Source organism: Rutidosis leptorrhynchoides, chromosome 3 (genome assembly GCF_046630445.1).
Source record: "Rutidosis leptorrhynchoides isolate AG116_Rl617_1_P2 chromosome 3, CSIRO_AGI_Rlap_v1, whole genome shotgun sequence".
Taxonomy (NCBI): domain Eukaryota; kingdom Viridiplantae; phylum Streptophyta; class Magnoliopsida; order Asterales; family Asteraceae; genus Rutidosis; species Rutidosis leptorrhynchoides.
Genome location: NC_092335.1, coordinates 678850553 through 678922641, shown reverse-complemented (window position 1 = coordinate 678922641; position 72089 = coordinate 678850553). Strand labels below are relative to the sequence as shown.

The window sequence follows — 72089 nt, the reverse complement described above, 5'->3', positions numbered from 1 at the left end:
ACGTTATGATCTGTGAATCATCATGTTCCAATAGAACTTCCAGCATGACTTACTGTAATATAATCACGTTGGCCAAGCGTCATTATATTATACTAACCCATGCTTCAATTCCCAATACTTCTCCACAATTCATTCATAATTTATACTTAGATTTTATAGAAGTTTTCAATATAATAGAATACAGAAAACACGAAGAGGTAGATAATTTCGGAGAAGAATATTTATGAAAATATCCTCAGAAATATCGAAGATATTTATGATGATATTTTGGAATTTCTAAGTGCGAAGGTTGATGAGGAAAAATTATCTGCAAGATTTTAACATGACTTCGGAGCAGGATATTCTCTAAAGATTTCATCGGAACCAGAATTACCTGGATTCTTTGAATATAGGGTTTGGTCCTTGTATTTGTCCTTGGTCTCCTTCATGGTTAGCTCAATCTATTTTTCAGTACCAAATTTTTCTATCGAGCTTTCCCAACACTCCATTCTGTATCATCAAATTCTTGGCCATTTAGATCATCTACGATTTTTTTTTTTTGCTGTTTCCTCTGCATTTAATGCTATCATATCCGAATCATCGGTCATCAACCCGAGGTGGTTTCAAGAGATTTGTGTTTTTAGATGATTAAACGCTGATGGTAATATGGTGGAATATAAAAGATTCTCTGGTAACAATAAATGAGCATGCATATATATCAAGTTTATAATAAGGTTGTTTTGAATGAAAAGTCGAAGTTGACTTGGTGGAGCTGTGACAAAATTGGCTAATTTGGAAGAGATTGAAAAGTTATTTTCGGTAATAACACACCAATGGAGCTAGTACAGATACGTGTTAAACGTTTACTCAGGTTCTGAGAGTTTTTAGGTGCATAACTATATGCATCAACCTTTTCTTCTGTAGATGAAGTGCGGTTGGTTCATCCTCTTGATTGAGGTGTTTTCAAGAATCATGAAAGGTTTGAACGCAGATCGTAATCATCAAGATAAAAATGAGGTTTAAGATGAAATCAAGTGGCAAACTTGAAGAAATGTTTAGTTTCATATGTTATAATCAATATTTTAATTCATTTAGTTGTCCAATGTCATTAGTCCACAGTCGATAGTCCATAGTTAACAGTCTAATAATTCATGTATAATTTAATATATAATATTCGAATTAATTAATACGTATCGTGACCCGTGTACATGTCTCAGACTCGATCAAAACTCAAACTATATATATTATTGTAGAATCAACCTCAACCCTGTATAGCTAACTCCAGCATTACTGCATATAGAGTGTCTATGGTTATTCCAAATAATATATATAGATGCGTCGATATGATATGTCAAAACCTTGTATACGTGTCCCGATATTTAAAGTGCGTAAAATAAATAACAGAAATTAAATGACGATAAATAAAATTACGAGAATTAAAATTGCGATAATTAAAATGCGATAAATAAATTACGATAAATAAATTGGGATAAATAAAAGGTAATACGGAATTAACAGTTAGCTAGGAACAGTTAGCGTGGATTCTTAACAAAATTTCTCATAGTTAATTTGTTTGTTTCTAACAAATTTTATTTTGTCCAATGTTTTCTTCATTATGCCACTTGTTGGATTCTGATAAATCAAAATCCAATTATGAAATTGGATGAAAATAGTTATTCTGCTGTGAACGGATTCGTATATATGTGGATGTAGGTAGGATAGTAAATGACTGTTGAATCAGAAGGGAAAAATGTACAGTGTAACTTATTAATGTGAAATCTAAATATTCCTCGGGTATTACCTACCCGTTAAAATATTTTCACCATTAACAGTTTGTACGAAAGAATTTTTAATTACAGTCTTTATGAAAAAATATATATACATATATATTTTCTTTAGATGTAATCGTGGATTTAATGAGTCAATATGATATTAAACTCATTTGATTTAACGTTAGAACAAAAATATATAATCTCTAAAACATTAGAGATTACATAATCGTCATGTCGAACGAAGACAAATGATATAGAACGATTCGCAGATTGATGATTATGCGCGAGGTACATAATGAGATGTTGAACTTGGGTTGTTGGTGGTACTGGTATTGATGTTGGTGGTACTTTTGGTGCCGTTGATGTTACCGAAGCTGGTACGTTTTGCACCATATTTTTTTCAAGGCTACAACTCGGGCACCTAGTTCGTTGACTTATTACTCCGGGATGATTGTCTGTAAGAACGAGCGAATGAATAAGGTTTAGAATCTGAGTTATGATATAGTAGTGGCGAGATATTCGGGAAATGAGGGTGAAAATGGTGTTACGAACAGGTTCGCCGGTAAGTGCTTCAGGTTCTTCATCAAGAGGTGAATTCGGTTAGTGGAAGGGATCACCTTCTGCGCATCTCCATTGATTAAGTCGACTACGAACCCATCAAATGAATTGGGGATGGATGATTGGTTAATTCATTCTGGTGACGCTGCCTCCGGAGCTTAGGTGAAACTCCATATCGGAATAGCTGTCGGAATCCGAGGAATTCGATCTGGTTAAGGGATTCATCTCGTACGATCAGATGAAGGATTTTCGATAAGAAATAGATTATAGGATGTAGATTAGTGCCCTGCAATACATAATTTACATATGCATATATAATACAAAAATCCCATAAGTTACGGAGGAATCTACGGAAGCTGTCAGGCAAAGGTAACAATAACAGATATGCTAAGATATGAATTTATCTATACACTGTCTATACAATAGAGGCAGTAAGACGTGTCTAGACTTTAAGGATGATAAGCAGTTGATTTCCGACTAGAAATGATAAGCAAAACTTTTGACATGCAGACACGGTCGAAGTCCAGACTCACTAATGCATCCTAACAACTATCAGTTAGACACACTAATGCAAGACCTGGTTCGCTAAGACCACCGCTCTAATACCAACTGAAAGGACCCATCCTAATCCATCTGGACGAAGTCTTCAACAGTTGGTCCCATTGCGAGGTTCTGACCTCTATATGCCATGAAAGACTTCATGTAATTTAAGCAAATGCACAGCGAAAGATTTCTTTCATACCTGAGAATAAACATGTTTTAAAGTGTCAACCAAAAGTTGGTGAGTTCATAGGTTTATCATAAAATAATAAAATTCATCATTTTGATAGACACAAGATTTAAATCCTGCATGGTACAAATGGGCCCGAATCATATACCCACCTGTAATGTACATGCGATATCTTTTAAATACAGTACACCTTTCTCGTGTACGAAATCATCTTTCATAAATCTTAGTAACCGTACACATATCTTGTGCACAATAATAACATACACATTACCTGTGTATAAAATCATTCTCTCGATACATAACATTCACTTTTCATTGCTTTCATAGCTTGGCTTGGTAACCGACCTTAACATATAATGCGCATAATAATATCCCCAAAACAGAACATCTCGTCTGTATAATAATCATATAAACTTCGAAGTACTAAACACTACGCCCACTAGCCCTTCCGTCTAGTGAACATTCTGGGTGGGGGTGTTAAACCCGGTAGCTACCTTTAGGATTCGCGTCAATTAGGCGTGCACTAATTCTCAAAATTAGTGATGTTCCCTAATTCTTAGGTTACCAAGCAATAATAATTAGGGAAAAAATATTCATATCAATTGTGGCAATTATCACGTCCACATAATTCAATGGTGGCAATGATCACATTCACATAATTCATTCGAGGAATGTTTTACTTGTGTCTATCTCGTCAAACATTTATAAAAGCATTTCATGTATTCGCAGTTCAAAATGTATTTCAAAAGCATTTAATAAAGCAGTTGTAAAAGTAGCGCATGTATTCTCAGTCTCAAAAATGTAAAGAGTAAAAGGGAATCAAATGAACTCACCGTACTGTATTTTGTAGTAAAAATACATATGACGATATTGAAAAATGCAGGGTTTGGCCTCGGATTCACGAACCTATATTATTTGTATATTTATTAACATACGTAATTGTAAACGAACGATAATTAAAAGTGCGATAAGATAAATAAAATGACGGTAAATAAAATTGCTATAATTTAAAAGTACGATAATTAAAAGTGCGATAAGATATAAAATAAAGGAATTATGCTTATTTAAACTTCCATAATCATGATGTTCGACGTGTTGATTTTAATTTATTACCATGGGTTAATTGTCCTTTGTTCTGTATTATTCGATATGTCCATACGGTTTTGTCCATAATAGTCCATCGGTCATAATTATAAAGTGCGAGGATCTTTGTCAAATTAACTTTATATTCGAAGTCAAATATTCCAACTAATTGGGGATTCGAACTGTAACAAGGTCTTAATACTTTGTTTAATGAATACACCAGGTTATCGACTACGTGTAATCCAAGGTTTTACTACTTTGTTAACAATTATACCAATTACCCTTGAATGTAATCCACCCCTGTTTTAATGAGTCCATTAACTATTAATCCATCCCCATGCCCGATCAAATGAACAATAATTTGTATTTATAAATATCCCGCCCACCGTACCCGATTAAGCGTATGTGGTTATTTATAGATACGTCAAATTGTAACCTTTATATTAAATTAACGAGGTATCGTTTAGTTAATATAAAGCCCATTAATATCCCATATTCTAATTTCCACAAGTGTCGTTCTTTTGTCCAAACCCCAATTATGGTACAAAGCCCAATTACCCCGTCTTTAATATTTAGTCCAACATCACGATTACTTCGGTTTAAATAAGCATAATAATTACTTAGCTACGAGACATTAATTTAAAAAGGTTGAACATAACTTACAATGAGTATTAATCGCGTAGTATTACACGGACAGAGTTTCGACTTACAAACTTAAAACATTCGCTAACATAACCTTATTATTATTAAACTTAAATTAAAATTATAATTAAAATATAAATATAAATATATATTTGAGAGATAGAGAGTAGATGGATATATATTGGTGTGTATAATTCGGCAGAAAACTCGTCCAATTTATAGACCTGGCCATGTACAGTAACCCATGCGATCGTATGGGTTTAGACCTTCATAGCCATGCGATCGCATGGCTGCCTTCCACTGGTCCAAATGCTTCCAAAACGTGGGCTGCTGCGTACTATTTAATATTTATAATATAATATATATAATTATATATAATTATAATTATATATATTATATTATATTCATATGCATCGTTGACTTGTAATTTTAGCTCCGTTGCATCGCGCGTTGATAGTTGGTTCATGTCTCGGTTCCATATTTTCGAACATCCTTTCGTACGATTTAATATCTTGTACTTTGTGTTTCGCGGCTCGTACTCTTGTAATTTTGAGACGTTTCTCATCAATAAATTGAACCACTTAGATTGTACTTTGTAATTTTTAGCATTTTGGTCATTTGCATCTTCAAATCGTCGAATCTGTCTTTTGTCTTCACCTTTTATTATTTTAACGAATATCACTTGTAAATAGAACAATTGCAACCAAAAGCTTGTCTTTCTTGAAAGATAATGCTATGAAATATATGTTTGTTTTTAGCATGATCACCCGTACTAATCCATCTGGACGAAGTCACCAACATCTGGTCCCATTGCGATGATCGACTCCAAATAATGTCTTTAAAATGAGCAAATGCACAGCGGAAGATTTCTTTCATACCTGAGAATAAACATGCTTAAAAGTATCAACCAAAAGGTTGGTGAGTTCATTAGTTTATCATAAGACAATCAAATTCATCATTTTGATAGACCACAAGATTTAAATGCTGCATGGTACAAATGGGCCCGAATCCTATACCCACATGTAATGTAAATGCGATATCTTTTAAATACAGTACACATTTCTCGTGTACGAAATCCTTTTTCATAAATCTTAGTAACCGAAAACATATCTCGTGCACAAAAACTAATACACTTAACCTGTGTATAAAAATCATTCTCTCGATACATAACATTCACATCAATTGGTGGCAATTATCATGTCCACATAATTCAATGGTGGCAATTATCATGTCCACATAATTCAACGGTGGCAATTATCATGTCCATATAATTCAATAGTGGCAATCATCATGTCCACATAATTCAATGGTGGCAATTATCATGTAACAACCCAACCCATATGCAATAGTAATATGCAAAATAAAAAAAAAAATTTGTACAGTATAGTGGCGCGGCGCGCCAAAACGGCCTGTCCAACTTTTCCTTTTTTGTGAAAAAGATCTTTGACTTCCCGACACATTTAGATCAAACGGTTTTTACAACATATTTCAATAGTTAAAACTAACACGTTCCAATAATAAAATGAGTCTTACTAGACCGGGCCCACATCGGCTGTTTTACGACTTTCGTACGAAAATACAAGTTTTCAACCACATGATTTGTAATACAAAATAAAGGCCGAGCATGGCGATTGGGGATACGCTACCCAATCCTAATCGAATTCAAAAGCATGCCTTTAAAGCAACTACGCAAGTCCACTAGTCCCCGCGCTTACCCGAGCCACCTCATCCATGCAAATCTATAAAAAAGTCAACAACGAGAGGGTAAGCTAAATCTTAGTGAGTGAAATAGTTACACACGTACATATATAATTTACCTACTTGCACTCCCTTACCCAAACCACACATTAATCCCGCATGTCAAAGCATAAGAAACTAGCATAATCAATCTTACCACAATGAACTCGTTTAACAAGCGTAAAAGCTAGTAACATCAAACGCACCATCAATACCTCGTGTATCAATTCGCACAAGCTAGTAACATCAAACGTACAACTAGCATAAACCTTAGCATAATCTCGCATATCATGTCGTAACAAAGCTAGTAGCATCATAATCGTACAACTAGCAACACCATTAGCATAATAGTCATAATAATAATTAAATGCTACACAACAACTATAATCCATGTTTAACCAACTCTTCGCAGGGGAATGACTTCGCGAAACAAGTCATCGATGTTCATAACAACCGTTAGCGCCCAAACACGACTATGGTATGCTAACCCCTGAGGTGTTCCAAAAACGGCTATGGCATCACCCCCACGTGTTCCAAAAACGGTTATGGCATCACTTGATCAATGTGTGAGTAAAACACGGCTATTACTCACATTCGTGTGTACAAACACGGCTATGTGAAACAATTAATACGGGCAACAACGTGGGAGTAAAACACGGCTATTACTCACCACCATATGCACAAACACGGCTATGTGCATAATTATCAATTGGACAAAACGGCTATATCCCCCAACTATGGTCACAAAAATGGCTATGTGACACCATTAATTAATGTGTGCAAAAACGGCTATGCAACACCTCAATGGTCACAAAAACGGCTATGTGACTCATCGTCAAATAATAGCATTACAATAAATATATCGGGTCCCCAAATCTTAAGTCATATGTAGCGCACAAAATCCGGCTATTGTGTCACTATTCCCAAAGGTGTCCAAACGGCTATCGTGGCATCGATGTGCCCCAAAACCCGGCTATTGTGCACATCGCGCACAAGCAAATAAATTATATACATACATGTATAATTATTTCACTCACCTTGAAGTCTTGAAGAATACAAGCCAAATCCGTTGATCTGTCAATGAACGTACCTAATCCATTATCATAATAATAAACAACACAATTAGGGTGGATTACAAACCAACCCATATTGACACCTAGTGCAATATCGACCCGATTGCACTTCCAAGTACAAATCGTGTCCAAATTAACCAATAATCACTAACACAAGTGAGAATGATCCTAATATGCCAATTAAACCCAATCATAGGTGTTAAACACCTATCTTGCCCATAATGACACTTAAACCCTAATTTTGACCCAAAAGAGTCAACATCGCGCCATTAGCGAGTTTTGACACCAAAACATGTTTAACTCGGTTTTGTACTTCAACTTAATCCATTTTAAGTTTATAAACCTTATTAAATCGACAATTGGGTCATAATCATCACCAAACCCTAATTTTGACTCAAGTCAAAATTAGTCAACCCAAATTCACCTAAAGTGATCCCAACACTTCCATAATCACTAAACCTAGTGATTAAACTCAAGATTAAAGCCTAATCAAGGCCAAATCGTTAACCAACCCAAAACCCGCCAAGTGACAAGAATAACTAGTCACCATAAACCCATTTCATCATCTAAGAGGGTTTCACTACAAATCAAACTCAAACCCTAACTTGAATAGCAAATCTAACAAATGTAATTCGGAGTTTGAACTTACCAATACCACCAAAATGATGTCGTTGACGAGTAGAACAACTTTAAAACCCGAGCTTTGGTGAGAATCCAACTCATTCTTCTCCAAATCAAGCTATCTCTCACTAAAAGTGGGTTTCTCTCACTAGGGTTTGAAGAGAGTGTTTGTGTGGGTGAAATGTGATCCAAAATGATCAATGGATCAGTTTTGATGACCCCAAATCGACCCCTAGTGAAAAGACCAAAGTACCCCTCATTTAAACCTTTTAAAAAGGCTGAAAATTGCATCAGACGGGATCGGAGCGCCGCTCTAAATGTTGGAGCGCCGCTCCAACCTACAGGTCAGTTTTCAGAAACTTGTTTTGGCCATAACTTTTTGACCGTAGCTCCGTTTTCGATGAATCAAATATCGTTTGAAAAGTAATAAGATTTTCTTTCCAATGGTAAGGCTTTAAAACATCAACACAAACTTTATTTGGGGTTAAAAAGATACGTACACACCTTATCACTTCAGACAACGTCCAGTTTCCTTCGACGTTCGAGCAAGCAATACGTACTTGCTTCGTACACTTCATATACGCATCGTACACCATAAATACCTTATGTACCATAAATATTTGGGTCTTACAAATTATCATGTCTACATAATTCAATAATAATCCGCAGAACTTCTGTCTGCATAATAATTCATTCGAGGAATGTTTTGCTTGTGTCTATCTCGTCAAATATTTATAAAAACATTTCATGTACTCGCAGTTCAAAATATATTTCAAAAACATTTAATAAAGCAGTTGTAAAAACAGCGCATGTATTCTCAATCTCAAAAATGTAAAGAATAAAAGGGAATCAAATGAACTCACATAATGTATTTTGTAGTAAAAATACATATGACGATATTGAACAATGCAGGGTTGGCCTCGGATTCACGAACCTATATCATATATATATATATATATATATATATATATATATATATATATATATATATATATATATATATATTAACACATATAATTGCAATCAAACAAATTTTTATATATATATATATATATATATATATATATATATATATATATATATATATATATATATATATATATATATATATATATATATATATTTATTAGTGATATCATTTTATATTAATAACTTGTATGTTTCATAAATGTATTCATTTTATGTACTTTAAATAAATGAAAATATAGTTATATTATATGTATTAAGTATAGTTTTATATAACTAATAGTTACTTGATAAAATATTATTAATGTATAAAATAATAATAATAATGATAATAAAAGTAATAATGATAATAATAATACTAATAATAATAATAATAATAATAATAATAATAATAATAATAATAATAATAATAATTAATAGAAATGAATTACTACCTTAAAAGGGTTTTTTTTTTTAAAGGCTTTCAAAAGATATACCACTGCTCAGATTCGAACCCTCGACCTCTCGTTAACACAACTCAACATTAATCTGTCCCTCTGTTTCATCATTTCTGTTTTAGTTTCTCACTTATATTTATTTAACTCCTTGTACATTGGTATATAATCTGTAAGCCCAACAGAATAAAAGAGACTCGGCCCAACAGAATAGAAGAGACTCGGCCCAACAGAAGTGCACTCTCGGGCCACAGCAGTTTTAAAAGCTCAACACGTTTGAAGCCCAAGTTCAAAACCTTAGTAGTCCATCATGATCCGATAGAAAAAAAAATGCGCGTGCACTTGCCTTCTGACTTCACAATGAATAAAAAAAATAGTAGTTGTTGTAAATCTTCAATCCCTTACCGGTCCAACATAATAGCTGAATTCGTCAGCCCAACAAAACTGATCTGTTTCCATTTTCTGGTTGGTGTAAGCGAAAGAAAAAAAATAAGAGGCAGGAACTTAAATAAAAAAAAATGCAGGTCATCAATTTGTCATCATAGGATCCGGTTTTCTTCAGGTGGGGTATTTCTTTGTGAGTGTCGGCCACAAAGGGAAGTTGTATGTTGTCCACTTCTACACATGCTCCCCACTCAATTCCTATAACATGGCTGTAAAGTGTATTGAAACCACTTTTGGATGAGGGTTTCTTTTTGACGTGATGACAGCTACATATCTTCAACTTGTCCTACTTTTGATACATATAGTAATGATTCTTTTCCTTCCACTTCCATTTTATTTACCAATATTCCGCAAGTTTTCTTCATTTCAACATAGAGTTACATTTGTAAGTTTGTTTTGAGGGTTGTGTTTGATCATGGAAGAAACAGGAAACAAACGAGCTGATATAGCAGATTAATGGTGGTGATGTTTTCGATTGCAGCAGGAATTCATGGCGTTTTTAAAATGCTCTTTTTTTTTATAAAAAGAAGAAAGAGGTGGAGCTACGGTGGTGGTGATGTGGTTGTAGGTTGTCGAGTAGTTGCAGCAGATGTAGTTGATAGTCAAAGCTAAGGGGTATAAAATACTATTAAATTTTACAAGGAAATACTATTAAATACGATACAATTTTATACAAGATATTTATTTATTTAGAGAATGGATATACTTAAACCTTGCTACAACACTTATAGGCAGTGTACCTAATCGTACAGTAGTGTAGTTTTTAGTAAGTCCGGTTCGTTCCACAGGGAAAATCTTTAAACAAAGCTTAACGCTATATTAGTTTAATTTTATAAAAATACAAATATATATATAAGTAATATTATTATTATAAAGGGGGTTTTTACCGTTTAATGACCGGTTTGTCGATTTTAAAACTTTAGTCGCAGTTAAAACTAAATGTAAAATATTAAATAAATAAAAGACTTAATTTAAAGCGTAAAGTAAATAACGATAATGAAATTGCGAATAATAAAAGTGCGATAAAATAAACTTGCGATAATTAAAAAGTACGATAATTAAAAGTGCAATTAAATACAATAACAATAAATAAAAATGCGATAATTAGAAGTGCAATTAAATATAAAATAAAGGAAATTAAATATGAAATAAAAGAATTATGCTTATTTAAACTTCCGTAATCATGATGTTTGACGTGTTGATTTTAGTTTTATGCCCATGGGTTAATTGTCCTTTGTCCTGGATTATTTAATATGTCCGTCTGGTTTTTGTCCATAACAGTCCATCAGTCATAAATATAAAGTGCGAGTGTCCTCGTCAAATTATCCTTATACCCGAAGTTAAATATTCCAACTAATTGGGGACTTAAACTGTAACAAGATTTTAATACTTTTTTTAATAATTACACCAGGATGTCGACTGAATGTAACCCAAGGTTTTAATACTTTGTTAACCATTATGCCAAGTGTCCTTGTACATAATTTCACCCCTGTTTTAATAATTCTAGTGGCTATTAATCCATTCCCGCGTCCGGTTAAATGAACGATTATTCGTACATATAAATACCCCGCCCATCGTGTCCGATTGAGTGTATATGGTTATTTATAGGGACTTCCAATTGTAAATCTTTATATTAAAATTAACAAACTATCATTTAGTTAAACAAATATAAAGCCCATTAATAGCCCATAGTCTAATTTCCACAAGTGTCGTTCTTTTGTCCAAACCCCAATTATGGTACAAAGCCCAATTACCCAATTTTAGTAATTAGCCCAACATCATGATTACTTTGGATTAAATAAGCATAATAATAACTTAGCTACGAGACATTAATGTAAAAAGGTTGAACATAACTTACAATGATTAAAAATAGCGTAGCGTTACACGGACAAAATTTCAACTTACACCCTTACAACATTCGCTAACATACCCTTATTATTAGAATTAAAATTATAATTATAATTAAAATTAAAATATAAATATAAATATTTACGTATAGATATAGAGAGGATGGATATATATAGATATTTTTACGATCAAACTGCGTTTGCTTTTATAGGCATTTTCATTTTTTGGGGCTCCGGAGTCGCGGCATTTTTTGCCTTCAAACTCCGCGAGTCGCGGAGTTTGAAATTCTAGCTCACCAGCTTTGGCTTCTTTCTTGCCGATGATTTTAAATAATAATATAATATATATATAATTTTTAAGAATTATTTATATATTATATTATATTCATGTGCATAGTTGACTTGTAATTTTTAGTCCGTTGCGTCGAGCGTTGAGAGTTGACTCATGTCCCGGTTCCGGATTTTCGAACGTCCTTGCGTACTATTTTATATCTTGTACTTTGCATTTTGAATCTTGTACTCTTGTAATTTCGAGACGTTTCTTATCAATAATTGGAACCTCTTTGATTGTATTTTGTACTTTTGAGCTTTTTGGACCTTTGCGTCTTCAATTCATCGAATCTGTCTTTTGTCTTCACCTTTTATTATTTAAACGAATATCACTTTTAAATAGAACAATTGCAAATAAAAGCTTGTCTTTCTTGAGGAATAATGCTATGAAATATATGTTCGTTTTTAGCATTATCAAATATTCCCACACTTGAGCGTTGCTTGTCCTCAAGCAATATAGTCTTGAAATACTAGAATCACTTCTTTATTCTTCACACTTTGTACATCAGTGATTTCTATACGGCAGTATAAACAATGGTAGTAACGATATGGTTTACAGTCCCACATGACTATAAAATTTAGATCCATTAAGGAAATTGGATCTTTATGAAAACATTTGATCTTTTGAAAATTTTAATCTAGCTTTTACCCTAGATAAGTTTTCCGGAATAACCCTTCACCGGTGTTTGCAAAATATTTTTGTGGGTTTGGTGGGTTTCAGATTTGAAAATTTTAGCTCAAAACTTGCGGTTTTGTGTCACCCACTTGCTAACCTTGTATTAGGAAAGCAACACGTCCAGTATACTTGCTCCGTATATTGCCTTTCGGTAAACTACCGTCCGGTTGTAAAGGAAAGCGTTGAACAAGCAACTATTAAGGCAATGTCCCCTGACATGCTTTTAATTATGGTCTATAACGTGTCGGACGCAATTACTATCCTTGGTAGGAGCAATAGTAAAGCTCACCCTTATGATTTTTCGGTCTGGCACAAGGTCCTGTCTTTGACCATGCTATGCAACCACCGTTCTTACGGTTGACACCCGATTTGGTTCAGGTGACCTAATGAATTCCAGGTGAATTTCTAGGATTTTACATTCAAAGGTAATGAACGCATTGAAAATGGGTTTTCAGAAAACAAATCGGTTTATAATTTGATCAAAATATTTTCTCGTTCAAGCTCGAGTTTAGATATCATTGAATTCCATGAGTTTGAATTCTCAATCTTTAAGGTCAATCTCAAGGATTGAGTAATATCAGTCTTAAAAGCTGATTTTTGATCTTTAAGGAGATTATCCTTTCTGAGAATCTGATTCATTAGTCTTATCCAGCTAATTTGCACGGTGCCCCCCATTTTACGAGATAAATCCTTCTCATGGTTAGGATAAATCTGACCACTTGGCGACCCTGTTTTATGCTGAGGTCCGTGGATTTCCTGCTGATTTTAGTGATGACTTTTCTAGGTTTTTCGTCAACCTACAGCTGGTCTGGACGACAACTTCATGACCTAAATCAAGAAGCGCGTTTCTTTTTCGGAAGACTTTACTTCCTTTTAATGATGAAATTGATTCATCGTGTAGATCCATCTTTGTTACAGTAAATCGGGTAAAACAGTTAATTATCTTCCAAAACAAAAGTATTTTCAATTATTTGTACAAAAATATGTGACATATGTTTAAGATAACTTGGTGAATTTTCTCACACTTGGCTTTTATTTTCCTTTTTGTTCTCCTCTATTCCATTCTTAAATGAATTCTAACATTTTGATTTGTTTCTCAATTTATGTCCTTTCCAAGGTAACAATAATTTCGGTGTTAACACCTAGTTTTATCGTTCATAAATATGTATAAACATGATTTTGAGTTCATTTAATTGAAAATTTTGAAAAATTTTACTAGAATTGGGTAGTCAGTATATAAGACTAGGGCTGTTCTTTATTATCAGAGAGCACTAGATTCTAATACAACTACTACTTTACTAGTATTTCTAATGGTAACCAAGTGTATAAAGTAAAAATTTTAAAATCCGAAAGAATTTAACCCCTTCCCACACTTAAGATCTTGCAATGCCCTCATTTGCAAGAAATCAGTAACAATTTAAATTATTGAGGGTGATTTGTGTGAAAATGATTAAATTTTACCAAAGTTTCCAAACATATTGGCGTTTGTTTGCTGAATGATAAATGGTGCATATCATTTGTTCATTTCGTCTTGTTGTTATATCACATTTATTTTGCATCTTGTCGTCAAAATTAGTTGCTTTTGCTGAACTTAATGCCAGTCTTTGAAAATGCGTTGTTTTACCCTGTTGTGTACATAAGATAAACTGCAAACATATATACATATTTTTGAAGTTTGGTATATTACCCCACATTCAAACATTATTAAAATCTAAAAATAAAAATTTGTAAATTATAAAAACTAATACAATTCCAACATAAGTATTAAATGTATCAACATTACAAATTATAAAATAAATAAAACTAAGTAGACTAGGGATGATACTGATACCAGTAGGGGTTCCATGCATAACCATATGTGTTATAAAATGCTTCGGCTGGGTTATACGTAGGATACGGTGGTTGGATCTCTATAGACCAGGGAGGAAATACGGGCGATGGAGTAGGAATATAGTTTCTACCTATTTGTTGGCAATAAGCTATGATTTGGTTTTGATGAACTTGCCAATCTTCAAATGCTCGATGTCTAGCATTTTCGTACTCTTGTGAAGCTATAAACCTTTGCATTTCTGTCATTTCATTTCCCCCTCCCACATTACCTTGCTGTTGGTTTCTCTCAACCTGTGGATGTCTACCATGGTATTGTACTGCGACGTTATTTCGCCTCTTCAAAACCTTCGCACCATGGTATACATTTAAACCTATTGTATCGCGGGGTTCTGGTTCTTCGACTAATAATCCCCCCCCCCCCGACTTATATCCACACCGAGATATTCAGCAATCAAAGTAATAAATATACCACCTCCTATTATGCTATGCGGTCTCATCCCCCTAACCATAGCTGATAAATAATAACCCACACAATAAGGTATACTTACAGTGCTTTGTGGGTCTCGAATACACATGTGGTAAAACAAATCCTATTCATTTACCTTTTCCTTATTCTTACCTCGTTGTGTAATTGAATTGGCTAAAAACCTATGAATTACTCTTAACTCTGCTCTATCTATATGCAAATAAGAGTAATTTCCCCCTTTAAATCGGTGATGGCTAGTCATTTGACTCCATACACCATGTGTATCAAAATTTTCGTCTATCTTTCTACCATTTAGTATCAACCCTCTACAATCGGCAGATGCTAACTCCTCAGGCGTATATATACGTAAAGCCTGAGCCATGTCTAGTAGAGACATGTGGCGCATCGAACCTCCTAACAAAAATCTAATAAAAGATCGATCGGTTAAACTAACTACCCGATCATTTATTTCTATACTACACAACAATTCTTCACACCATACTTTATATACAGGTCTACGCATGCTGAATAATCGTACCCGATCGTTAAAAGTAGAATTACCATACCTCTGTGTAAGTAATTCTCTAATTGGCCCAGCTAATTCTACAGCTTCTAACGGTGCCCATTCTATTACCCTAGGTACTTCAACAGCTTTAGAATGAAGAGTATGCAAACCCCTTTGGTATTTTGGATAATCTATCCAACGTCTGTCAAATCTCAAGTTCGGGTGCAAATCTTCCAAGTGCATATCTGAAAATGTCATGACTGGATGAGGTATATCTTGTTTGTAGTAGTTATAAACCTCCTGTTGTTCCGTATTCTCAGCAGGAGCATTGTGAGCTTGGGATGAAGATTCACCCCTTTCAGTCTGCAAAACACATCAAACACAATTTTTGTGCATCCAAATATGCATTAGTGTCAGCAAAATCATCAATCAAAATAATTACAATGACATGTTCAATTTATATCAAACATAAGCTCATTTTCATATTTTTATCAAATTTACACTTTTTCAAATAAGCATATACGAAAATGTTCACCAAGTTCATAAGCATTCAACTCAAATAACATGTCAAAATAATCATTACTAGCAATTAAACAAGTTTCAAATGGCATTATCTCTTAAAAATCAAGTTCATGAATTTTAGACTTGAAAAAGTCCACTTTAATTCTCAAAATCATGTTTAGGCTCAAAGTTTGGATCATTTAACTACCTAAATATGTTACACTACTTAATTTAGCAACAATTCATGACAAAAATCGGCCATAACCTGTTTATATCAAAAAGCCCCAAATTGCTCAAGAACACAAAACCTAAATTACTCAAAATTTGAAGTTTAAGGCTTCTAATCATGTTAAATAACATCAATCTAGGTTATACAAGCATAATACATAAACAATTTAAGCATAATTACACTAAAAAGCATCAAAATCGAATTGGGTATAAAATTGCTCAAGAACACTAATTTTCAGATTAAATGGTGTTTAGGTGTAGAAATTTACCGTTTTTCTTGAGTAATTCCTTGATAGCATCCTTCTCAACATGATTTTAGTAAAAGATTTGATGAAAAACGGCTAAAAATTACGAATTTCGGAGTGTTTGTGTGTGTATTTTCGGGTGTTTTTTCGCAGTTTTTGTGGTGTGGGGATGGGGACTGATCAGTTCAGCTCGTTATATTTTTTTCTGGATTTTAGTCCCTCCGCGAGCCGCGGCAAATTTACCCTTCAAACTCCGCGAGTGGAGGAGTTTGTATTTTTTTTTTTTAACATCTTATACTAATTAAAACAATTAAGTAATTAATTTTAAAATTTTGTTTCCCTTGTTATTTAGGACGAGGTCGTTTCGGAACGATGTCCTAGTCCGTCCCTCGACAAAATTTCAAAATTTGTCTTTTTCAAGCGATTGTTTTAAAAGCTTAGATTTTTGGGTTTTTTTTTAATGTTTTTGGCATACTTTAATTCAATAAGATTAAAAATAATGATAATAAAAGTTCTCGTCCCTTCCTCGGGTAAAGCAATTTCGGTTCAAAGACCTAGTCTTCAACTTACGACGAATTTTAAAAATCATATTTTTAACTTAGTGACATAAAGTAAATTTTTGTTTTTAAATTCACACAACTTAAATTTAAAAATGCATAAAATTAAAAATTTACACCAAACTTAATTAAAAATGCATAATATTAAAAATTCACACCAAACTTATATTATATTTTTGTTTTTATACATACAAACTTATATTAAAAATATTAATTTTTCAAATATTGATAAACTTAAATATATTGATTTTACAGAGTTCACAATATTAATTTAAGATTTATATATTAATTTTAAAAACATGGTAAAAATAAAATTAAAAATCTTTTTGGTCTTTTATCCCACTTTAATCAATCAAATATTATCAAAAATATGCGCCCCTCTTTTCGGTAAAGTAATTTCGGTTCCATGACCTAATTTAACTCATGACGAATTTTTGAAATATTTTGGGTTGATTGATTAAAGATATTTATATCTTAAGAATAAACGTTAAATTTCGCAGTGATGTAATAAATTTTTGAATGATATCAATAATTTCGGTCGCCAAACCTAATTTTATTCAATACCAATTTAATACTTTATAGCGAACAAATTAGCGTTTATTATCAAAAGGTTAAAAATAAAAATAAAAATAAAAATAAAAACTGTACAGACTTACCTGTGAGATAGTATTCTTAGTTATATGATCTATCCCATTCATAAGATAGTCGGTTTAATTGATTTTCCATGGCTACATAGGCGTAACCTCGAGCATCCAGTGTTTTTTCTTCTAAACATATGAACGGTCCGTCTCTGCATAAAGTAACAAATTCGGTATTTGAATAGGTTTGATTATTTGAACATTTACCTCCATGTGACCATTTTCCGCATTTGTGACATCTTTCTAGGTGTCGTGCTCTTCTTTTCGCTGCGGATTTTGATTTTCCTTTACTAAATTGTAACTTATTATCTTCGCACCTGGATTCTTTTCTTACTCCTTCCAATCTTTCTCTGATTACTGATACTATTTCACTCGAAAGTGTGTCATTATTACGTTTAGTGATCAAAGCGTGTAGCATTAAACCATGGTTTAGTTCACAGGAAGTCTTCATTTCGTAAAAACCTAAAAAAATAAAAATTCAGAATGGGGGGAGAAGACTAGTTCTTTATGGTCTGCTAGGGAAAGACCATTCGGGTTCCATTTTCGAGAACTACACGAAAACAGAAAATCTAACTCTAACAGAAATACATATTATCCTTTAAAAGACTTGATTCTCCCCACACTTAGTTAGCTGTGGTATCGAAATTGTGATTAACTTCGTTGTCGACTTCCATCGGACTGTCTATGTAGTGTTTAACTCTGTGACCATTAACCTTAAATTCAATTCCATTTGAATTTATTAATTCTATCGTTCCGTATGGGAAAACTCTTTTGACTATGAATGGTCCAGACCATCTTGATTTTAATTTTCCAGGAAATAGCTTGAATCGTGAATTAAAAAGAAGAACTCTGTCTCCTTCTTTAAATTCTTTTGAACTTCTGATTCTTTTATCATGCCATTTCTTCGTTCTTTCCTTATAGATTAACGAATTTTCGTATGCTTCATTTCTTAATTCTTCTAATTCGTTTAGTTGACTTAATCGTAGACTTCCGGCTTCATGTAAATCAAGATTACATGTCTTCAAAGCCCAAAATGCTTTGTGTTCAATTTCTACAGGAAGATGACATGCTTTTTCGTAGACGAGTTTAAAAGGTGTGGTTCCAATTGGAGTTTTGTAGGCTGTTCTAAAAGCCCAGAGTGCATCATCCAATTTAATGGACCATTCCTTCGGATTTGATCCTACGGTTTTCTCTAGAATACGTTTTAAAGCTCGGTTGGTATTTTCAACTTGTCCACTTATTTGTGGATGATAAACGGTGGAGATTTTGTGAGTTACTCCATATCTTTTAAGAACTTTCTCAAGTTGATTGTTACAGAAATGAGTTCTCCGATCACTTATTAAAGCTTTCGGTGTTCCAAACCTTGCAGAAAGACATTTTAAAAAGTTGACTACAACTCGTGCATCGTTAGTTGGGAGAGCTTGTGCTTCCGCCCATTTAGATACATAATCAATGGCTACGAGAATATATAGATTATTATGAGATTTTGGAAATGGACTCATAAAGTCAATACCCCAAATGTCAAATACTTCACATACTTGAATGATATTTTGTGGCATTTCATCACGTTGACTTATTTTTCCGGCCCTTTGACAAGCATCACAGGATTTGCAAAGAAGGTGTGCGTCTTTGTAAATTGTAGGCCAATAGAATCCAGCATCATAAACTTTTCTTGCTGTTAGTTGAGGCCCATAGTGCCCTCCTGTTGGTCCTGTGTGACAATGGTTTAAAATTTTACTAGCTTCATCTCCAAATACACATCGGCGTATTATTCCATCGGGGCAACTTTTAAACAAATGTGGATCTTCCCAGAAATAGTGTTTTATATCACTGAAGAATTTCTTTCGTTTTTGCTACGATAATCCTTTTTCAAGGAATCCACATACTAAGTAGTTTGCATAGTCTGCAAACCATGGAATTTCATTATAATCTATCTTCAATATATATTCATCAGGAAAGTTGTCTTGTATGGCCGATTCATTTAGAACTTCTAATTCGGGATTTTCAAGACGAGAAAGATGACCGGCGGCGTGATTTTCTGCTCCTCTTTTATCTCGGATTTCAATATCAAATTCTTGTAAGAGTAAGATCCAACGGATTAATCTTGGTTTGGCATCTTGTTTCGAAAATAGGTATCTAAGAGCAGAATGGTCGGTATAGACCACCGTTTTAGCTAGAACGAGATATGATCGAAATTTTTCAAAAGCAAAGACAATAGCAAGGATTTCTTTTTCAGTAGTTGTATAATCTATTTGTGCTCCTTGTAACGTCTTACTAGCATAATATATAGGTTGAAATCGTTTTTCAATCCTTTGTCCTAAAACGGCTCCCATTGCAAAATCACTTGCATCGCACATAAGTTCAAACGGTAGATTCCAATTTGGTGTTATCATGATCGGTGCATTAGTGAGTTTCTCTTTAAGAATATTAAAAGATTTGATACATTCACCTGAAAAGATGAATGGAGCATCCTTTTCTAGGAGTTTATTCATAGGAGTGGCAATTTTAGAAAAGTCTTTTATGAAACGTCGGTAAAAACCGGCATGCCCTAGAAAACTCCTAACTCCTCTAACATTGGTGGGATGTGGAAGTTTAGCAATTACATCTACTTTAGCTCTATCCATTTCAATTCCTTCTTTTGAAATTTTATGTCCAAGAACGATGCCTTCTTTAACCATGAAATGGCATTTCTCCCAATTAAGTACTAGATTTGATTATTCGCATCTAATAAGCATTCGTTCCAGATTAACTAGACATGATTCAAATGTATCACCGAAGACTGAAAATTCATCCATGAAAACTTCCATGCATTCTTCTATCATGTCTTGAAAAATCGCCATCATACACCTTTGAAAGGTTGCAGGGGCGTTGCTAAGTCCAAATGGCATGCGTTTGTAAGCAAAAGTACCATAAGGGCACGTGAACGTGGTTTTCTCTTGATCTTCGGGTGCTATTGGAATTTGAAAATATCCGGAAAATCCATCTAGAAAACAATAGTAACTGTTTCCGGCTAGCCTTTCCAAAATTTGATCAATGAAAGGTAAGGGAAAGTGATCTTTTCTGGTGGCGTCATTTAATTTTCTATAATCAATACATACACGCCATCCTGTTACAGTCCTAGTAGGAATAAGCTCATTTTTTTCATTTGTAATGAAAGTTATGCCACCCTTCTTAGGCACGCATTGAACTGGACTTACCCATGGACTATCAGAAATTGGATAAATTAAACCTGCATCTAGCAGTTTAATTATTTCTTTTTTTAACAACATTTTGCATATTAGGATTTAGTCTTCGTTGGCGTTGCACATACGTTTTATGACCTTCTTCCATAAGGATTTTATGTGTGCAATACGAAGGACTTATTCCTTTAATATCATGAATCTTCCATGCAATGGCTGGTTTATGAGCTTTCAACACAGAAATGAGTTGAGATTTCTCATTTTTAGTAAGAGAAGACGATATTATTACAGGTAATTCAGATTCACCATGTAAATAAGCGTATTCCAAATGGTTTGGAAGTGGCTTTAATTCTAATGTCGGTGGTTCTTCTATCGATGATTTATATAGATATCTGTCTTCTTCTTTTAGCATTTGAATTTCTTCTGTTGTTGGTTCATATCCATTAGCTATAAGTGTAGCTAACATTTCAGCTTCATCAATTTGTTCAGTTCCTTCTCCTAAAGAACATTCTCCTGTTCCTTGTAATTCTGGAAATTCTTCTAACAATTCTGCATGTGAATCTATAGTTTGAATATAATAACATGTATCATCTGCAGATTCTGGTTATTGCATTGCTCTATCACTTGAAAAGGTAACACTCTCGTCCTCTATACTTAGGGTCAATTTCTTACCGAACACGTCTATCATTGCTTTAGCCGTGTTTAAGAATGGTCTTCCTAATATGAGAGGAACTTGCGAATCTTCTTCCATGTCCAGAACAACAAAATCTACTGGAAATACTAAAGTACCAACTTTAACTAGCATGTTCTCCATTATCCCTCTAGGATATTTTATTGATCGATCGGCTAGTTGTATGCTTATTCTTGTTGGTTTCAATTCTCCAAGGTCTAGTTTAGCGTATAGTGAATACGGCATTAAATTTATACTAGCACCTAAGTCTGCCAATGCTTCTATTGAACTAAGACTACCCAGAAAACATGGAATTGTGAAACTTCCTGGATCAGATAATTTTTCTGGTATCTTATTCAACAGCACTGCTGAATAATTAGCGTTCATAGTAACAGCCGAGAGTTCTTCCATTTTCTTTCTATTCGTGATCAGATCTTTCAAGAATTTAGCATATCTAGGCATTCCTGAAATCACATCAATGAAAGGAAGATTTACATTTATCTGTTTAAACATATCCAAGAATTTGGATTGCTCGGCTTCAAGTTTCTCTTTCTTCATTTTACTCGGGTAAGGAAGTGGTGGTTGGTATGGTTTAACATAAGGTTTAGCCTTAACTGTGTTATCTTTATTAACCTTTTCAACTACCGGTTCTTTTTCCTTATCTTGTTCAGATTGTGGTTCTTGTGGAGTAGGAATAGCTTCATCAGAAGTTACAGGTATTTCAGGTGGTTTAAGTGTTGTACCACTTCTTGTGGTAATGGCTTTAGCTGTTTCATTCCGGGGGTTAGCATTTGTATCACTAGGTAAACTTCCCGGTTTTCTTTCACCTATTAACCTTGCTAGGTTACTTACTTCTTGTTCCAAGTTTTGAATAAAAGCTTGTTGATTTCTAAATGCTTGAGCATTTTGTTCATTAGTTTGTTTTTGAGATGTGAAAAACTGCGTTTGAGTTTCAACTAGCTTCGTCATCATATCTTCTAAATTCGGCTTTTTATCATCGGTTTGTGATGGTTTGTTTTGAAAATCAGGTCTTTGCTGATTGTAAGTATTATTAGATACTTGTTGATTGCTAGGACCTTGTTGGTTGTTGTATGGAATATTTCGGTTATAGTTCTGATTTTGATTGTAAATAGGTCTTGGCGGTTGATAATTATTCTGATAATTATTTCCAGGCCTTTGGTTTAGATATGAAACATTCTCTCTTTGTTCCATTGTTAATTCAATACCGAGACAATCTTTTGTCAAATGTGGTCCTCCACACTGCTCACAACTAATTCGTATTGAGTGGATATCTTTAGTCATCTTTTCCATTCGTCTCTCGACAGCATCTATCTTTGCAGAAATGGAATCTAAGTCATGGCTAGAATCGGCTCTAGCTGCTTTAGATGATCTAACGATATCTTTTTCTTGGTGCCACTCATGTGAGTGGGAAGCAGTGTTATCAATAATTTTGTAAGCAACAGTTTCTGTTTTCTTCATAATAGAACCACCAGCTGCTATATCAATGTCTTTCCTTGTAGTGATGTCGCATCCTTGGTAGAATATTTGTACTATTTGACAGGTGTCTAAACCATGTTGCGGACATCCTCTTAATAACTTTCCAAATCTTGTCCACGCCTCATATAGAGTTTCATTCGGTTTATGTGTGAACGTAACAATTTCTGCTTGAAGTCTTAAGGCTTTAGATGCCGGAAAGAATTGTTTAAGAAATTTTTCAACTAAAACGTCCCATGTATCGATCGCCCCTTCAGGTAACGATTCCAACCAATCTTTGGCTGCTCCCTTTAAAGTCCAGGAAAATAACATGAGATATATCTGTTCATCCTCAACTTCTCTTATTTTAAATAGAGTGCAGATCCTATTAAAGGTGCGAAGATGTTCATTTAGATCTTTCTTCGGCGCACCACTAAATTGGCATTGATTAGTCACCATATGTAGAATTTGTCCTTTGATTTCATAATCTGGCGCATTAATGTCTGGATGAGTAATTGCGTGACCTTGGCCAGTGCGTTTAGCTCTCATTCGGTCTTCCATACTTAAAGGTTCCAGATTCTCCATAATTGAATTTGTTGAATCTGAATCACTAGAGGATTCTGATTTAATGGTTCGTTCCTCAACAATCTCTGTTTGAATGATTGGTGGTTCCGGAGGAAAATTTAATGGTTCAGGATCTATGAATCGTGCCTGAATATTCTCCGGATTCTCAATTGTGAGGTCGGGTTCAAAAAATTGATTTTCGGAAATTTGAATTGGAGTACTTGGTCGACTGGATGACGATTCTAAAGAAAAATCAACGGCGGTAATATTTGCTAAATGTCTTGATCTAGTTACAGGTGGTGAACGTACAAAAGGTGGTAAACGTCTTGCTCGGTGCATTCACTGAATATCCTATTAGTTTTTAAAAGGAAAGAAAAATTATATAAGTTATCCAATTAATAGACTTTTCTGATTTTGCCCACGTTTCGAATAGCCAAAAGATGCAGCAGAGGAGCAGGATTCGTTTGGTCTCAATATAATTGAGGACTGTTTGGCTCCAATAACCCAGTCCACGTACAAATCCAACTATTACTACGAACCAGAAAATTTTGATGTCTATCAATTTAACCACTTAAAATAAATTTTCGTAATTTTAAGAAATTTAGATAAGAAGTAGAATAAAAATCTATGTCCTAAAACTAGAATTGCGAGAAATAAGAAAGAAAAAGAGTGCGTCGAAAAAGGTCGAAAAAGAAAAGGGTTGAAAAATAAAAGGCGACGAAAAATAAGAAATAATAAAAAAAATGACTTATAGAACTTAAAAACACTCGACTAACCCAACCTTATTACTATCACTAACTTAAAATTATAATCGCAAATTGAGATTACTAATTGGAATGATAATTGATACATAGGTAAAAGGTGTCTAAAAATATTAAAGCTTACAAGCAAAACTATATCCCAAATGGCAATAACTTAAAAAGAAACTAAAACTAAAAAAGGCGTCGCAAAATTCTAAAGCACCTAAATCTTAGTCTAAAGAAAAAGCACTTAAGGGATTTTACGGCAAGGCCTAAAAATCTAGAAGTAAAAATAACTATGGCAAAAACTATGTTTAAAACTAAATATGAACGAAAAACACAAATATTACGCTAAAACAATTAAAAAGGGACAAAATATAAAAATATACTAAAAGTTGTAAAAAGTACAATTTTTATAAAAAATATTATTTTTATATTATTTATTTTATAAAACTATTAATTTTGTAAATTAATTAAACTAATTAAACTAAATATACAAAATAATAATAAAAACTAAAAACTAATTAAAAACTAAAAACCTAATTAGGGTTTTAATTAAAAAAATAATAATAATAATTACTCCGTAATGATGCAGTTAGGGTTTCTGTGTACCCGTGTCAGGGCTGCTCCACGAGTCGCGGTGACACCTGGCAAAAAACTCCGCAAGTCGCGGGGCTTAAAAATTCAAATGAGGCAGGCTGTTTCGTTCGACAGGTTTAATTTTATTTAAATATATTTTTTTTCCTGTTCTTAATATTTATATAAAATATTTATAAAAAACTAAATAAAACTTATATTTAAAAAAAATAAGATACTTTATAATTTTATAAAAATCTTAAAAATAGATTTATATATATATATATATATATATATATATATATATATATATATATATATATATATATATATATATATATATATATATATATATATATATTGATTTTTTTATTTTATGTTTTAAATAAAAACAAAATATTTAAATAAAACTTATATTTTTATAAAATAAAAATAAAGAAACTTTATAAAACTTAAATATTTAACAAACTCTTAAAAATATTTATATTTTTGTTTTCTTTTTATGTTTTCGAATAATTAACACGTATTTTTACAAAAGCGTATTTTTTATAAAAGTAAACTAAAAATGAAAATCTTTTTTTTTTTTTAATATTTAGCGTTGCGCTTTCGGCGTTTAAGTTCCCCGGCAGCGGCGCCAAAAATACTTGATAGTCAAAGCTAAGGGGTATAAAATACTATTAAATTTTACAAGGAAATACTATTAAATACGATACAATTTTATACAAGATATTTATTTATTTAGAGAATGGATATACTTAAACCTTGCTACAACACTTATAGGCAGTGTACCTAATCGTACAGTAGTGTAGTTTTTAGTAAGTCCGGTTCGTTCCACAGGGAAAATCTTTAAACAAAGCTTAACGCTATATTAGTTTAATTTTATAAAAATACAAATATATATATAAGTAATATTATTATTATAAAGGGGAGTTTTTACCGTTTACTGACCGGTTTGTCGATTTTAAAACTTTAGTCGCAGTTAAAACCAAATGTAAAATATTAAATAAATAAAAGACTTAATTTAAAGCGTAAAGTAAATAACTATAATGAAATTGCGAATAATAAAAGTGCGATAAAATAAACTTGCGATAATTAAAAAGTACGATAATTAAAAGTGCAATTAAATACAATAACAATAAATAAAAATGCGATAATTAGAAGTGCAATTAAATATAAAATAAAGGAAATTAAATATGAAATAAAAGAATTATGCTTATTTAAACTTCCGTAATCATGATGTTTGACGTGTTGATTTTAGTTTTATGCCCATGGGTTAATTGTCCTTTGTCCTGGATTATTTAATATGTCCGTCAGGTTTTTGTCCATAACAGTCCATCAGTCATAAATATAAATTGCGAGTGTCCTCGTCAAATTATCCTTATACCCGAAGTTAAATATTCCAACTAATTGGGGACTTAAACTGTAACAAGATTTTAATACTTTGTTTAATAATTACACCAGGATGTCGACCGAATGTAATCCAAGGTTTTAATACTTTGTTAACCATTATGCCAAGTGTCCTTGTACATAATTTCACCCCTGTTTTAATAATTCTAGTGGCTATTAATCCATTCCTGTGTCCAGTTAAATGAAAGATTATTCGTACATATAAATACCCCGCCCATCGTGTCCGATTGAGTGTATATGGTTATTTATAGGGACGTCCAATTGTAAATCTTTATATTAAAATTAACAAACTATCATTTAGTTAAACAAATATAAAGCCCATTAATAGCCTATAGTCTAATTTCCACAAGTGTCGTTCTTTTGTCCAAACCCCAATTATGGTACAAAGCTCAATTACCCAATTTTAGTAATTAGCCCAACATCATGATTACTTTGGATTAAATAAGCATAATAATAACTTAGCTACGAGACATTAATGTAAAAAGGTTGAACATAAATTACAATGATTAAAAATAGCGTAGCGTTACACGGACAGAATATCGACTTACACCCTTACAACATTCGCTAACATACCCTTATTATTAGAATTAAAATTAAAATTAAAATTAAAATTAAAATATAAATATAAATATTTACGTATAGATATAGAGAGGATGGATATATATAGATATTTTTACGATCAAACTGCGTTTGCTTTTATAGGCATTTTCATTTTTTGGGGCTCCGCGAGTCGCGGCATTTTTTGCCTTCAAACTCCGCGAGTCGCGGAGTTTGAAATTCCAGCTCACCAGCTTTGGCTTCTTTCTTGCCGACGATTTTAAATATTAATATAATATATATATAATTTTTAAGAATTATTTATATATTATATTATATTCATGTGCATAGTTGACTTGTAATTTTTAGTCCGTTGCGTCGAGCGTTGAGAGTTGACTCATGTCCCGGTTCCGGATTTTCGAACGTCCTTGCGTACTATTTTATATCTTGTACTTTGCGTTTTGAATCTTGTACTCTTGTAATTTCGAGACGTTTCTTATCAATAATTGGAACCTCTTTGATTGTATTTTGTACTTTTGAGCTTTTTGGACCTTTGCGTCTTCAATTCGTCGAATCTGTCTTTTGTCTTCACCTTTTATTATTTAAACGAATATCACTTTTAAATAGAACAATTGCAACTAAAAGCTTGTCTTTCTTGAGGAATAATGCTATGAAATATATGTTCGTTTTTAGCATTATCAGTAGTGAAAAGAAAAAAATATAAAGCAGTAACCGTGGTTATGTTTCGAATAAACAAGAAAGAAAAGAAAGAAGAAACGCAGGTGGTTTTGATGGGGGTTCGTTGATGGTTCGTTCAGTGCAAACAGAAACATTGAGCCATAGAAGTAGCTACAAACGAGAAAAGAATTGCAGCAGTAGTGGGCTGTAGAATGGTGATTTCTTGGTCATAAATAGAAGAAAAGATGGTGGTTGTGATGGTGAGGGTCGATGGTGGTGATGGAGTAGTGGCCTGCGATGTGTATGGTGGCGGTTTTGGTGGTAGTTATCGATGGTTGTTCATAGTGGTAGTATAGATTTCTTGATATGGAAACAGAAACATATAATGACAAGAGGGATGGTAATGGTGGTTATGTGGTAGTGTTGTTCACTTGTTGCGAACAGAAAATAACAATAGCAATTAACAATGGGTTTGAGATGGGTTTTCAAAGGTGGTGAGGTGATCAATAGTGGTTGTAGAGTGGAGGTCGATGGTAGCCGGTTGTCTAGGAGAAAGAAGGAGAAGAACTCAAAAATATATGGTGGGTTTGTAAATGAAGAGGACACAGATATACATAATATATATCCCTTGTATCTATGTGAATGATAAACAAAGAAGATATAATATTTCAAGTGGTTACATAACTTTAATAATATCAATTCCAATTAATCAATCATAACTCACGGATCATTCAAAATTCGTAAAGTAATAATAATAATATAATAATAATTATAATAATATTTAAAAATATAAACGTGTGAATATATTAGCCGTCGTCTACTATTCCTTTCACGGACTGGAGTTCGTGTTCCGTTGATCATCAGTGGCGGATAAAAAGTCTTCAGAAAAATCCCATAATTTTAAATTAATTATATTTATTTATTTTGGTCATTATGGTATAAAATTCGATCCTCAATTTGTTAGATAAAAATTACATCATCTGTCCCTCTCAATTCTGGTTAAAATATAAAAAGTGTTAAAATTTATTATTTAGCTTCTAAATATATTTTTAATAGGCCTATGATTCATATAACTCATTTTCGGATCACCGTTTATCTTAAAATTATATAAGTTTGAATTTAACTTACTTAATATCGATTGGCTGACAAACGAGTGCTATTATCGTTTACTAAATAAATTCGAAACCATATAAATATACATTCAATATACGTTACATATATATATAGATTTATTTTAATAATAATATCACATATTATTTTATTTACATAATTAATTAACTCATATAATATTTTAATTTATAATAATTATATATATATATATATATATATATATATATATATATATATATATATATATATATATATATATATATTACAAATAGTGGTTCGTGAATCGTCGGGAATAGTCGAAAGGTAATTGAATATATGAAACAATTCAGAATTTTTGAGACTCAACATTACAGACTTTGCTTATCGTGTCGGAAACATATAAAGATTAAGTTTAAATTTGGTCGGAAATTTCCGGGTCATCACATATATATGATTACGTTTTTATGGACAATAGTCGGATACCCGACCCGACCCCGTTGACGTTGACTATAACAAAAATTGAATTTTGGTCAAACTTAACCAATACTTTGTTTAATCGTTATAACTTTCTTTTATACTTATATCTCACAGGAAACTTGACTACTTGACTCACATGCTATATAATCGAGTCGTAACGAGCCATATGACTAATTTAACACATTTCGACCGACCTTGTGTCTTACCCGGTATTGATACAACTTACTTGTTTAGGTCAAGACTAAACAACTTTCATTGCACAACGTTTAAAATGAAGTACTTTGGCGTGCAACTACGGTGAGATCATAGTCCCATCTTTTCAACAACTTATACTCTTTTAAATTGTGGGATGAGAAACATATACGTTTTATACTTTTACGCTTTGAACACAAGTACGAAAACAAACATTCTACGTACGAGTTAGAACAAAAGCCTCAATTCAATTATCATTAGTTACACTTGTAGGGTGTAAGCGAGAACTTATGTTGTGTGGATCCATACGGGTTTGACGAACACTCATTCGGACGGTTCGCTACCGTTGGCGGATGAAATATATTTTCGGGTATAGTGTAGGTTCTAACACTATGATAACGGGGTTCGTATACAGTTAAGTCTTGATAATTGGGTGCTCGTGATACAACAACTTTTGAAATGTAAACGATTTGGATAATCAACGTTATGGAAATACTAAATCTTGTGGTTCAAAAACAACGTTTACAATTACACCAATGATTTCACCAACGTTTTTTTTTTTCGTTGACAGTTTTCTATATGTTTCACAGGTTCTTGATTGGCTACTTGATACATGCTTCCGCGTACACTTTGATTACTTGCTTGGGGTCAAGCATACATGCATACGTTATTGATAGCATCCGTGATTTTCAACTTATATTATGTCGTAAATTATTTCATTGATACTTTATAACTTTTGTAAACTTAAACTTGTTGTCGAACATGTTGGTAAACTTAAAACTTTGCAAGTCCTACACGTTTCAAATGAATGCGACATAATTTTGGTCAACACGTCTCATCTAGGGACTATGACCACGTAACGGGACCTAAGTTAACGGCGCCGTCAGTAGCAATTTTGGCGGGTCGTTACAGTGTGAAAGGAGAAAACGACATCTTACATAATAAACGGCTTACCAAACCAAGATTCAACTGTTTAATCACTAGAAGGAAAAAATTCTTCTAGACTTTCTTCCAAAAGAGTCCGGATTCCCTCCCAAAACCTTAGCCTTACAATAATCCACAGCATCAAAACAACTATCGTCGGATCAACATCTTTGCTAGCATGAAAATCTTTCCATTTTTCAATCCCAATTCGTTAAGCATTAGAAGTTAAGTTTTAATTTTTTTGCTATCTAATCTTTGCTTTATTGAATCGCTCATGTTATCATTAGTTTTGGGCATTTTGTTACCGTCTTTTTTTTATGAACGAACGTACATCATAGTGTGTATATCGTTTGCTTTTGGATTTATAATAAGGGGGTTGATAAGTTAATAGCACATTTTTTTTTTTAATTAATTCAATGGAATTTCTTTCACAACCTCATCGAGTAGGCTTTCTGGGATATTCGGTCACATTCGGGTCGAAAAGTCAACCGAAATGGAACAACAAAGGTTGTCCTTACTTGGTGATTACAAGCTCTGTTGGCTCTGTTGAGTTTTATTGTATTGTTCACTGTTTTATGTTGGATTATTATATTTGATGTTGCTAGGCCTTTTAATGCTGAGATCAGTGTTAATGTTAGTTAAGTTCACTACAATTTAGTGAAGTTGCAAATGGATTTAGTGTTACTAATCTTTTTCAAGCCATGTCATTAACATTACAAAGTTTGTTACTTAATAGATTTGAATTGTGTGGATGATTTTGATTCATAGATAGTCACATGCCGTATGCCTTTGGTGTGAAGTGTGAGTTTAATTTGAAGATCATCGTGTTATAATGCTTAAAGATTGAATCTTTTTCAAACCCACATTATTAAAACGGTAAAGTTTCTTACTTTTTTGAACTGGAATCTTCATTTGAGTTTCAATTTGATTCTTAGATAGTATGGTTTCAGTTTTAAACCAAATTTTGCACATTGTATAGGATAGTATACTTAGAGATTGTACTATGTAAACCTATGATTCATCGTTTATGCTCAAATTACTGATATAACAAATATGTATTCATGTAGGATGGCTCAAACAGTACCGGTTGCTGACCAGAAACCCGGTGACAGGAACAAGATGATACTTTGTGTCTAAAAACAGCTATTGCTTTAAGGCACTCATCACAGACCAATTATCTAGCACATACTTTACATTTTTATCCCCCGCTACTGACAAAATTATTCAACATTGATGCTAGGAACTGGTAACCAAAATGGGCCACAAGGCTCCAAATAAAATTCAACCTTGCAGATCCAGGTAAGCAACGAAACACAACAATTAATATTTATTATACCAAAACTAACACTGCAAAAAATATTGGTAGATGAAGAAAAAAGAGAGAAAGACATCAAGAAGAAAAATGAATAGCCAGCAAAAAATCAACTACTAGCCAGCAGATATATAACCTTTTTAACAAAAACTTTGTGTGTGCTGTAATTAAACAAACTAAACACTATCCAATGTACATATTAATATGATATTGCAAATATATAATGACAAAATAGTCTTACTTTTCTGCAGCAACGCGCGGCCGAACGCCATCTCTTTGAAGATATTAATAAGGTTGAAGGTGATCTCGCGAAAAATTAATATTCTTATTTTGAGAATGGTTCGTGATAGGCTCCCGACTCGACTCAATTTATCCCGTAAAGGTATTGAGATTGATCGGATTGGGTGTGTATCGTGCAATTATGGAACTGAATCATTGCAACACGTATTTTTTTAATGCCCGGTTGCAATAGAAGTTCAGAGAAAAGTAATTCGATGGGTAGATATTGACTTGGCGCTGTTTACAGACTGGAACGCTTGGTCGAGATGGTTTGGAGGGTGGCGTCTTGTTCAATCCTCTAGCTTTGGCACATTTGGCGATACAGGAATGGCGTATTCTTCAATCCTCTAGTTAACGGCATGAATCTGGAGTTTAATACATTGCTAAAGTTCCATAAATAAATAAGTGTGCAACAATTTATAGTTTAATAGAGGTAATGGTTATATATGTGTAAAAATATAGAAAAAAACCATAAACATAAACTTAAACATAAATGTCTAGAAACATAAACATAACCGTTCAATTGTTCAAAATACTCCAACATTCAGAACGAAATTCATGTTGAAATTTTGACCAACTCTAACTTTGACAAGCTTTGACTGATTTTGACCCACCAAATCTGACTTTGACCAGCTAATCCGATTTCGACCTGTTCACCAACGTTGACCTACTAACAAATCGGGTTATGAAAAATCTGATCAGCATGCTTTTTACAAAAGGATTAATCGGGATCTTTCCCAGTTCGAGATTATAACTACCCCAAACCGACCCATTCATAAATACATGGGTCAAAATTTGCTGACTACAAATTTTCTCTAATACTCACACTTGAGAATAAGCACTCCAGATGCTAATTGTCCACCTTCAACTATTACCTCCTCTTTAAGATTTTTAGGATTCTTCTTCCTTGTGTTTTAAAAATGAATTATGTGAAGATGAAATCGATGTCATCGACTGTGATAAAACTGGATGTATAGATACTTTTTAGATGTGATTTTAATTTTATTATTACAAGTTATATAAGTCTCACGTAAGATAATGTGTAGACTGTACATTTGTATAAACATGAAATGTACTTTATGGCAACTATCCGTGTCTTTTTAGAATAATTGTAACTGATTATTGTATGAGGACCATCTGCCCAAATACTCTGTAAAAAATATAGGAGAATTATAAATTGTCACTATGTATATGTTTGCAGTCGTTGTAGTTCATTTGAAGTCATTGTTGTTAGAAGAACTGCGTTTATTCGATAATCAAGTGTATGGAGTGGCACACGGGCTTTTAATTGGATATAGATAAAATGTATGGGTTCATGCTCTTTCGCTTTCGGACGATGTGAAACGTATGGATTCTTCAACCTTTTATAATGCGTTAACCGACATGCTATGGCGTTTTGGACAGGTAATGATTTGTTCTTTTTCTAAAACTTAAATTATGGATAGTATTTCAACCTATAGGAACATCTTATAAATTTGACACGAAGGGTGCATTTGATAAAATAGAATGAAGATGTGTTAAATGATTCATAATCTAAATAATTCCAAAGTTCTGAATGACAATAACCTGTTTAAGAACTATTTTGAATGAACAATATGAATGAGTTAACCGGTTTGATAATTCAAAAGTCCAACAACTGTTTAGATTTACATCTCATGTCATCCGGTGCAGCACGAGCCATGGTTCATGTTGGAAGCTTTGACGAGCTCAACACACTCACTATAGAGGACCTAGATTATACTTGACTCACTACACCAACACTTTGACGTTGGTTAGCCTTTAATTTTATAAATCCTTAGTGCACAATGTACTTAGGCGACAGTGTCGACCATATATCTTTAGGCATTATAACCGACCATGTATTACTTAGGCGGCAGAGTCGACCATATAATAAGAACAACACAAGTGCACTAAGAACTTAAACACAAACTAAGGCTTAACCGGGAAACTTAACAAAGAACACTTTTATTAATACAAAATACAATTACAATATTACTTACTTACAAGCTTTTCTTCTCTACTCACACTCTTCTCACTTCTTACTTTTTCTCTACTTCTCAACTCACTCTTTTCACAACTTACTCACAAATGAAATCACCACCCATATTTATACTACTCCATGGAAACTTCTACACACTAGATTTTTCCATGGATAAATATCTAGAGATTTTTACCACATAAAAATATCTAGATTTTTACATTTTAACATCTAGATTTTTCCTCATTAATATCTAGATATTTCTTTTACATTTTAATATCTAGATATTTACATACATTACTAATTCCATATTATCTAAATTTGCATTGTATTTTAACACTCCCCCTCAATGCAAATTTTCTTCCAACGATGTCTTGTAGACCATTCCAAGTGATTTTCTGAATTTTGTAAACTTTGTTTTACTTAGGCTCTTGGTGAATATATCTGCAACCTGTTCATCTATCTTTGTTGGCATCATCTTGATCTCCCCTTCAAGGACCTTCTCGCGAACATAGTGATAGTGTACTTCTATATGTTTTGTTCTTGCATGGAAAACTGGATTCTCTGCTAGACGTATAGCTGATAGGTTACCGCAGAAAAGCTCTACTTGATAGTCTGTTGATTGATGAAGATCTTCCATTAGTTGTTTCAACCATGTAATTTCTTGTGTTGCTGATGATGTCGATCGATATTCTGCTTCAGTGCTTGACAAGGATACTGTTGGTTGTCTCTTGCTGCACCATGATATTACTCCTGATCTAAGACTAAACATGTATCCAGTTGTTGACCGTCGTGTATCATAGTCTCCAGCGTAGTCGGCGTCACAATATCCAGTCACATGACATTCTTTTGTTTTCTTGTAGAAAATACCAAAGTTGATAGTGCCTTTAACATACCTTAAGATGCGTCGTACAACATCAAGGTGAGGCTTCTTCGGATTGCTCATGTATCGACTAACCACTCCAACTGCATAAGATATGTCTGTCCAGCTTAGTGTGAGATAAATAAGACTTCCGACCAACTTTCGATACATGGTAACATCTTGAAGACTTTTTCCTTCATCTGCTCGTAGTTTTGTATTCGGATCCATCGGAGTTGAGATAGGTTTGCAATTAAACATTCCGTACTTTTGTAAAAGATCTCGCGCATATTTCTGTTGTCCCAGAAATAATCCTTCTCTTTTATGCTGTATTTCGAGTCCAAGAAAATGTTTGAGTTCTCCAAGCTCCTTCATATGAAATCTGATAGACAGATTCTCTCTTGTTCTTTGGATATCCTCATAGTGATCTCCCGTGATGATTAAGTCATCCACATATACTAGCACTATGGCTAGTTTTCCTTGATCGTGTTTCACAAATAAACTAGAATCTGAAGGAGCAACTGTAAAACCACTTTGTACCAAGAACTCGCCAATCTTCCCGTACCAAGCTCTTGGAGCCTGCTTCAAGCCGTATAGTGCTTTCTTTAATTTGCAGACATGCTCAGGATGGATCTTGTTCTCAAAGCCTCTTGGTTGCTCCATATAAATGTCTTTGTCAAGTTCTCCATGTAAGAAAGCGTTCTTGACATCCATCTGCCACAACTTCCAAGATTTGCTAGTGGCTAAAGCTAGTAGAGCTCGAATTGTTGTGATTTTCGCCACCGGACTAAATGTTTCTTCATAATCTAGCCCATATTGTTGCGAAAAACCTCGAGCAACAAGTCGAGCTTTATACCTTTCAATGGAGCCATCTGATCGAGTCTTCACCTTATAAACCATTTACAAGATATTGGTTTTACATCTTTTGGCTTTGAAACTAAACTCCATGTCTGGTTTTCTTTTAGTGCATTAATTTCTTCTTCCATCGCTTTCTGCCATTCTTGACTTTGTGCTGCTTCTTCATAAGTGGAAGGCTCAATAGGTATTGATTCATCCACATGAGCAGCATTGGCATACCTCGGATTAGGTTGCCTCGGCCTTGTTGATCTCCATAATTCTTACACATGCTCCTCGGCATCCATTTGGCTTGGACGAACCTCTTCGAATGTAGATTGATGTACCCCAGTTTTCCATGGACTCGTTTCCTTAGAGTACGATCCATCTCCTTCTTTAATTGGATCCGATATGTGCTCTTTATGTTCTTCTTTCTCTTCTGGAACTTCTTCTAATCCATGAGATTCTGGAAGCTCTATCTTTTGAGGTGACCACCATGAAGAAGCTTCATCAAATACCACATTTCTTGAAGTATGACACTTTCCAGTATTTGGATCACAACATCTCCATCCTTTTCTTGATTCATCATAACCGACAAAAATGCACCGAATTGCCTTCTTATCAAATTTGCTTCGTAGATGATCTGGTACGAAGACGTAGCATACACATCCAAAAATCTTGAGATGGTTGACGGTTGGCTTGATCTTCCATAATCTTTCATATGGTGAAATATATCCCAACTTTGTTTGTGGGAGTCTGTTAATCACGTATGAAGCTGTCCTCATACATTCGGCCCAAAATCTTCCTGATACATTCTTACCATGAAGCTTACTTCGACAGGTTTTAGCAAGATGACGATTCTTACGTTCTGCCACTCCATTCTGTTCTGGAGTATTAGGGCAAGTTAATTGCCTTCTGATCTTGTGCTTCTCAAGATAGATATTGAACTCGGTTGATAAATATTCTCCTCCATTATCTGTGCGTAAGCATCGAATCTTAGTATTGAGCTCACTTTCTACCTTGTTCTTGAACTCTTTAAACTTCAGAAAAGTCTCCGACTTCTCCTTCATGAAGTAAACCCACACATATCTTGAGAAGTCATCAATGAATGTCACCATATATTTCATACCGCCAAGTGATGTTTATTTCACTGGGCCAAAGACATCTGAGTGTATGAGCTCTAGTGGTGTCTTGGACTGATGCTCTGACTCCTTGAATGGCAATTGATGAGCTTTGCCAAATTGACATCCAGCACATATTGTATATGTTCGGATATCAATTTAAGGAAGCCCATTTACTATGCGTTTCACCATCATCTCCTTTAACTTATTGTATCCCACATGCCCAAGACGTTCATGCCACAGATCAGCCGTCTCATTCTTTCGAGTCTTGTCCACATATGCTGTTTCAGCAGATAGTACATAGACCGACTCTATTCTTCTTCCTTGCATAATTGGATTGCCAACCACCTTCACTCTCTTGAATACGGACACATCTTCTGGTCCAATGAGCACATAATTCCCTTCTGCTGTCAATTGTGGTACTGACAGTAAATTCTTCTTTAGGCCAGGGACAAGATACACCTTCTCGAGATGGAGCTTATGAGAGTCGACTTCATTTGGAATTATTGTCTTTCCAATGTGAGAAATAGACAACCTTGAATTGTCAACTGTCAACACGACTCTCTTTCCTTTGTAATCATCCATTTCTTGCAGCTTCGTCTCATCATTGGTCATATGATTTGAGCACCCAGAATCGATGATCCAATCATCTTTGTAGTTTATTGTTGACTTTAAGGTTGCTGCAAGAGCTTGATCATCCATGCCAGCTTCAACAGAAATTTCAGCTTCTGCATCCCATGTTTCCTCATTAATGGTTGCTTCAAATGTGACCTCTTTCTTCTCATCTCTTGCGGTGGCCACATTTCCTTCAAAAGTTCGCCTTTTGGGGAATTTACAATCTCGAGCAAAATGACCCTTCTTGCCACAATTGAAGCATTCACCATTCTTTCTCTTATCATTTTCTCCATGTTGTTGGCGATGATCTCTTCTTCCTTGTTGAGCTCTCCGAGCTCCCCCTGAAGCGTTGCCTTTTGACTTTGGGTGACTCTTCCATCCATATGTCTGACTTTCTTTCATCGCATTTTGTCTTCGAGATGTTGCTTTCTTCTTATTGGTGAAGAGTGCATCTTCTCCATCTTTTATGGTTACTTCATTCATCTGCTTGGCTAATGCCTCTTGATTAGCCAATGAATTCTCCAGCTCTATTAATGATGGTTGAGTAGGCCATCCTCTCACAGCGGCTATAAATCCATTATACTCGGACCTTAAGCCGTGAATGATAATTCTCTTCATCCTTGGCTCACTCACTTTCTCTTCAGGAGCAAGTTGAGATATCTCACGGCAAATAGATTTCACGTTGGTGAAATACTGAGAAATAGACAGACTTCCTTGTGTGATACCCGCAAGCTCATTTTCCAAGAGCTGGAGGCGTGCTTCATTCTTCTTTGAAAATAATTTTTCAAAAGTTTCCCAAGCTGCCTTTGGTGTTTTCTAGTCACGGATGTGCTCCAATAGATCCTCCTCGATCGTAGTCTTCAATATAAATAAAGCCTTCCCGGCCTTGATGTTCCATTTTCTCAAGGATTCGGCATTTTCTTTCGGTGGAGGCGTTGTGTCACTACCAGCAACTATTTCCCATAAATCCTGTCCTTGTAGGTAAGATTCTATACAAATCTGCCAATAACCATAGTTGTGGTTATTGAGACTCTTGATTCCACTGCTCGTACTTGCAAGATCTGCCATCATGACGTCCAACGTCCAATAAGCTTGGTCCCAGACTGATGAGCTTTCACAGTTCCTAACTGTGCTCCGACAGAATCTCCCTTAGAGCTTCGGTGAAGTAAACGTCCAACATTTACTGATGTTTTCCTCCACTAGAAATGGTCCAGAAACGACCCGCTCTGATACCAATTGTTGGAAGCTTTGACGAGCTCAACACACCCACTATAGAGGACCTAGATTATACTTGACTCACTACACCAACACTTTGACGTTGGTTAGCCTTTAATTTTATAAATCCTTAGTGCACAATGTACTTAGGCGACAGTGTCGACCATATATCTTTAGGCGGTATAACCGACCATGTATTACTTAGGCGGAAGAGCCGACCATATAATAAGAACAACACAAGTGCACTAAGAACTTAAACACAAACTAAGGCTTATCCGGGAAACTTAACAAAGAACACTTTTATTAATACAAAATACAATTACAATATTACTTACTTACAAGCTTTTCTTCTCTACTCACACTCTTCTCACTTATTACTTTTTCTCTACTTCTCAACTCACTCTTTTCACAACTTACTCACAAATGAAATCACCACCCATATTTATACTACTCCATGGAAACTTCTACACACTAGATTTTTCCATGGATAAATATCTAGATATTTTTACCACATAAAAATATCTAGATTTTTACATTTTAACATCTAGATTTTTCCTCATTAATATCTAGATATTTCTTTTACATTTTAATATCTAGATATTTACATACATTACTAATTCCATATTATCTAAATTTGCATTGTATTTTAACAATTCACGCTTGGTTGCTAAATATATGTTCAATCGTTTACGAAGGTCACGAGTTGCCAGGCTTATTAAGATGAGCCTATTTGTGTACATTTTACCTTCAATATCAAATACTAACCAAGCATCCATGAACTCGTGACATATTCCTAATCCTCGTTGTTGAAACAGCATATAAACAGGGTGGGGTAAACATAGCAAAGTAGTAGGCGATTGTGCGCTTAAACGAGCAATTGAAGCGCTATTAGGCGGCACGAATTCACCTTTTCGGGTTGCTACATCTAATATTGGCCGATTCATATCACCGGGCCACATGGTTCCTGCGTGGATGAGAGAATCAAACACGCCCAGGTTACTTGTTCTTCAATACCATTGAGCTTACACTAATAATCATCTTACCGCTAAATCGAACCACTTCTTCCATTGTAATAGACAATAGTGTAGTTTACGTGTGTATTTGTTTTGTTCCCTCTTTATTGTAGGATTAATGTGCAAGGTACAACATATAACTATATAGCCAACCTCATTTGAACCTTCGGGGTCACACACATATACACCGAGAAGTCAAATAAAATATATATATGATGTATATATATTACTCAAGTAACAAAATAGTAAATCGAAATTAATTCATTTACTATTCATATGAATAGTAAATGAAACGAATTTAATTAATTTACTATTCACATGAAAGAGACATGATAGAAATTATTAATTATAAGTTACATAATATACCCCTAAAGTATTTGAGAAATACGACTTTGAAAAAGAAAATTACAAAAGAAGTTAAAACGCGTAAATCATAAATACGACTTTCAAAAAGGAAAATATATGTGTGATCCAAATTGATTGATACTCTTTACTTTACTTCATATTATATATATGGATGAGAATTGAAAAGAGAGGGAGTAAGAAAAAATAACATTGTTTCATACGGAGTATCATTTTGGATTCATAATATTAATCAAAGGTTGATTAATTATTACTTGGGTTTGGACTAGCATCCATTGACGTTGTTTGAAGTGTAGTGTGGACTATCCTAAGAGACGGTCATACTTTTGATCATAAGTTTCTCTCCGTCTCATCAATTTCTCCAAGAAAGGTATATCGTTAACTCCTCTTTTGTTTTATATTCATGACAATTATTACGGTGTAATTGGATCATTGGGATAAATTAATCGTGTGCATGTTTCATTAAATATATGAATATATATAATCTTGTAAATGTTTTTATAAAATATTAAAAGATTATTATTTTAACGATCCGCTGCGTTAATCTGAAATTGGTAAAAGTACACACAGTTTTTCAACAGTGGTATCCGAGCCGCTTTTACACCATCTTAATTGTCGCGTGATTTTCTTTAGATTTAACTTTGTGGTGAATTGGTAACAGTCAAAACCTTTATGGTTTTGAAAGTCAACTTTGTTGATTACCTCATGACGCACGAATAAGATCTGGAAAAAAAATTCACTGTTATAAATTTTGAATTTATTTGTTATGGCTTGAATATTTATTATAATTGTTGATTGTTTTATTCCATGGTTATACACATGCATTGTAACCATGGACAAGCTATATTTAAGTTTTAATAATGTAGTTATTAAAATTGTGATTGCACACATAGCTCATAATGCCCCGACCTATGTATGATTGTTGTGATTGTTGATTACGGTAATATTATGTCATGTTGATTATTTGTATTATTAGAAATGCCATTTTGAAGCCAAAGTTGTATTATATTTATTTTTCATTTTCATAGTATTGTATTTAAGTTTATTTCAATTTGTAAAAGTACTAGTTTAGTTGTATTTTCAAATTTAAATAAATGTAACAAGATGAAGATTGAAGATAAATACAACATGCTTTTGGCTTAGAAGATGGCGAACAGGTCAAGTTGACAACGATGGCGTTTGTCAAGTTTTCACTTGATTCTTGAATCAAGTGGGAGCTACGATATTACCCTTAGTTCGACCTCTTGATCCCATGTCGGCTCATGGGATCAAGCATAGGATTTTTGGGCTAGGCTATGTGTGTGTGATGCATGGTATGGCTGTGCTTTTATTTTTACGCATTTATATTTAATTGTTGATTATAATATATGCTAAATGTTTTTGATGAAAACATCAAATAAAACTAGTAACGAGTTTCAAAGGTTAAAATTGATAATTTTAAAAAGTTAAACTCTAATGAGTTTAAAGTTAAATATTTTTTTCGAAACTCAAATAATATATATATATATATATATATATATATATATATATATATATATATATATATATATATATATATATATATATATATATATATATATATATGGGCGACATCTTTTAAAACTGTTTTAAAACGATACACGTTTGTGTATTTGTTACTTTTATATATAAAATAAAATAACAAACTAGACGCATAAACACGATCGACATATATAAAACTGGTTAAAATGATTTTTAACAAATAGTGTAGCGAATCTTGTGTGCATGCATTATTCGTTAACACAAATTTTTTTTTAAAAAAATATCCGTCAAATTTAAGTCATGCCATCTAATGAGTTTGCAAACACTCCTCGTTATTTTTTTGATTACGGTGAGACCTAATCGAATTATAGCCACGAAGTGGATTTTCAGTTACGAGTGAGACTAGGCTGAATTTCTACTGTTTCCAAATTGGACGACTTAATCGTATTCACGGTGAGACCTGAGTTCGAGGAAAGGATGGGACAAACATGCCAATAGATAATAGTGGTTTGTTATACTACACATATCTCAAGGTCCCATAAAGATCTAAGAGTTGCACCTGTGATGCAATTGATACTCGCTACCTACCAGTAGACTCTATAACTGCTAGCTGATCAACAGATGTAGTAATTGAACCTCTATGTAGATCTTAGGCTTTCGTAAATTAATTGTTTTTAAATATATTAAAACTTGGGTAATTAATTTATTAAAGTATTATATCGAAAATACTAAAATTGAACCTTGTTCTTTTGTATATGTCAAACAATCAAAACGTAAACCAAAACACCCTCCGTTCTTTGTTGGAGAAGGAGAAACTCAATGGTTCAAACTTCCTCGATTGGTACCGCAACCTGAGAATTGTTCTCAAATATGAAGGAAAGTTGAACAAAATTGAAGAACCCTTACCCGAAGCTCCTCCTGAGACAGCTACTGCTGCTCAAAAGAATGCTTATCAGAAGTTGTTTGATGAGCAAGAGAATATAGCTTTAATCATGCTTGCTAGTATGACTTCTGACCTCCAAAAGGAAATGGAAGATCGTACAGCATATGATATGATGACTGAGCTGAAAAATATGTTTCAGAAACAGGCTAGTCAAGAGTTATATGAAACTTATAAGCTTCTTCAAACATGTAAAATGGAGGAGGGTCAATCAGTGAGCTCTCGTGTCTTGAAAATGAAAAGCTACATTGACCGATTGGAAAAACTTGGAACTACCTTGCCGCCTAACTTGGCTGTGAACACGGTTTTGGTTTCACTACCAAAATCATATCACCAATTTATAATGAATTACAATATGCAAGGTTGGGAGAAATCTCTGGCAGAGGTGCACTCGATGCTCAAAACTGCTGAACAGGATATTCCATATAAGGTTTCCAATCCAGGTGTCCTAATGATTAGGGTGGTAAGGTGAAAAAGAATAAGCCGAAAACTTGGGGAAAAGGAAAAGGCAAGTCAATTGCTAAGAAGAAAATTCCACCACCTCCCAAGAAAGAAAATCCAGCGAAAAACGCCGAATGTTTCCACTGTGGAAAAGTTGGCCACTGGAGGAGGAATTGTCCTTCCTACCTATCTAAGTTGAGAAAAGGTAAAGCTGGCCAGACCAGCAAATCGGGTATATTTCATATATAGTTATATACTTTTTCTAGTAATTCCTAGATTTTTGATACTGGTTGTGGTACTCACATCTGTAACAATATGCAGGGAATGAGAAGAAGTAAGAGACTGAAGAAAGACACACTAGACTTAAGAGTGGGCAATGGGGCTCGAGCTGCTGTTGAAGCTATTGGCACCTATGAGCTTACTCTACCTAGTGGTCTTATTGTTTTGTTGGAACAATGTCATTATGCTCCTAGTATTACGAGCAATGTAATTTCAGTTTCTCTTTTGAAAGATGTTGGTTTTGAACTTACATTTACGTACTTTGGTATTTCAGTTTCTAAGAATAATGTATTTTATTTTAATGCTATTCCACGTGATGGTATTTTTGAAATTGATATGCATGGTGTGATTTCAAATAATAATTCTGTATATACCTGTACTGCCAAACGATTCAAGCAAGACTTGAACAAGACCTATCTATGGCATTGTCGTCTTGGTCATATAAATCATCAACGCATTTCGAAACTCCAATCTGATGGGATTTTGGAATCAACTGGCTCTGAGTCATTTGATGTATGCGAGTCATGTTTATGTGGAAAGATGACAAAGGTTCATTTCTCCGGTTTAGGTGAAAGAGCTAAAGATCTTTTAGGACTAATACATACTGATGTATGTGGCCCTTTTGGAACTATGTCTAGAAATGGTGAATCATACTTCGTTACATTTACTGATGATTATAGTAGATATGGTTATGTTTACTTGATGAAACATAAACATGAAGTTTTTGAAACATTCAAAATCTTCCAAAATAAAGTAGAGAATCAACTTGGAAAGACCATTAAAGCCCTTCGCTCTGATCGGGGAGGGGAATATATGAGTTAAGAGTTTTTGGACCACCTGAAGAATCGTGGGATTGTCTCACATTTCACTCCACCTTACACACCACAACACAATGGTGTGTCAGAGCGAAGGAATCTAACTTTACTTGATATGGTTCGATCTATGATGAGTCTAACTACTCTGCCGATGTCTTTTTGGGGTAATGCATTAGAGTCTGCTGCATGCATACTCAATATGGTTCCAACCAAGAAGGTAGAAAAGACACCATATGAATTATGGCATGGAAAGAGTCCTAAGTTGTCTTATTTGAAAGTCTGGGGTTGTGAAGTGTATGTGAAATGTGACACTTCAAACAAGTTAGAATCCAGAGGTATCAAATGTCACTTTATGGATACCCAAAGGAAACAATGGGTTACTACTTTTACTACCAAGCTGAAAACAAAGTGTTTACTGCTCGGTTTGCTGAATTATTTGAAAGAGATCTTCTCTTACAAGAAGTCAGTGGGAGTAAAGCAGATCTTGAAGAAATTCAAGAATCACAAAATAACATACCTTCTGAAGGCACTAGCCAACTGCACGTTGAAGCTGAACATACTGTTGGTGATCCAGAACTTGTTGCACCTATACTTCGTAGATCAGGTAGAACTCTTCATCAACCTGAGAGGTTAAATCTTCTGATTAATTCAAATGAACCTCATCTAGGGGATTATGGTGAACCCTCTAGCTATGGTGAAGCCATGTCAGATCCACAATCTGACAAATGGGGAGATGCTATGAAGGCAGAGATGCAGTCCCGGAAAGATAATCAAGTATGGGACTTGATTGATCTTCCACCCAATTGCAAGACAATGGGGTGTAAATGGGTCTTTAAGAAGAAGGCTGATATGGATGGTAATGTAATTACTTTTAAGGCTCGGTTGGTGATAAAATGTTATACTCAAACTCAAGGAATTGATTATGCGAAAACTTTTTCACCAGTCGCGAGCATTAAATTAATTAGGATACTTATTGCCATAGCTGCTTTCCATGATTATGAAATATGGCAAATGGATGTCAAAACCGCTTTTCTAAATGGCGACCTAAACGAGGACGTATATATGGTTCAGCCGGAAGAGTTTGTGAATCCTAAGCATCCTACTAAAGTATACAAGCTTCTAAAATCCATTTATGGATTAAAGCAAGCATCTAGGAGCTGGAATCTTAAGTTTGATCAGAAAATCAAAGAGTTAGGTTTTTCTCAAAACCAAGATGAGCCCTGTGTTTACATTAGAGCTAGTGGGAGCAAAGTTGTCTTCTTGATCTTGTATGTTGATGACATACTACTTATTGGAAATGACATTCCAACTTTGCAAGATGTCAAATCTTGGCTTGGAAAATGTTTTGCCATGAAAGATCTTGGAGAAGCTAAGTATATTCTAAGAATCAGGATCTATAGAAATAGATCCAAAAGGCTTATTGGTTTGAGTCAAAGTACATACATTGACAAAATCTTACGAAGATATAACATGCAAAACTCCAAACGCGGAGCATTGCCCATGCAAAAACGGCATAACCTTGAGCAAGTCTCAAAGTCCTATCACACCTGATGAGATAAGACGAATGAAATGTGTTCCGCATGCTTCGGCTATAGGATCCATTATGTATGCTATGTTATGTACTAGACCTGATGTCTCGTTAGCTTTGAGTTTGACGAGTCGTTATCAACAGAATCCAGGTGAAGAACATTGGATTGCTATTAAGAGCATTCTTAAATATTTGTGGAGAACTAAAGATATGTTCTTGGTTTACGGTGGTTTGGAAGAAGAGTTGAGTATTAGATGTTATACAGATGCTAGTTTCGAAACTGATCGAGATGATTCTCGATCCCAGTCAGGGTATGTCTTTGTCATGAATGGCGGGGCAGTTGATTGGAGAAGCTCAAAGCAAAGCACAGTTGCACAGTCTACAACAGAAGCAGAATACATTGCTGCCTCAGAAGCTGCTCAAGAAGCTATCTGGATTAGGAAGTTTATTGCTGAACTCGGAGTAGTTCCCAGCATTGAATCCCCTATGGAAATGTACTGTGATAATTCAAGTGTTATTATACTTGCGAAAGAATCACGTGTACGTAAAGATAGCAGACAAATTCTTTGAAAGTTTGACTACATTCAAGAAGTCGTTAAGAGGAATGATATTAGTATTCTTAAGGTTTATACAGATGATAATGTGGCTGACCCGTTCACGAAGCCCATGACACACAACAAGCATGATGATCATGCTAGTAGTATTGGACTTCGTTATGCTGCCGATCTTTTTAATTTGTAATTTAGTATTTGGATATTTTTGGAACATTAAGCAGTTTTATCTTAATGAATTGATATATAGTTGGTATGATCAGTTTCATTTATATCACTGTGTTCTATATTAGCATGTTTAATCCATAAATAATTGTTGATTATTCAAAATCTCCATAATAGGTTATGTTATGGGAATAACATGAATTAAGATTAATATGAATTTTTGGTTATATTCATTGATGATGAATAGTTAACTTATTGAGACCAAAATTCATATGTATTCATTGATGATGAATATTGGAATGACCCAACCATGAGATGTCACTACATGGATCGTAGTCAGTAGTGAATCTTTTAGTGATTATGTTTTTATGTCCTTAGACTTGAGATGCACGCCAGTTTTGATGTGTGGAACATTGTACTTTGATATGGTTAAATGTTGTCCTGAATAAGGCTGTTATAAAGGCCATTATTGGATATAATGTAAAGCTCGTGATAGACACGTGTATGCAATATAGGATTTGTTCCTCTAAAATGTTTGGAGTTAGATACTTTTTGAGCTCCTCGATGAATGAATAAGATATTTGTGTGGCCGCACCCAGATGTAATTAAGATGATACTTAATTAGTTTGGTGATCTAATTCAGTTCTAAGATCGAGAAACAAAATTGTTAAACAAATGAGATTGACCGATGATCCATATCTCAAGTTTAACTAAAGTATCTGAAACAAAAGGACGAATGACATTTAAAACTTACCATAAAAAGTTTCGAGAAACTACCCTCACATGAATTTGAGGACAATGACGTGTTGCTAGACGCTTACCATTGTTTGTATAGTTACTTGGTGTTGTGTCATGCACAAGTGGGAGTCTTTAGGATTAATGTGCAAGGTACAACATATAACTATATGGTCAACCTCATTTGAGCCTTCGGGGTCACACACATATACACCGAGAAGTCAAATAAAATATATATATGATGTATATATATTACTCAAGTAACAAAATAGTAAATTGAAATTAATTCATTTACTATTCATATGAATAGTAAATGAAACGAAATTAATTAATTTATTATTCACATGAAAGCGACATGATAGAAATTATTAATTATAAGTTACATAATATACCCCTAAAGTATTTGAGAAATACGACTATGAAAAAGAAAATTACAAAAGAAATTAAAACGCGTAAATCATAAATACGACTTTCAAAAAGGAAAATATATCCGTGATCCAAATTGATTGATACTCTTTACTTTACTTCATATTATATATATATATGGACGAGAAAATTGAAAAGAGAGGGAGTAAGAAAAAATAACATTGTTTCATACGGAGTATCATTTTGGATTCATAATATTAATCAAAGGTTGATTAATTATTATTTGGGTTTGGACTAGCATCCATTGACGTTGTTTGAAGTGTAGTGTGGACTATCCTAAGAGAAGGTCATACTTTTGATCGTAAGTTTCTCTCCGTCTCATCAATTTCTCCAAGAAAGGTATATCGTTAACTCCTCTTTTGTTTTATATTCATGACAATTATTATGGTGTAATTGGATCATTGGGATAAATTAATCGTGTGCATGTTTCATTAAATATATGAATATATATAATCTTGTAAATGTTTTTATAAAATATTAAAAGATTATTATTTTAACTATTCGATGCGTTAATCTGAAATTGGTAAAAGTACACACGGTTTTCTAACATTTATTTCCGTCATTAAGATGGTAATTTTGTGTTCATTGTAAAGGGGAGCGAACGGTATCCATGTACATTGAACTTAAAATCAGTAAATATATGCTTTGATGTTGCGTCTAGTTATCTTCTTCACTTAATTACTTGCAAATTGAATTTAATTAATTATAATTATTCTAATACTTTTGGACAATATTAATAAGTTTTAAATTGTGAAGTTATGATATTATTATGAAGATACGGATACAGATTAACCAAACTGATTATAAATATTACGGAGTAGTTGGAACTCATGGTTAGATCATTAACTTGTTACGATTTCAAACTTGGTGGCTTGATGAAAGGGGTTCGTAAAGTGCTTGTAATGATGACTATCGTGTTTTTGGTGTATGATTAATGTGCAAGGTACAACATATAACTATATGGCCAACATCATTTGAGCCTTCGGGGTCGCACACATATACACCGAGACGTCAAATAAAATATATATATATATATATATATATATATATATATATATATATATATATATATATATATATATATATATATATATATATATATATATATATATGATGTATATATATTACTCAAGTAACAAAATAGTAAATCGAAATTAATTCATTTACTATTCATATGAATAGTAAATGAATCGAAATTAATTAATTTACTATTCACATGAAAGCGACATGATAGAAATTATTAATTATAAGTTACATAACATACCTCTGAAGTATTTGAGAAATACGACTTTATGATAGTAATTTGAATTTACGGGTTCATTTAAAAAGATTCACGGGTGAAATATTAAAATAAAATATCTATATATATTGTACCATATTACGGAGTAATTTATCTCTCAATCTTCTTTCGATGAACTAAAAAATTTTGATTTCATAATATTAACCAAAGGTTGATTAATATTACTTGGGTTTGGACTAGCATCCATTGACGGTCGTTTGAAGTGTAGTGTGGACTATCCAAAGAGACGGTCATACTTTTGATCGTAAGTTTCTCTCCGTCTCATCAATTTCTCCAAGAAAGGTATATCGTCAACTTCTCTTTTGTTTTATATTCATGACAATTATTATGGTGTAACTGGATCATTGAGAAAGATTAATCGTGTGCATGTTTCATTAAATAAGTGAAAATTTAATCTTGTTAAATTTTGTTCATAAAGTAATAAAAGATTATTATTTTAACTATCCGCTGCGCTAATCTGTTTTGGTAAAAGTACACACGATTTTCCATCAGTGGTATCCGAGCCGCTTTTACACCATCTTAATTGTCGTGTGACTATTCTTTAGATTTAGCTTTATGGTATATTGGTGAATGTCAAAACCTTTTTGGTATTCAAAGTCAACTCGGTTGATCTAGACTTAACCTCATGATGCACAAATATGATTGAAAGAATATCACTATTTTAAATTGTAGATTTAATTGTTATGGCTTGAATATTTATTATAATTGTTGATTGTTTTATTCCATGGTTATACACATGCATTGTAACCATGGACAAGCCATATTTAAGTTTTAATAATGTAGTTATTAAAATTGTGATTGTACACAAAGCCCATAATGCCCGACCTATGTATGATTGTTGTGATTGTTGATTACGGCAATATTATGTCATGTTGATTATTTATTAGAAAGGCCATTTTGAAGCCAAAGTTGTATTATATTTATTTTTTGATTTTCATAGTATTGTATTTAAGTTTATTCTAAATTATAAAAGTATTAGATTAGTTGTATTTTTTAATTTTAAATAAATGTAATAAGATGAAGATTGAAGATAAAATACAACATGCTTTTGGCTTAGAAGATGGCGAACAGGTCAAGTAGACAACGATGGTGTTTGTCAAGTTTTCACTTGATTCTTGAATCAAGTGAGAGCTACGATATTACCCTTAGTTTGACCTCTTGATCCCATGTCGGCTCATGAGATCAAGCATAGGATTTTTGGGCTAGGCTATGTGTGTGTGATGCATGGTATGGTTGTGTTTTATTTTTCCGCATTTATATTTAATTGTTGATTATAATATATGCCAAATGTTTTTTATGAAAACATCAAATAAAACTAGTAACGAGTTTCAAAGGTTAAAATTGATGATTTTAAAAAGGTTAAACTCTAACGAGTTTAAAGTTAAATATTTTTTTGAAACTCAAATAATATATAGGAGCGACATCTTTTAAAAATGTTTTAAAATGATACACAATGTGTATTTGTTATTTTTTATATAAAATAAAATAACAAACTAGACGCATAAACACGATTGACATATATAAAATTGGTTAAAATGATTTTTAACAAATAGTGTAGCGAATCTTGTGTGCATGCATTATTCGTTAACACAAACATTTTTAAAATACCCGTCAAATTTAAGTCATGCCATCCAATGAGCTTGCAAACACTCCTCGTTATTTTTTGATTACGGTGAGACCTAATCGAATTATAGCCACGAGGTGGATTTTCAGTTACGAGTGAGACTAGGCTGAATTTCCACTGTTTCCAAATTGGACGACTTAATCGTATTCATAGTGAGACCTGAGTTCGAGGCAAGGATGGGACAAGCATGCCAATAGATAATAGTGGTTTGTTAGACTACACATATCTCAAGGTCCCATAAAGATCTAAAAGTTGCACCTGTGATGCAATTGGTACTCGCTACCTACCAGTAGACTCTATAACTGCTAGCTGATCAACAGATGTAGTTATGGAACCTCTATGTGGATCTTAGGCTTTCGTAAATTAATTGTTTTTAAATATATTAAAACTTGGGTAATTAATTTATTAAAGTATTATATCGAAAATACTATAATTGAACCTTGTTGTTTTGTAGATGTCAAACAATCAAAACGTAAACCAAAACACCCTCCGTTCTTTGTTGGAGAAGGAGAAACTCAATGGTTCAAACTTCCTCGATTGGTACCGCAACCTGAGAATTGTTCTCAAATATGAAGGGAAGTTGAACAAAATTGAAGAACCCTTACCCGAAGCTCCTCCTGAGACAGCTACTGCTGCTCAAAAGAATGCTTATCAGAAGTTGTTTGATGAGCAAGAGAAGATAGCTTTAATCATGCTTGCTAGTATGACTTCTGACCTCCAAAAGGAAATGGAAGATCGTACAGCATATGATATGATGACTGAGCTGAAAAATATGTTTCAAAAACAGGCTAGTCAAGAGTTATATGAAACTTATAAGCTTCTTCAAACATGCAAAATGGAGGAAGGTCAATCAGTGAGCTCTCATGTCTTGAAAATGAAAAGCTACATTGACCGATTGGAAAAACTTGGAACTACCTTTCCTCCTAACTTGGATGTGAACACAGTTTTGGTTTCACTACCAAAATCGTATCACCAATTTGTAATGAATTACAATATGTAAGGTTGGGAGAAATCTCTGGCAGAGGTACAATCGATGCTCAAAACTGCTGAAAAGGATATTCCATATAAGGTTTCCAATCCAGGTGTCCTGATGATTAGGGATGGTAAGGTGAGAAAGAATAAGCCGAAAACTTGGGGAAAAGGAAAAGGCAAGTCAATTGCTAATAAAAAGATTTTACCACCTCCCAAGAAAGAAAACCCAGCGAAAGACGCCGAATGTTTCCACTGTGGAAAAGTTGGTCACTGGAGGAGGAACTGTCCTTCTTACCTATCTGAGTTGAGAAAAGGCAAAGCTGGCCAGACCAGCAAATCAGGTATATTTCATATACAGTTATATACTTTTTCTAGTGATTCCTGGATTTTTGATACTGGTTGTGGTACTCACATCTGTAACAATATGCAGGGAATGAGAAGAAGTAAGAGACTGAAGAGCAACACACTAGACTTAAGAGTGGAGAATGGGGCTCGAGCTGCCGTCGAAGCTATTGGAACCTATGAGCTTACTCTACCTAGTGGTCTTATTGTTTTGTTGGAACAATATCATTATGCTCCTAGTATTACGAGCAATGTAATTTCAGTTTCTCGTTTGAAAAATGTTGGTTTTGAACTTACATTTACGCACTTTGGTATTTCAGTTTCTAAGAATAATGTATTTTATTTTAATGCTATTCCACGTGATGGTATTTTTGAAATTGATATGCATGGTGTAATTTCAAATAATAATTCTGTATATACATGTACTGCCAAACGAGTCAAGAAAGACTTGAATAATACCTATCTATGGCATTGTTGTCTTGGTCATATAAACAAACAACGCAATTCAAAACTCCACTCTGATGGGCTTTTGGAATCAACTGGCTCTGAGTCATTTGATGTATGCGAGTCATATTTATGTGGAAAGATGACAAAGGCTCCTTTCTCCGGTTTAGGTGAAAGAGCTAAAGATCTTTTAGGACTAATACATACTAATGTATGTGGCCCTTTTAGAACTATGTCTAGAAATGGTGAATCATACTTCGTTACATTTACTGATGATTATAGTAGATATGGTTATGTTTACTTGCTGAAACATAAACATGAAGTTTTTGAAACATTCAAAATCTTCCAAAATGAAGTAGAGAATCAACTTGGAAAGACCATTAAAGCCCTTCGCTCTAATCTGGAAGGGGAATATATGAGTCAAGAGTTTTTGGACCACCTGAAGAATTGTGGGATTGTCTCACAGTTCACTCCACCTTACACACCACAGCACAATGGCTTGTCGGAACGGAGGAATCGAACTTTACTTGATATGGTTCGATCTATGATGAGTCTAACTACTCTGCCGATGTCTTTTTGGGGTTATGCATTAGAATTTGCTGCATGCACGCATACTCAATATGGTTCCAACCAAGAAGGTAGAAAAGACACCATATGAATTATGGTATGGAAAGAGTCCTAAGTTGTCTTATTTGAAAGTCTGGGGTTGTGAAGCGTATGTGAAACGTGACACTTCAAACAAGTTAGAACCCAGAGGTATCAAATGTCACTTTGTGGGATACCCAAAGGATACAATGGGTTACTATTTTTACTACCAAGCTGAAAACAAAGTGTTTACTGCTCGGTTTGCTGAATTCTTTGAAAGAGATCTTCTCTTACAAGAAGTCAGTGGGAGTAAAGTAGATCTTTAGGAAATTCAAGAATCACAAAGTGACACACCTTCTGAAGACACTAGCCAACCGCACGTTGAAGCTGCACACTGTTGGTGAGCCAGAACGTGTTGCACATATACTTCGTAAATATAGTAGAAATCCTCATCAACCTGAGAGGTTAAATCTTCCGATTAATTCAGATGAACCTCATCTAGGGGATTATGATGAACCCTCTAGCTACGGTGAAGCCATGTCAGATCCAGAATCTAACAAATGGCGAGATGCTATGAAGGCAGAGATGCAGTCCATGAAAAATAATCAAGTATGGGACTTGATTGATCTTCCACCCAATTGCAAGACAGTGGGCAGTAAATGGGTCTTCAAGAAGAAGGCTGACATGGACGGTAATGTAAATACTTTTAAGGCTCGGTTGGTGGCAAAAGGTTATACTCAAACTCAAGGAATTGATTATGAGGAAACTTTTTCACCAGTCGTGAGCATTAAATCAATTAGGATACTTATTGCCATAGCTGCTTTTCTTGATTATGAAATATGGCAAATGGATGTCAAAACCGCTTTCCTAAATGGCGACCTAAGCGAGGACATATATATGGTTCAGCCGAAAGGGTTTGTGAATCCTAAGCATCCTACTAAAGTATGCAAGCTTCAAAAATCCATTTATAAATTAAAGCAAGCATCTAGGAGCTGGAATCTTAAGTTTGATCAGAAAATCAAAGAGTTTGGTTTTTCTCAAAACCAAGATGAGCCCTGTGTTTACATTAGAGCTAATGGGAGCAAAGTTGTCTTCTTGATCTTGTATGTTGATGACATACTATTTATTGGAAATGACATTCCAACTTTGCAAGATGTCAAATCTTGACTTGGAAAATGTTTTGCCATGAAATATCTTGGAGAAGCTAAGTATATTCTTGGAATCAGGATCTATAGAAATAGATCCAAAAGGCTTATTGGTTTGAGTCAAAGTACATACATTGACAAAATTTTGCGAAGATTTAACATGCAAAACTCCAAGCGCGGAGCATTGCCCATGCAAAAGGGCATAACCTTGAGCAAGTCTCAAAGTCCTATCACACCTGATGAGATAATACAAATGAAATGTGTTCCGTATGCTTCGGCTATAGGATCCATTATGTATGCCATGTTATGTACTAGACCTGATGTCTCGTTAGCTTTGAGTTTGACGAGTCGTTATCAACAGAATCCAGGTGAAGAACATTGGATTGCTGTTAAGAGCATTCTTAAATATTTGCGGAGAACTAAAGATATGTTCTTGGTTTACAGTGGTTTGGAAGAAGAGTTGAGTATTAGATGTTATACAGATGCTAGTTTCGAAACTGATCGAGATGATTCTCGATCCCAATCATGGTATGTCTTTGTCATGAATGGCGGGGCAGTTGATTGGAGAAGCTCAAAGCAAAGCACAGTTGCACAGTCTACAACAGAAGCAGAATACATTGCTGCCTCAGAAGCTGCTCAAGAAGCTGTCTGGATTAGGAAGTTTATTGTTGAACTCGGAGTAGTTCCCAGCATTGAATCCCCTATGGAAATGTACTGTGATAATTCAAGTGCTATTATACTTGCGAAAGAATCACGTGTACGTAAAGGTAGCAGACACATTCTTCGAAAGTTTGACTACATTCAAGAAGTCGTTGAGAGGAATGATATTAGTATTCTTAAGGTTCATACAGATGATAATGTGGCTGACCCGTTCACGAAGCCCATGACACACAACAAGCATGATGATCATGCTAGTAGTATTGGACTTCGTTATGCTGCTGATCTTTTTAATTTGTAATTTAGTATTTGGATATTTTTGGAACATTAAGCAGTTTTATCTTAATGAATTGATATATAGTTGGTATGATCAGTTTCATTTATATCACTGTGTTCTATATTAGCATGTTTAATCCATAAATAATTGTTGATTATTCAAAATCTCCATAATCGGTTATGTTATGGGAATAACATGAATTAAGATTAATATGAAGTTTTGGTTATATTCATTGATGATAAATAGTTAACTTGTTGAGACCAAAATTCATTTGTATTCATTGATGATGAATGTTGGAATGACCCATCCGAGATGTCACTACATGGATCATTGTCAGTAGTGAATCTTTTAGTGGTTATGTCTTTATGTCCTTAGACTTGAGATGCACGCCAGTTTTGATGTGTAGAACATTGTACTTTGATATGGTTAAACGCTGTCCTGAATAAGGCTGTTATAAAGGCCATTATTGGGTAGAATGTAAAGCTAGTGATAGACACGTGTTTGCAATATAGGATTTGTTCCTCTAAAATGTTTGGAGTTGGATACTTTTTGAGCTCCTCGATGAATGAATAAGATATTTGTGTGGCTTCACCCAGATGTAATTAACATGATACTGAATTAATTTGGTGATCTAATTCAGTTCTAAGATCGAGAAACAAAATTGTTAAACAAATGAGAATTACCGATGATCCATATCTCAAGTTTAACTAAAGTATCTGAAACAAAAGGACGAATGACATTTAAAACTTACCATAAACAGTTTCGAGAAACTACCCTCACATGAATTTGGGGACAATGACGTGTTGCTAGACGCTTACCATTGTTTATATAGTTACTTGGTGTTGTGCAATGCACAAGTGGGAGTCTGTAGGATTAATGTGTAAGGTACAACATATAACTATATGGCCAACATCATTTGAGCCTTCGGGGTCACACACATATACACCGAGACGTCAAATAAAATATATATATATATGATGTATATATATTACTCAAGTAACAAAATAATAAATCGAAATTAATTAATTTACTATTCATATGAATAGTAATTGAATCGAAATTAATTAATTTACTATTAATATGAAAGCGACATGATAGAAATTATTAATTATAAGTTACATAACATACCCCTGAAGTATTTGAAAAATACGACTTTATGATAGTAATTTGAATTCACGGGTTCATTTAAAAAGGTTCACAGGTGAAATATTAAAATAAAATATCTCTATATAGTGTACCATATTACGGAGTAATTTATCTCTCATTCTTCTTTCGATGAACTAAAAAATTTTGATTTCATAATATTAACCAAAAGTTGATTAATATTATTTGGGTTTGGACTAGCATCCATTGACGGTCGTTTGAAGTGTAATGTGGACTATCCAAAGAGACGGTCATACTTTTGATCGTAAGTTTCTCTCCGTCTCATCAATTTCTCCAAGAAAGGTATATCGTCAACTTCTCTTTTGTTTTATATTCATGACAATTATTATGGTGTAATTGGATCATTGGGAAAGATTAATCGTGTGCATGTTTCATTAAATAAGTGAAAATTTAATCTTGTTAAATTTTGTTCATAAAATAATAAAAGATTATTATTTTAACTATCCGCTGCGTTAATCTGTTTTGGTAAAAGTACACACGATTTTCCATCATTTGATAGCAGTGCAAGTTCGAAGAATTGCTAACGAGACTATTTCATGAGGTTAGTGTTGGTGGTGGGTGGTTTGGTCAAGAATTTGGTGCTGCTTTTGGTGGCGGGTGTAGCAGTGGAAACGGTAGCTTTGGTGGTGGATACGGTTTTGGGTGGTTATACAAGTTCATAATTGGTTAGGAATGATAATGTCATAACCCGTCCTTAACCATAAGAACGTGTTAGATAACGTATGATTTCATTGCGAGGTATTGACCTCTATATGCGACATTTTTAAAAGAGAAACTGCATATATTATACATTACAAACCATAACCATTATTTTTGTTACAAGCTTTAGACAATAAAAAGATGATTATCGTTTAGCGATAATCTTCGACTTACAAACTTTACATATAATGATAACAACACAATTTCGAGCATATTTTACAACACAAATCCTTGGGTATGCAGTTTTATTTTTGACACAAATATGCGTACGCAAGATCCTGCTCAAATTCAACATAATGCAGCGGAAGCTTTAGTAATCACCTGAGAATAGACATGTTTTAAAAGGTCAACATAAAGTTGGTGAGATATAGGTTTAATGTCGGCAGTAATATATATATATAGACCACAAGATTTCATATATAAACAGTTTAATAAAAATATTCTAAGTGGTTGAGCACTTGGTAACCATACTTAACATTTAATCACGTCGCATATTCCCTTTATTATGAAATCTTACTACACCGTACCAAGTGTAGTCACGAAACGAAGTACTGTGCAACCGTTGAATACTGGTCGTCCAGTCCGGTTGGGGTTGTCAGGCCCGATAGATCTATCAACAAGATTCGCGTTTACAATACCGCTGTAAATAACAGTTACCAAGCTACAGGGAAGTATGCCAGTGGTACAACTCAATGTAGAATATATTTTTCAGTTACTTGTGTCCATAACGTAAAACATAAAATACATGTATTCTCATCCCGAAATATTTAGAGTTTAAAAGTGGGACTATATACTCACTTTCGTCTTGAAGATATATATATAATTTGACTTGGTCTCCGGTTGATATCACGAACCTATCCATATACAATATATCAATACCTTTTCTTTTTAAACAAACGTCACATATATATACTTGTTATACTTTTAATACTTTGAATAATTCCTTAGTCCGTAGTTAGCAGTTCGTTGTTAGTAATTCAATTTTAATGGTTCATTTTTAGATGTTTAATATACCCGCAATGAAATAAATAAAACCCCCAACGAAATAAATAAAACCCCATCGTATATGTATTGGTCGAGATTAATCTTGACCCACGGTACCGGTGTTGTCAAATGACGTGTTGCGTACATAAAGTACCGGTGTTGTCAAATGACGTGTTGCGTACAATCATGGGATCTTATGATTAATCTTCTCGTGTTGTTTACGGGTGATCCTGAACCATATAAAATTGAATTATAAGTACATATATATAAAATATCATGTTAACTTAAAAAGATGTGATTTATTTAATTTTTCCCAATTATTTTCGTGGCTAAACTAGTCTTGGATATCCGATTTTGTTTCGGTCATAGTTTCTTCGTTACAACTCCGTTTTCGTTGATTCAACTTGCCATCTCCTTGGATCGAGTCCCTATTTAAGACTATGAACTGTAAATACCTTAGTTTGTATTCAAAATCACACGGTATAGGTCAAACTTTAGTGAAACTTATGAAGTTAATCATTTTCCATCATGTAAACAACCTTAAATGATTATTTTTCTAAAAATACTTATACTTTGAGTTAAATCATGAAATTTTTATGTGTTATCATATTCATAGTAAAAATAATTTTTCCAGAAAATAAACCTCCAATTCAAAGTTTAAGATGGTTTTTAATTATCCAACCCAAAACAGCCCCCGGTGGCACTCCGACGTCGTAAAAACAGTTTTTAAGATAATCTTTGAAAAACCAAGTTATACCTTGTTAAATTAGCATATATTTAAGTTATATTACAGGTCTTGGAGTATTTTAAAAGTTAAGTTAGAAGGATCTATTTAGTTTGCAAACAAGTTTGAAAACATTCAAACTATGTTCTTGTTGTTAAAATTTTATACCACAAAATAAGATAGCTATATATATATGAATCGAATAAGGTTATGAACATAGATTCTACCTCAAGTTCCTTGGACAAGGTTGTTGTAAAAGAGGAGTAAGAACCTAGAACCAAAAGGGTGATGGAAGTGGATGAAAGATTGGAAGTAAGTTGGTGTTCTTGGAAGGATTTCTTGAAGTGTTTTTGTAAGGTTTTCTTATGAGGTTTAAGTGTTGTTTTTGAAGCTAAATGATGGGGAAAATGCTTGGAGATGATCAAGTATGAAGTTAAGAGTATTTTGAGAGAGAAATGGAAGTGTAAGTATGAGAAAATGGGGTGAAGAAATGGTGTGCATGCATAAAAACGTTTTTAGGTTATAAAGGAAAAAAAAGATACCTAACTTTGTTTTCTTGCTAAATAATTCATGCTACTTGACAAATGGTTGGTTCCACATGTTTCTTTGCTAAGGAGCAGATTTTTATTGGTATATACCAATAGTAAATACATCTAGAAGCTGCGTATGATACGGGTACATATACCCTAGGTATACGTATAGAAATCTTTGAGAAAATGGAACGAGGATTCAAATATAGTTATCTTTTGTAAATATACTTATATTGTTTTATGTATTTAAGTCTTTAAAAGTGATTAAATACATTACTTATACGATATATGTATAAACATTATAGGTCATAAGTATTTAAGTCAAATAACGTTACGTATGGTTATCGTTTTGAAAACTTAAGTTAGTAGTTTCAAAATATACTTATAACTTATTGTTATTAATACAAAATGAGATATTAAAACATTCTTAGGTCATGTTAAATATGTATATATACATATATATACACAAACGTATAATTATCATATATTGTATAGTTCGTGATATCATCGGTCAAACTAGACGGTCAAACGTTGTGTAAAACTCTTTTCGAAAAACATAAGTCTCGAAAATTTGGATTGCTTATCATGTTGGTAAGGTTTAATTTATGTAAATATTAATCTTATAAGTATAGAACGATCGAAAAAGTGCGGGTCGTTACATTACCTCCCCGTTAAATAAATTTCGTCCCGAAATTTTAAAATTGTACCTATTTTGCGTCATCGAGAAACAAGTGTGGATACTTTTGTTTCATCTGATCCTCCCGTTCCCACGTAAACTCGGGACCTCTTCGAGCATTCCAACGAACCTTAACGATCGGTATGTTGCTCTGCTTGAGCTGTTTAACTTCACGGTCCATGATTTCGATTGGTTCTTCGACGAATTGTAGTTTCTCGTCGACATGGATTTCTTCAAGAGGAATGGTGAGGTCTTCCTTTGCAAGACACTTCTTAAGGTTCGAGACGTGAAAGGTATTATGTACTCCGGCGAGTTGTTGCGGTAACTCGAGTCGATAAGCTACCGGTCCAATGCGTTCGATGATCTTGAACGGGCCTACATATCTTGGGTTCAGTTTACCCCTTTTTCCAAAACGTATCACACCTTTCCAAGGTGACACCTTTAGCATAACCATGTCACCGATCTGAAACTCTAATGGTTTCCTTCGGACATCGGCGTAGCTCTTTTGGCGACTACGGGCTGTTTTCAATCTCTCCTTGATTTGTACTATCTTCTCAGTCGTTTCGTGTATGATCTCGGGACCAGTTAAATGTCGATCTCCTACTTCATTCCAACAGATAGGAGATCTACACTTCCTTCCATACAATGCTTCGAATGGTGCAGCTTTAATGCTCGCATGATAACTATTATTATACGAGAATTCTGCTAACGGTAAATACTTATCCCATCCGTTTCCAAAATCGATCACACATGCCCTGAGCATGTCTTCAAGAGTCTGAATTGTTCTTTCACTCTGCCCGTCGGTTTGCGGATGATATGCGGTACTCATATCCAGACGAGTTCCTAGTGCCTCCTGTAGTGATTGCCAGAACTTTGAGGTAAATCTACTATCACGATCAGATATAATGGAAATAGGTATTCCATGCCTTGAAACAACTTCCTTTATATACAATCGTAATAGTTTCTCCATTCTATCCGTTTCCTTTATAGGCAAGAAATGTGCAGACTTGGTGAGACGATCAACAATCACCCAAATGGTGTCGTAACCCCAGGCAGTCTTTGGTAACTTCGTGATGAAATCCATGGTAATACCATCCCATTTCCATTCTGGGATTTCTGGTTGTTGAAGTAACCCTGACGGCTTCTGGTGTTCTGCTTTGACCTTGGAACAAGTTAAACACTCCCCAACATATGTTGCTACGTCTGTCTTTAAATTAGGCCACCAATAACGTGTCTTAAGATCTTGATACATCTTTCCAACTCCAGGATGTATCGAGTATCTTGTCTTATGTGCCTCGTTCAATATCAACTTCCTTAATCCACCCAACTTCGGTACCCAAATACGATTTGCAAAATATCGAATTCCGTCTTCCCGTATAACGAGTTGCTTCTCATACTTCTTCATTATTTCATTTCTTATGTTTTCTTTATTGAGTGCTTCTTGTTGAACCTCTTTGATTTGTGAGTTGAGATTCATGCGAATTTTTATGTTCATTGCTCGAACTCGGATTGGTTCTCGTTCCTTTCTGCTTAGAGCATCGGCCACTACGTTCGCTTTCCCGGGATGATAGCGAATTTCACAATCATAGTCGTTTATTAACTCGACCCACCTACGTTGCCTCATGTTCAATTATTTCTGATCAAAAATATGTTGAAGGCTTTTATGATCAGTAAACACAGTGAATTTAACCCCATACAAGTAGTGTCTCCACATCTTCAATGCAAACACAACTGCTCCCAATTCTAGATCATGCGTCGTATAATTCCGCTCGTGAATCTTCAATTGTCGGGATGCGTATACAATAACTCTCTTCCGTTGCATAAGAACGCAACCAAAACCTTGTCGTGAAGCGTCACAATATATTTCAAAATCATCGTTCCCTTCTGGTAACGATAAAATAGGCGTCGTAGTTAACTCCTTCTTTAGTATTTGAAATGCGTTCTCCTGCTCAGAGGTCCATTCATATTTCTTCCCTTTTTGCGTTAACGCTGTCAACGGCTTAGCTATTCGGGAAAAATCTTGAATAAACCTTCTATAATAACCGGCTAAACCCAAAAATTGGCGTATCTGCGTTGGTGTCTTAGGAGTCTCCCATTTTTCAATGGCTTCAATTTTTGCTGGATCAACCTGAATTCCTTTGCTACTAACAACGTGGCCAAGAAATTGCACTTCTTTCAACCAGAAAGCACATTTAGAAAATTTAGCATATAGCTGTTCTTTTCTTAACAACTCTAATATCAACCTTAAATGCTGCTCATGCTCTTGCTCACTCTTGGAATAGATAAGAATATCATCAATGAAAACGATAACAAACTTATCTAAATATGGACTACAAACTCGATTCATGAGGTCCATGAATACAGCTGGCGCATTTGTCAACCCAAACGGCATGACCAAAAATTCGTAATGACCATAACGTGTCCGAAAAGCAGTTTTCGGTATATCTTCTTCTTTGACACGTAATTGATGATAGCCCGATCTTAGGTCAATTTTCGAGTACACACATGATCCTTGGAGTTGATCAAATAAGTCGTCAATTCTCGGTAGTGGATACCGATTCTTGATAGTTAACTTATTTAATTCACGATAATCTATACACATTCGGAAAGATCCGTCTTTCTTCTTGACGAATAAAATCGGAGCTCCCCACGGTGAAGTACTTGGTCGTATGAATCCACGATCCAGTAATTCTTTTAACTGACTCTGAAGTTCTTTTAACTCGGACGGTGCAAGTCTATATGGAGCACGGGCAACCGGTGCAGCTCCTGGTACAAGATCTATTTGAAATTCTACAGATCTAAATGGAGGTAATCCCGGCAACTCTTCCGGAAATACTTCAGGAAAATCTCTTGCCACAGGCACGTCATTGATGCACTTCTCTTTTTCTTTCTTTTCGAATTTATTAACATGTGCTAAGATAGCATAGCACCCTTTCTTCAAGCACTTTTGAGCTTTCAAATAACTAATGAGTTTTAGCTTTGAGTTACCCTTCTCTCCATAAATCATTACTGGCGTTTTATTCTTACGAGGAATGCGAATTGCCTTCTTGGCGCACACAACTTCAGCTCCTATTTTGGACATCCAGTCCATGCCGACTATTACATCAAAACTTCTTAATTCTACGGGTATCAAATCAATCTTAAATGTTTCTCCGGCTAAATTTATTTTACAATCACGGCAAATTTTATCGGCTTTAATTAGTTTACCATTAGCTAACTCAATCATGTACTTAGCATCTAGAGGTAATGATGAACAATTCAATTTAGCGTGAAAGTCTCTACACACGTAACTTCTATCAGCACCAGTATCAAATATAATAGATGCGGATAAGTTATTAATGGTAAACGTACCCGTAACAAGCTCCGGGTCTTCACATGCCTCTCTAGCATTAATAACAAATGCTCTCCCACGTGCAGGTCCGATATTCTTCTCTGGATTCGGGCACTGGCTCTTATAGTGACCTTGTTTTCCACACCCAAAACAAGTAATGGTAGCCAAAGCAGTTCTATTTGCATTGGTGGCAAGAGTCTTGGTACCATTTGTATTTGTAACGAGAGCCCTACAATCTTCAGCAAGATGACCCTTTCGATTACATTTGTTGCATACCACATTACAGTAACCAGAGTGATGTTTGTGGCATCGGTTGCATAAAGGATTTTGTCCTTTATAACCAAAGCTTAAACCACTACCCGCACCTTGCGTGTTTTCTTGTTTCTTAAAAGATTGTTGTTGGTTACCTCGATCATAATTTCCATTCCACTTTCTTTTGTTACCTGATACCTTCACATCAGTATTGGATACTTTCTTATCCATGATGACCTGATCCATTAGCTCGTTTGCCATGGTTATAGCTTCATGAATTGTCTTAGGTTTCGATGCTGTAACATTTGCCTTGACCTTTTTGGGCAAACCATCTTTGTACATTTCAATCTTCCGTTCTTCGGTTGGAACCAATTCAGGACATAGCAAAACTAATTCCATGAATCGCTGATTGTAGTTGGTGATTTCAGTACCAATAACCTTCAGACTTCGTAACTCATCTTCCAACTTCCTAACCTCGTTCCTTGGACAATATTCGTTGATTAACATTGTTTTGAATTCTACCCACGGAGTATCATAAGCTACATCTCCTCCTACAGCCTTCACATAATTTTTCCACCACGTGAGTGCACTATCTTGTAAAGTGCACGATGCATACTTGGTCATGTCCTTTTCAACACAACCACTGATTTTAAACACAGTCTCCATCTTTTCTATCCATCGGGTTAAACCGATTGGTCCTTCTGTTCCACTGAATGATGAGGGCTTGCAAGCTTGAAAAGTTTTGTAAGTGCACCCCACACGAGGATTTGGGTTAACTGCAGCACCTCTTGCAGCCTCGACCCATAACATTCTGTCGTTCACTCGCTGATTGATGAGTTCCTGGATTTCTTGTTCCGTCATTCGATTCAATCGCGCCATTTCCTAATGAAAGAAAATAATTATTCACATGGATTATTATAGATGTAGTGTGTATTTATAGTACATTATAGCTTGTTAATAATATGAACCAGGTATTATTATAAAAGCCTTTTCTTCTTATTAGCGTTTTATAATTATATCTAGGGTAGTACCTACCCGTTAATGTCCATACTTAATAGCTTAGTACATAATCAATTACTACCATCTAAATAATACTTAACCATGGAAAATTATTGCATTTCACACTTCACTATTTTACATATGCTTATCTTACATCGAACATTAAGCAAACCACACTAATAATATTATACAAAACATTATATGATCCCATGGTTTAATACGGCAGCGCATCGTTTGGTCTATTTTCTAGGACGTTTAGGTTCAAAGAATCGCTTAACGCTTATCCTGGCTGTCTGCCTATATTTTGGCTGTGGGACTGAAGAACTGGATGCCGGGATAGAACGAATAGGAATAGCGGGAATAGGGGTGGTAGTGTCTAGTGGAGTTGGTGCCACATCATCCTTACTAAACTCGGGATTTGAATTTTCTAATTCATTAGCCTTTCGTTTCTTTCCTAGTTCGAACTCGTCTTTTGTAATTTCCTGTATTTCTTCCTCGGGTTCACTTTCCTCCTCGGGTTCACTTTCCTCCTCGGGTTCACTTTCCTCCTCTGGTTCACTTTCCTCCTCGGGTTCACTTTCCGGGTTCTCTATAGTCGGTTCATCCGGAATTTGTGAGTCTTCCCCAAAGATATTATTTTCGTCATCGGATAGGTTAATGACTGGAACACCATCTGAAGATTCTGGTTCGGAGTCGCTGAACGTGATGACAAGTTTTGAGCCCGACATCTATCACACAACAACTAACCCATTAGTACTACATAATATTTACATATAAATTTTAACCAACAATGATAAACAATGGTTTTTAAATCAGACCCGGTCAAAGTCCAGACTTACTAATGTATCCTAACGACTTATCAGTTAGACACACTAATGCAAACCTGGTTCGCTAAGACCACCGCTCTGATACCACATGTCATAACCCGTCCTTAACCATAAGAACGTGTTAGATAACGTATGATTTCATTGCGAGGTATTGACCTCTATATGCGACATTTTTAAAAGAGAAACTGCATATATTATACATTACAAACCATAACCATTATTTTTGTTACAAGCTTTAGACAATAAAAAGATGATTATCGTTTAGCGATAATCTTCGACTTACAAACTTTACATATAATGATAACAACACGATTTCGAGCATATTTTACAACACAAATCCTTGGGTATGCAGTTTTATTTTTGACACAAATATGCGTACGCAAGATCCTGCTCAAATTCAACATAATGCAGCGGAAGCTTTAGTAATCACCTGAGAATAGACATGTTTTAAAAGGTCAACATAAAGTTGGTGAGATATAGGTTTAATGCCGGCAGCAATATATATATATAGACCACAAGATTTCGTATATAAACAGTTTAATAAAAATATTCTAAGTGGTTGAGCACTTGGTAACCATACTTAACATTTAATCACGTCGCATATTCCCTTTATTATGAAATTTTACTACACCGTACCAAGTGTAGTCACGAAACGAAGTACTGTGCAACCGTTGAATACTGGTCGTCCAGTCCGGTTGGGGTTGTCAGGCCCGATAGATCTATCAACAGGATTCGCGTTTACAATACCGCTGTAAATAACAGTTACCAAGCTACAGGGAAGTATGCCAGTGGTACAACTCAACGTAGAATATATTTTTCAGTTACTTGTGTCCATAACGTAAAACATAAAATACATGTATTCTCATCCCGAAATATTTAGAGTTTAAAAGTGGGACTATATACTCACTTTCGTCTTGAAGATATATATATAATTTGACTTGGTCTCCGGTTGATATCACGAACCTATCCATATACAATATATCAATACCTTTTCTTTTTAAACAAACGTCACATATATATACTTGTTATACTTTTAATACTTTGAATAATTCCTTAGTCCGTAGTTAGCAGTTCGTTGTTAGTAATTCAATTTTAATGGTTCATTTTTAGATGTTTAATATACCCGCAATGAAATAAATAAAACCCCCAAAGAAATAAATAAAACCCCATCGTATATGTATTGGTCGAGATTAATCTTGACCCACGGTACCGGTGTTGTCAAATGACGTGTTGCGTACATAAAGTACAGGTGTTGTCAAATGACGTGTTGCGTACAATCATGGGATCTTATGATTAATCTTCTCGTGTTGTTTACGGGTGATCCTGAACCATATAAAATTGAATTATAAGTACATATATATAAAATATCATGTTAACTTAAAAAGATGTGATTTATTTAATTTTTCCCAATTATTTTCGTGGCTAAACTATTCTTGGATATCCGATTTTGTTTCGGTCATAGTTTCTTCGTTACAACTCCGTTTTCGTTGATTCAACTTGCCATCTCCTTGGATCGAGTCCCTATTTAAGACTATGAACTGTAAATACCTTAGTTTGTATTCAAAATCACACGGTATAGGTCAAACTTTAGTGAAACTTATGAAGTTAATCATTTTCCATCATGTAAACAACCTTAAATGATTATTTTTCTAAAAATACTTATACTTTGAGTTAAATCATGAAATTTTTATGTGTTATCATATTCATAGTAAAAATCATTTTTCCAGAAAATAAACCTCCAATTCAAAGTTTAAGATGGTTTTTAATTATCCAACCCAAAACAGCCCCCGGTGGCACTCCGACGTCGTAAAAACAGTTTTTAAGATAATCTTTGAAAAACCAAGTTATACCTTGTTAAATTAGCATATATTTAAGTTATATTACAGGTCTTGGAGTATTTTAAAAGTTAAGTTAAAAGGATCTATTTAGTTTGCAAACAAGTTTGAAAACATTCAAACTATGTTCTTGTTGTTAAAATTTTATACCACAAAATAAGATAGCTATATATATATGAATCGAATAAGGTTATGAACATAGATTCTACCTCAAGTTCCTTGGACAAGGTTGTTGTAAAAGAGGAGTAAGAACCTAGAACCAAAAGGGTGATGGAAGTGGATGAAAGATTGGAAGTAAGTTGGTGTTCTTGGAAGGATTTCTTGAAGTGTTTTTGTAAGGTTTTCTTATGAGGTTTAAGTGTTGTTTTTGAAGCTAAATGATGGGGAAAATGCTTGGAGATGATCAAGTATGAAGTTAAGAGTATTTTGAGAGAGAAATGGAAGTGTAAGTATGAGAAAATGGGGTGAAGAAATGGTGTGCATGCATAAAAACGTTTTTAGGTTATAAAGGAAAAAAAAGATACCTAACTTTGTTTTCTTGCTAAATAATTCATGCTACTTGACAAATGGTTGGTTCCACATGTTTCTTAATCATTTAAGGCTGCTAAGGAGCAGATTTTTATTGGTATATACCAATAGTAAATACATCTAGAAGCTGCGTATGATACGGGTACATATACCCTAGGTATACGTATAGAAATCTTTGAGAAAACGGAACGAGGATTCAAATATAGTTATCTTTTGTAAATATACTTATATTGTTTTATGTATTTAAGTCTTTAAAAGTGATTAAATACATTACTTATACGATATATGTATAAACATTATAGGTCATAAGTATTTAAGTCAAATAACGTTACGTATGGTTATCGTTTTGAAAACTTAAGTTAGTAGTTTCAAAATATACTTATAACTTATTGTTATTAATACAAAATGAGATATTAAAACATTCTTAGGTCATGTTAAATATGTATATATACATATATATACACAAACGTATAATTATCATATATTGTATAGTTCGTGATATCATCGGTCAAACTAGACGGTCAAACGTTGTGTAAAACTCTTTTCGAAAAACATAAGTCTCGACAATTTGGATTGCTTATCATGTTGGTAAGGTTTAATTTATGTAAATATTAATCTTATAAGTATAGAACGATCGAAAAAGTGCGGGTCGTTACAGATAACATAAAATGTTTCTATATCTCGTCTCATATATTCATGTCTAAATAAACTAAAAATTATATTCTTGATTCATGATGTGTATACATCCGATTTGATTGATGGCACAAGTTAAGAGTGATTAATCAACCATCAATTTAAGTATAGAATTCCATAAATATATGGTGAATATATAAATATAGAATTTTATATTTTTCTTTTAGCGAAAAAAATGAAATTTATAACAAAATCGTTTTCTTAAAAAGAGAAAAAGAAAAATAAGATACATATTTAAAACACGGATAAAGCTCGAAAGCGTAACACTAAACCTAAATGATATACCTGAACTAAAGCTAACTAAACATGAATCTCGGAGTTTTTTAAGAGAACACAGTCAATTGAAAACATATTAAAGGAATACATGTACTTTCAAAAATATCTATAACTTAACTATAGCTTTTTACTAAAGTTGCAGTTGTTAGCGATAATACTCAAGAAAAAGTGAAAAACTCAAGAATCTTCTTCTATTGATGAATATCGCTCAAGTTTACCGAACGTCCAACCACGTCCAACCATCTCATCCCATTCTGATTAACGATATCTTTTAATTTATATATTCACAGTTGTCAAATAAACATGAAGAACTAAATTATTCAATTATATTCCTCTTCGAGCTCTCAATTAAACTAATGTTATAACATTTAAACATTTGAATTGTCCAGCTCGTACATCGTAATCATAGTACGTAGCCATAGCTCAGTTCCAACTCCGATTGCTATGATAATACTTGGATGCAATCACTATAACATAGATACTCATCACTTGTAATTTCATATTACTCTAGTTAAAACGATTTATGTGTTTGGATTGCTTAAAAGTCTCTGAAGCAGATTCAAGTACTTTGTTTTGATTTTTAATATTGTTTTTAACGTAGTTGCTTAATCTTCAAACTTTGCCTATGCAATTTACATAAGCTTGTGACAATACATAATTTGGATTTAATGATTAAATGTTCTATAAAGTTAGTTTTGATTTAAAAAAAAATGTTCATCATTTTGTTCAAATAATAATTCCGTTTCTTATGAAGCCTTAGATTTTGAAAATTATTTTCCAGAGTACCATGTTCATTAATTTCTTTTTAAAAACACTATCCTCCCTTAAAAAACTCCGAATCTCGTCATATACAAATTAAAGACATGAAGATAAATGCAATTAATAAACAATCTAACAAAGAAGACAACTAATTACTAACAACATCAAACTCTACTAACCGACGATGTAGTCCTCGGAAAATGTTAATCATCTGAAAATGTTAATCATGGCCTTCATTATGGTAATGGTTAAGCCTTCCATATTTAGAATATTTTCAATATAAAATTTAATTTTTCATGAATAAATTATCCTATTATATAGAAAGTACTTTATAATATGAAAAAGTGAACATTATAATTGGAATTTTTCTAAATATAGTCCTAAAAGCTATGTTTAAGACTTTAAAACATGTATTCACAGTGTTGTAAAAAAGGCCGAGACTGACAGACATCGCAACAGATTTAAAAAAGGGTTAAAATGGTCGACGACCAACAAACGGTCAACAACGGTAAAAAAAAACGGTTAAAGCGTTAAAAAAACGACGGATCGAGACGGGTCGAGACGGATCGAGACGGATTTTGACCAAAGTTGAAATTTAATACGGAGTATATAATTTAAACATAAACATTATTTCAAATTAGGCTAATATTTTAAAGTAAAAATAAATATTTGTCTTTAATTTTGCATATTTTTGTTTGAAATGGTTTATGTTTGAAAATATATAATATAAAAAGTTAGCGTTGATCAGCATCTGTCTCGACATCCGACATCGTTTTAACCATTGTGACGTTTCAAAGTCTCGATCATCTAGACTCCGTCTCACGTCTATTATGACCTTGGTATTACTACCCACTTTTATTTACCACTATTAATGCATAAAAAATTCCTGAAACATGACCATACCATAACCGCATAACCCTAAAGGTTAACTTTAGAATTTTTTTTTTTTTACAATTAATGTTTAACAATTAACTTAAAATTATGATGAGGATTGTCCTTAACTTAATTGTAAACCATGAGTGCAACTAATAATCTTTAAATTGTGCCCTTTTTAGACGTACGTATTAATCACGTAAAATAAATGAACAAACAAGTGAATGATCTAGATAATCACCACAAACCACAATACTTAACAGATTAAAACCAAAGAAATTACAAAACGAAGAGTTTATCTCTTTTAACCAGAAAACAAATACAATGGAAAACTGAATGAATCATCTACAGTAACCAACCCTAGCTTGCCTTTTATACATCCAGAAAGACAAGAATCAAAAACTACAACCAGACCCCTGAACTATTAAAACTTTGAATAAATAACATAAATGGTCCCTGTAGTTTCTTTCTGTTTTAATAAGAATGGATACTCAAACACAACTACATCCCATCTGTGTACCATCTACCTTGAACGCCACACCAGGTGCATTATCCATAAATAGACAGTACATGATTCGCAAAGTGTTTGAGCCTTCATAAACAGCAACAAGCATCAGCTACATTCTGAATCTTGACTGCAACAAAGTCTGCTTACATGATCCAAGACTGCAACCATCACTGGACCATCTACATACATGATCCAAGACTGCAACCATCACTGGACCATCTACATACCTGTTACTCAACCAAACAAGCATTAGGAAATGATAAAATAAACAAACAAATGTTTAGATTGTCACTTTAACAACCCCCCCCCCCCCCCCCCCCCCCAACACCAATCTAATCATTTGAAGAGATTTAACAAATACAAATGATCACACAATACCCTATGTTGTGGACCACTTAAACCTTTTGAGAATAAGTCGGCAACATTATTTGCAGACTCTATTTTATTCACATTAATGACACCTGCAGACAACTTATCTCTTACAAAATGAAGATCTATTTCAAAATGTTTAGTCTTTTCATGGAAAACAGGATTAGAAACAATTTTAATTGCAGCCTTGTTATCAACAAATATGTCCACAGGTAACACAACTTTATATTCTAACTCAACAAGTAATTTCAAAATCCAAACAATCTCACAAGTTACATCAGCAAGAGCTCTATACTCAGCTTCAGCTGAGGATCTAGAAATGGTAGCCTGTTTTTTGCTCTTCCATGAAACCAATGTCCCATTTAAAAAAACACAATAACCTGTGACAGATTTTCTGAACATACTAGCTTTACCCCAATCAGAATCAACATAAGCCTTTAATTCAACATCACAATTTTTGAAATATGTACATCCAACCCAGGAGCACCTTTTAGATACCTTAACAACCTTAATGCACATTTCAAATGTGATTGTAGAGGTGAATGCATAAATTGACTCAACAAGTGAACAGAATATGATATGTCAGGCCTTGTTAATGTAAGATATATAAGTTTACCAATCAACTTTTGATATTTATTAACATTTTCAAGACCCTAATCAGTTTGTGTGCTTTCTGTGTTTAAAACAAATCCTGCTTCCAATGGTGTGTGCAGACTTACAACCCAAAACACCAAATTCAGCCAACAATTCTAAACAATACTTCCTTTGTGACAAGCAAATACCAGATTGTGTTCTTAACACTTCTATTCCCAAAAAATATTTCAAAATTCCTAAATCTTTTATTAAGAATTTTGAACTTAAAAATAATTTAAACTTGTCAATTTCTTTCAGATTATTTCCTGTAACAACTATGTCATCAACATAGACAAGTAAAGCAACAAAAACACCACTTTCAGACTTAACAAATAGGGAATAATCATTTTTACTCTGTTTAAAGCCATGCTCAAACAAGGCAGAGGACAATTTTTCATTCCACTTCCTTGGGGCTTGCTTTAAACCATATAAACTTTTTTTCAACTTGCAAACCCTCTTTTCAGATTCATCAAAATACCCTAAAGGTAATGACATATACACATCTTCATCTAAATCACCATAGAGAAAAGCATTATTTACATCAAGTTGATATAAATCCCAATTATTAACAACAGCAAGATTTAATAAACATTTTATAGTGGTCATTTTAACCACTGGAGAAAAAGTTTCATCAAAGTCTATGTCCTCTCTCTGATTATACCCCTTAGCAACTAATCTTGCTTTATATATATCAATTTCACCATTAGATTTATATTTGATTTTATATACCCACTTGCATCCTATTG

General features: G+C 33.9%; 1 protein-coding gene and 1 long non-coding RNA gene across 2 annotated transcripts in view; one reads left to right on the top strand and one right to left on the bottom strand.

Moving 5' to 3' along the window:
- Positions 1–30576: 30576 nt before the first annotated feature.
- On the top strand, positions 30577–32387 carry LOC139899426 (uncharacterized). Its single transcript, XR_011777486.1, has 3 exons — positions 30577–31244; positions 31450–31667; positions 31932–32387. It is a non-coding gene; the product is annotated as an uncharacterized lncRNA (long non-coding RNA).
- A 37937-nt stretch (positions 32388–70324) lies between these two features.
- The window catches only part of LOC139902654 (uncharacterized), a 4781-nt gene continuing 3016 nt past the window's right edge, over positions 70325–72089 (bottom strand). The window contains exons 5-8 of the mRNA XM_071885260.1: positions 71797–71852; positions 70703–71145; positions 70489–70568; positions 70325–70425 (exon numbers count right to left, since the gene is read on the bottom strand). Coding sequence (XP_071741361.1) covers positions 70325–70425; positions 70489–70568; positions 70703–71145; positions 71797–71852 — 680 coding nt within the window. The remainder of the gene's footprint in view (positions 70426–70488; positions 70569–70702; positions 71146–71796; positions 71853–72089) is intronic.